General features: G+C 36.1%; 2 protein-coding genes and 1 pseudogene across 3 annotated transcripts; all 3 read right to left on the bottom strand.

The window, feature by feature from the left end:
• Positions 1-24,723: 24,723 nt before the first annotated feature.
• LOC145822693 (uncharacterized) lies at positions 24,724-29,446 on the bottom strand. Its single transcript, XM_082920455.1, has 2 exons — positions 28,981-29,446; positions 24,724-24,851 (listed from the first exon to the last, which is right to left on the bottom strand). Exons 1-2 carry the CDS (start codon positions 29,444-29,446, stop codon positions 24,724-24,726), a joined length of 594 nt encoding a protein of 197 aa, XP_082776581.1.
• Positions 29,447-33,299: 3,853 nt separating this feature from the next.
• Positions 33,300-40,050, bottom strand: LOC145822692 (uncharacterized). The gene is made up of 5 exons (XM_082920441.1): positions 40,046-40,050; positions 38,558-39,396; positions 37,640-37,759; positions 34,364-37,093; positions 33,300-33,796 (listed from the first exon to the last, which is right to left on the bottom strand). The coding sequence occupies exons 1-5, from the start codon at positions 40,048-40,050 to the stop codon at positions 33,300-33,302; spliced, it is 4,191 nt and encodes a 1,396-aa protein (XP_082776567.1).
• Positions 40,051-41,000: 950 nt separating this feature from the next.
• LOC114307832 (kinesin-like protein KIN-14L) lies at positions 41,001-53,188 on the bottom strand (annotated as a pseudogene). The gene is made up of 16 exons (XR_014364344.1): positions 53,122-53,188; positions 52,766-52,923; positions 46,126-46,272; positions 45,699-46,022; positions 45,140-45,220; positions 44,739-44,846; positions 44,296-44,370; positions 43,875-43,960; positions 43,599-43,688; positions 43,285-43,460; positions 43,084-43,190; positions 42,773-42,927; positions 42,448-42,624; positions 42,120-42,370; positions 41,775-41,938; positions 41,001-41,459 (listed from the first exon to the last, which is right to left on the bottom strand). The product of XR_014364344.1 is annotated as a kinesin-like protein KIN-14L (transcript).
• Positions 53,189-63,656: the final 10,468 nt, after the last annotated feature.

Raw genomic sequence — 63,656 nt, 5'->3', positions numbered from 1 at the left:
AAACAAAAAACAAGTGATATATAGTTCCTGTGAATAAATAGTGTATTATTTATTCACATTTCTTTCATTTCACTAATCCTGGTTTCATAAGTGTGGTCTTTTTAATTTCAATTTTTTACCGTAATTAATTTAGTTTCTAACACAGTTTTTAACCGTGATTATTTTACAAGAAAACTGTGATCATTCCTATATCAAAGATCTCAGTTTGTCCATAAAATCGTGATTGATTCTCAACTTTTATTTTAAAAAAATTAAAATTAAAATTAAAAAATATTTGACAATCAATTTTCTGATGCTTTTCAATAATCATCTTTCACAATTGAACATCAATATTTCGCACAACATCCACAATATATAAAGCTGAATAAACTAAAAACTTGAACAAAAATCAATCAAAAAATAGAAATACCTGAGTTGAATCTATATTATCATTATAAAAGTGACATATTTTTCCTACAACCAAAACTACATTTTTACCTTGCATTATGATCAGTTATCACAACATTTATCCTAAAAAGAGCTTTTAAAAAAAAAAATTTAAATTTTTTTTTAAACAAGGTCAAGAAAAATGCATTTCGTCACAAAAAAAATGTCATTAATTTTTAATTTTCAGCTATAATTTGAAAATTGTCACAGAAAAACATCACTAATTATAAGTTTTGATGATAATTTATAAAATTCATGACAAAAAAAGTCACTAATTGTTAATTTTTAATGACATGCAAAAAAATAGTCATAAAAAATTATTTTTAGTGACGATTTTAATAGGACTTATTTTTAATAGGATTTGATGAGAATTAAGTTTAACTATTAAGATCTATTAATAATTTACCTATTAGTCTATCAGTATGGTCAGGCAAAGAGATGTAACGAATTTGATTTTTTGAGATTTTGTATTTGAAATTTTTAAATTTAACTAATTTAATGATATAATTTTATACTTTATTCTAATCTTGACAATTTTGACTTACATATTTCTATATTTGACCATATCAATAATTTTCAAGTTTCACTACAAGAATTCGTACTTTTGGTGACCAATTTTAGCGACTAAAATTAATTTAGTGACCAAAACTCATACCTTTGGCGACAAAAAATTGGTATTGGTCGCCATTGGTTCAAAAATTAGCTACTAAATTTTTTTAGTCACTGTATATTACTTATTGGCGACTAAAAAACAAATTAGTCGCTAAAAACTGCCATAATAGGCGACTAATGAACATTTTAGTCTGTGTCAGTTTTGTTTTTTGGCTACTAAATTTTTTGTAGTCGCCGTAAACTCATTTTTGCCTACTAAAAATATGTAGTCGGTAAAAATCTTGCAAAATGTTTGGTATTTATGTTTGGTGACCAATCGTTTGTCGGTAAATATTTATTTTCAACGACGAAAAAAAGTTTTTAATCGTCGTATAAAAATGTGGCTACTAAAATAGTTTAGTCGCCAAATAATTAAGCATTATTTTACTTTTATCTTTGGCTACAAAAATTTTGGTAGGCAAAGGTTGCTTTTAGTGACTAAATTGATTTTGTTGCAAAAAATTTTGGTGGGAATATTAAATAGTACCACGTATTTTCAGGCTATGTTTCATTTTGTTTATTTATTTTTTTATTTCTCTGTATGTGTTGAATACACCAAAGGAAACACTCCAGTCTCTTGCTCTCACTCTCGTCGACAGCCCATCGATCATCTCCTCTCATCGACTAACTATCGGCCATTGTTGCTGAGAGCCCCCTAACCACCACAGGTACACTGTCTGACACCCATTCAACTTGATTCAGGTTTCTCTATCTATCTCTCTTCGTCTCTCTTCCTTCTTCTATTTCCCTGTTTGAGTTTGATTTATGAGTTTCATTTACAGGAAACGAGTAAATGGGTTATGATTTTTGTTCTATATTTAGGGTTTTTTTTTTTTTTTGGATGCAGAGGCTTTCAATATATCTGAAACAATTTTTATTTTGTAAACAAATCAAACTGTTGGGTTGAATCAAATGAATTTGTCAAAGTTTAGGTTGTAAATAGGTTTGGCAATGGTTGTCTTCCCTATTCGACCCATCCCATAGATCAGAAATACACCAACATCAGTTGAGCCATCTTCTAACCATAAGTTAATGTTCTTCACTTCATAATGTATACCAACTGGATAGGGGCAACACTCTGTTTTTGTTTGATTCAACTTATTCCCAATGTTTTGAACAATTTTCTGGTTAAACTGTGAGTCAAACCTATAGATTGAAAACAGAACAGAAAACAAAGTATAGTGAGCATGTGTTGAGTTGAAATATAGATGATTTGTAGATTTCACATGAAAATGCATTACAGAATCATGGTCTTTAATTTTGCACCATCACCACTGCAATTAAGTTCATGCCATCAATATCACATTGCCTCTAAAATTAACAAGGTATTGTGTGTGTGTGTGTGTGGGGGGGGGGGGGGGGTCTTGAATAGGTTAAGTTCAAGTACCTTAACAAAATTGAAATCTTATTTAGTTTTTGTAGAAACATACTCAAGAAGTGATTATTCACAATAAATTTTTAATGAAAAAAGTACATCTGGTATAGTTTACATTGGATGGGGTTCTAGGAGAGGTAGAATGGGTACAAACCTAACCCATAGGTTTAAACCCACAAACTCAAGGTTAGTAGGCCGAATTTTAATCACAGGACTAGTGACCCCTTGTTATTCAAAATAAATATTTAATAATGTTCAAGGATATACAAAATATAGTGCTAAACAAGCTTACATCAACTAGGGAACAGCTACATCTTTCTACCGCTATAATTTGCATATTTCTAGGAGACATATGCACTAGAATTTAGGGGAGACATAGGTCCTAATTTGACGGTATCACACTTCATATATGATGTATTGTGTAGCCCAAGAAGTTTATGCATGTGCACAACCCATGATGTGGTTCTTCCATATGTCCCTAGCGCAGGCATTTCTTCAACCTTTATTTATTCTCAAGAGGCAATGCTTCATACATCACACACATTGGGATGGGATATTACATTCTTCAAGTAATTATTTGTGCTGGTTGGTAGGGCTTTCTTTGGTGTTCTATTTACTCCAAATCAGATTGTTTGTTTGGATATTGAAAAATCATCAACTGCACACAAATTTGAGTTCATTTTTTATACCGTATCCTTAAGGTGTCATTTCAAGACTTGTGCTCTCAGGTTGCGAAAGTTTCTTGTTACTCCAGGTCAGATTCTTTGTTTGGATATTAAAAAATCATCAATTGTGCAAAAATTAAAGTTCATTGTTTATTACATACCCTTAAATACCCTTAAGGTATCAATTCAAAACTTATGCTCCCAAGTTGTGAAAGTAAGATTTTAATGGGGTAATTTTTTGTGTCCCTCTCATTTAAGATTTTAATGGGGTAATTTTTTGTGCCCTCTCATTTTTAGAGAGGTTGTATTTGTGTTCCTTGGGGCATCATTGGGTTCCCATATTTTGCATCTTTTTGTATATCTTTATCATGTCGACTTCTTACTCTCAAGCTATGGGAGGTTGCTTCCTTCGTTTCCAACAGGAGTGTATTGAGCTCTATGATATATTAGCACTATTTAACTTGGATAGTAAAAGTTTATCACCCATACCCACAATATACGTAGACATAAGCATATGAATTTATATAATTTAATTAAACATATAGCATTTGACATAGCAGATTAAGGGAAAATAATTCATGCAACCAACCCCACTTGATTGGGACACAAGCCTTAGTTTGCTTTGGTTTGGTACATAAACATATGGACATATATTGATTTGGAAGAATTTAAGGGTGTGTCAAAGCGTATGACACACAATTAAGTGACTGACTTGAAGTGTTGTTTGATAACTTAAAAAGTGAAATTTAAGTACTGAAAACTAAATATTGAATGATATTAAAGGCAAAATTGGTGAAATAATGTTATTTTTATAATATTCACTAAAGTGATAGACATTTTAATTTTTATTAAATAATATAAATAAGATACATCATTATGTGTGATTTTTTATTATTATTATTATTATTATTATTATTATTATTTATTTTGTTTGTATTTTTTTTATACTCCTACTTCACCCAAATTGTCATCTTTTATGGCCATCCTCAAAAGTTCTAGTTAATCTTTGCTTGACTTGTGGGGTTCAAAAGATGGACAAGAGTTGGATGATGATACGTGATAGGTTGAAAAGTAAAGAGTACCAACAAGGTGTTAAGTCATTTATTGGCTTTGCTACGAAATACTTAGGCCCACACAATGACATTCGTTGTCCGTGTGGCGATTGCTTGAATGAAACAAAACATAGTCGACAAGTTGTACGGCTGCACTTGATTCGAAGAGGAATCGCATGTTCTTATAGAACTTGGGTGCACCACGGGAACGTGTTCCATTGCGTTATTATCAGCCTAGTGTGTCAAACGATGCTGGTGAAAGAGATGGAGTTGCAATTTTTGACATTGATGATAATTTTTGACATTAATGAAAGAGATGGAGTTGCAATTCTTGAAAAAATTTCTTTTATTAGAATCAAGTTGAGACAAATACAATTACATCGAGTGACCTACAATATTTCTTCTTATCAACCATATAGATTAAAATATGATAGTGAGAACATGCAAGTGTATGTCCTTGTTTGGTCCGGTTTATGAAATTTTTGTACTTATTTATTTATCTTAAAGTCTATGCAAAATGGTTGGTGTAAAAGTTTTTAGAATTTTTAAAAATAAAAGGGATTTCAATAAACTAATTATTAAGAAGTTGAAAAAGAAAAAAATTTAGATTATGTGCTCAAATTGTTGTCTTTTTAACTTGTTGGAGGCTACATCACATGAAGCCTATGTATATTTGCACCTAATGCCATGAAAATATCAAATATCAAATAATTTCACAATGCCTTTTCTTTGTATGGTTACATTGTATTTGAATTACATTAAAATAGAATGAATTAATAATTACAAAACACACCATAAATACATATAAATATAAACACTTAAAGCGAAAGAGAGATTCAAAAACCTTCTATGTTACGTTATAGTCTTGAGTAGATCTTCGGCCTTCTTGAAAGCCCTTTAGAGAACATTAATAGAAGTGAGTTTTGTCCCAAACACTTTCAGCTATGAAGTAGTTATTTTTTTTATTTATGTTTGAATGATGATGTATTTCTTCAAAATAGCAAAAATTATCATATGGATTATCAAAATATCACGTGGTCGTATGTCTAATCAATATTGTTTTGTAATTTGTTTACCATTTTCCTTGGGTTGGGCCTCCAAAGCCCATGGCCATAGACCCTATTTTTGATAATTTGATAATTGTTAAAACTTATATATATATAAATCATACATGAAAAAATAATTCGACCCAATGAGCACATCATGATTAAACACATTTATCTTTTTAGAAAATGGATGATGAAAGCAATTTGAAAATTAAACCGTCTATTTTCTTTCCCCACACAAACATGATAACCACGTGTCTATAATTATCATATCAATTAAAAAAATTATGAGTGATTTACACACAAAAATTGACAAAATGAATTGATCAATTTGTCAAAATGATGCCACAATAGCACCCTCCTTCCCAAATTTAAATTGAAGAGAATCCATTATCTTTTCTTGTTTTGGACAATGTATTATTGGATGGATTGTAATATTTTGAGAAGATTTTAAATTCGCAATTATGGAATAAACTCTAAATATTTGCAATTCCCCAGGCCACAAATCACGTGTTACATTATTGAGCTATGAAGGTTTTTTTTTTTTTTTAGTTTTCCAAGGTATCCCTAAGCTTTTTGCTTAGTACTAATCCTTCGAGGTACGGTCAGACATCAAGGCAAGAACCTCTCCTAAGAAGGTTTAATACATTCACAAGGGCTCAAACCCAAGACCACTTGCTTAAGCGACCAGAGTCCCTTCTACTCAGGCCAAAAACAGAAAGGACTAAATTTTTTGTCAAATCAACTGATATAAATTCAACAAATAAAAAGATGCACTATAACAATCACTTTTACTACCGCTCTATTTATTTTGACAGGAAATCATTTTTTTAAAAAATTAAAGGTAAATTTATCAGTGGTCCTTATATTTTATCTTTTGTATCATTTTAGTCCTTACACTTTCAATTAGTTCAATTTTGACTCTTATTAATTTTAGATTTTATTTCAAATTGATTCAATTAATAATATCGTTAGTGTTTTTTAAGGAAAAAGATCACTAAATTTGTTGAAATTAACTAACTGAATTGAATAAGTTTATAATTTTGTCTTTAAAAATATGGCATATGACACTTGTGTACATATTTTTTATAACAAATGTTAAGAGTTGTAATCAATTGGACCAAATTGAGATAAAATTATAAATTTAGGGTCAAAATCGAGCCAATTGAGAGTACAAGGACTAAAATGACACAAGGGATAAAATATAGAGACTACCGTCATAATTTATAATTTGTCCAAAAATTAATATTTGTATTCTTATATAAGACATGGTGATAGTGAGTTATATTTATACACATTGTTCTATTGAATCAATAAACTTAAGTGGTGAAACAAAATAAAAGAAGTAAAACCAGTAATAAATAATATTTCTTGTTTTCTATTGACTTTGTTTTTTATCGTATCAAATGCCCCAAAAAAAATGTATACGAAACAAACGAAGTGTAATAGGGTGTTGAATGGTGTGGTCACAGTCAGGGACGGACGCAGGATTTTAATGTTGGGGGGCAAGTGTATATGCAATCAAAAAATTTGTAATGAGCATGTGATATACAATATCAATTTCTACCAAAATATCACAAAAACAATGTTGGCTACATGTTTTGTATAAGCCAATTACAATTCAACGCGTGGCAGATTGAGGGTAAAACGGGAAGACAACTCAAATCTTTGATCATGATCATACAAGTGGCAGTTAATATTGGTTTTCATAAGATCTGCGTAGTACTGAATCAACAAAGAGATGCAAAGGGATGTGACGTCAACGGTTACTCACATTTGAATTCAAAATTAGAAGGGAAGCCTAACTGCAAGTGATGGCATAGTGGAGCTAATTATAAGGCAACATGATCAGCAATCATGGAGGAGCAATTCGACGGTTGAAAGTGCAGTTCGATGGTCATCCTTGAGAAGTATAAATAACAGAGTAGGCCCCAGAAAAAAGCCCAGACTCAGGTCTAAAAAAACCAGTTTTATTCTACTTCATTTTCTTTCCAGTTTTTACATTTCCTGTTCTTTACATTTCTGTACTTTAATTCCTGCACTGCACTTCGTTCATAAGAGTAGTTTCAAGTAGATTGTTGCTGTAAACCTCCACGAGGCTGAATTGGATCATTGTAAGTTTTCATTTTAATGAAATGCTTCAATTGCTCTTCATTTGATTGTCATCTGCTTAATTCTCCTAAATCAAGCCACTAGTAAAAGTCCTCTTCATTGAGGCTGAAAGAACTAAAACACAATTGTCTGATAATTGGTTGACAATTAATTTTCTGTAAGGACTGATTGATCCTTGCTAGCACGCTCATAATTACAATAATCACCTTCGAAAGCCAAAAAGCTAACATATATTTTTGGCACGCTCGGTGGGACTAATTGAAATGGCTAGACGTAAGAGACAAGGAGAAAATAAACGCTTGGAAGAAGGCGTGGAAGGAGATATAGAAATACCTAATCCAGAGGATAATGTGATAACACATCTTGTGGAAACACCTATTTTATCAGAACCTATGGTCGAACAGACTAGTACTTCAGAACAAGTACCACATGTTCATAATATTGGACGAGGCCAAGGAATTGGACCATCCACTGTTCCATCTACTCAGCCAATGAATCCGTAGAGAGGCCTATTAGATGCCATGGGACAACAGTTAATGAACATAATGGAGAGATGGGCAACATCCTTTTTGGATCGAATGAATACCCATCAACCAACAAATACAAGACACATGGAGGAAGTTTCAAATGTCTCTCAGCAAAGATTGACTAGAGATAAACAGCCTATGCAAATTAATGGACATTCTTATGGTCAAACTAGTAGTCAAAATCATGAAAGACCATCACCTCAGTCTTGGTATGAACCTATTTCGAGGCCTATAGCAGGTCAAAATGCCTCAGTATTTAACAGTGAAGCCATGCAAACTGGTGGATTTGGCCCAAGACAAGAAAATGGCATAAGAATGGTTCTAAATCCCATGTTCGAAGCCATACCTGGCACAAGGGGGTTCACTAATCCCTTATTCGAATTTACACCCGAGGAGTTGGAAGGTTTTCCTACAAATGGAAGAGACACAATACCTGTTCCAACACCTTTCGTAGGTCCTTTCGCAGGATAAGCTCAAAGGAGTTACCCACACCCCCAACAGCAACCAGCACCACAGGGACAACCAGTCCCAAATATACCACCTTATGGGCCAAGAGGACCACAAGCACAAGGTTGTCTACCAAATCCTATGTTTGTTCCTCTAGTAGTGGTTCAACAGGCACAAAATATGGTCCCTAAGGACCAAATTGCTGACATTGTTAGAGAGATGTGTGGACCAATGGCTCGGGGGGTTCAAACTCCTGTGTACAGGAAACCATATCCATAATGGGTGGATAGGGTACATGAATATCCAAGAGGATTCAGGATACCAGACTTTGCCCTTTTTTATGGGAATGGAAACCAGTCAATAGTGGAGCATGTTGCTAGGTTTGCTGTTCAATGTGGTGAATTTACCAATAATGATTACATGAAGTTAAGATTGTTCCCAAATTCTCTTACAGGGGCAGCCTTCGTATGGTATATTAACCTTACGCCTGGCTCCATTCAGACTTGGTAACAAATGGAAGAGGCATTTCATGCCCAATTCTTCCAAACGGAGCCAGAAGTGTCCATGACAGATTTGGCAAGGTTGAGCCAAAGGCCTGATGAAAAAGCTACTCAATTTATTGCCAGATTTAACAGAGCACAAAACAAATGTATGGTCATCCTACCAGAGCCAGAATTCGTGAGATTGGCTTAAAATGGCTTAGAGTTTAGGCTACGAAAGAAGTTTGACTCAACTGAGTTTAGAGACTTGGTGAAACTAACTTATAAGGTGTCTAGGTATGAAGCATTACTAGAGGAAGAACAAGATTGAAATAATGCATCATACAAGACATATTATAGAGATCCTAATTATGAGATTGATGTAGCAGAGATTGTGGGGAAAGAACCTATGACTGTGAGGCATTAATTCATAAAGACACAACAATTGACCAGCAGTTTAAAAAGAAAGACCTTTATAGGAAATACTCTTTCGATTTAACAAAGGCAGATGACATTTTTGATCGTTTGCTTGCTGCAAATTTCTTGAAGTTATCAAAAGGAGTCAAAATTTCGTCTCCAGAGGAACTTAAAGGAAAAGTGTACTGTAAATGGCATAATTTTTGGTCTCATTCAACTAAAAACTGCATTGTTTTTCGAGACAGGATCCAAGAGCAGATTCGAAAGGGGAGTCTAAAATTCCCAACTAAAACAGAAAAGGCCATGGGGATTGACACTAATCCGTTCCCAAAAATCGGAGAAGTGGCAGCCAATGTTGTTGTGCCAACCTCCAGAACTTGTCCTTGAAAGAATTGGAAGAAGTCAATGTGCAGATGCATGTTGCTAGCCAGACAACTGTCAAGAAAAACACTGGAAATCTACCAGTTATTGGTCAAAGTTTCTAAGACCAGAGGGAACACTCTGATGAAGAAACACTGGATGATGATTCTTTGGAGGCAGCTGTTATACAAAGAATGTGTCCCAGATCCAGGCTGAGCTACAAGTGGTTGAAAGTGCTTCCGATTGATGGGAAACAATATTACAAGGATGTGCAGAGGCGTCCTAAACCAACTAGTGCTTACAACAAAAGGCCCTATCCAACTAGTATTAGGCAGCAACCATTAATGGTTAAGCCAACGGCCACTAGAATGCATTCTAAAGGCAAGAGGCCTTTGTATGAGTCCAGAGCACCTAATCATTATAGAATGGAGAGCGGTTATCATGAAAGGAGACCGGAGAAGGGTTCAGTTTATGGGATCAAAGCTAGAGATTGGCCTCCTAGACCAACCTCATGCAGGACAGAAAGTGGCCACCTTCATCGAAGGTCTGAGTTAGTCCCAAAGCAGGGAGTCAGGGCCAAGCAGTGACCTCCACAGCCAACTTCGAAGATGGCTTCGAAGGAGGAGGGAAACAGTTCAACAGCTAGATCAGTAGGTTCGTGGGTACCTGGAGTTCCAGATTGGTTTGTCATGCAGAACAAACCTAGAGAGATGTCTACCTAAAGAAATGTTGTTGGAAACCAAGACAGGATGGTCAAACCTCCTTTGGTGGCTCCAAACAATTGAGTATTGCTTAAGCATTCGAAAACAAAAGAACCAAACATGGTCCCAGTGATTTCTAGGTCCCAAAGAAGAAAATCCAACGAAGGTACACACAGTACCAGAAGGACCTGAAAGAAAGTGGAGAGAGCTCTTCATTGGTCCAACCAAAGAGCCAAGCAGAAAATAGAAGAAAATTCAAAGCCAAATCATGATCCAAAATCAACTCTTCAAGACAAAAAGGGTTGCAGTAGAGAACAATTGGCCAAAGTTCACTCTGAACTAAAAGCCAAAGAAATGACCAGTTTGGCAGGATTGAAAAAGGACCTGATGGAGAGTGACAATGAAATAGAGGAAGAAGTTGGCCTAGGCCAAAGAAAAGAAATGATTGAGGGAGAAATGTTCGAAGCCTTCATGGCTTAATAGACTTTTTTGGTTAAAAAACCAATAGAGACAGTCCATTCGAAAACAGCTATTGGTACTAAAGTGCCAAAATGCAGCATGGAAGATGCTTCTGAAATAGCTGAACAAGTCAACCAGGAAATGAAGCAGGTACAGTCAGTCATCCAATTTGGCTCATTCCCTCCGGTGTCGGTGAATATGGTGCTTATATTACCACAGGAGTTTCAAGCTGAAGATGAGAACCAAGGTTAGGAAATTGACCCAATCCCGGTTTCCAGTGAAGACTTGCTAGTGAGTATGGTACAAGACGAATCTGAATCGGTCACACCAATGGAAACTGAAGGTGAGAGTGAGGAAGAGGTCAGTATTAACCTCTCATACCCTTTCGAATACCCTACAACGTCCATGACTCAGCATGTCAAGCCTTTGTATATCAAGGCTTTCTTTGATGGAGTACAGATAAATCGGGTATTGGTGGATAATGGGGCAGCAATAAACTTGCTTCCAAAATCTTCGTTGAAGAAACTAGGAAAGAAGACACCCAGATTAATCCCAACTAGCACAACCATTGCTGGCTTCGCTGGAGATAAATAGATGGCCCAAGGTATTTTGCCCATCAACCTGAGTGTGGGAACCAGGGACTGCATGACAGCATTCTTCGTTATCGACAGCAATGCTAAGTATAATGCTTTACTTAGAAGAGATTGGATTCACACTAACAAATGTGTGCCTTCCTCTTTACATCAGAAAATCATGATGGCTTTGTGCAATGGAAAGACAGAGGAAATTAATACAGATCCTCAGCCCTTCATAGCCTGTGCAGATTCTACTGAGGCCAAATTGTATACTGAAGGAGTAGCACCGCTCAGTATACTGAGAAAACCTGATGGATCAGCCGAAGTTACGGCTGAAGAGGAATTAGCAAACCTGAAGCACTTAGTCCAGGAAAGTGCTGATGAAGAGTTTGTCGTTAAAGATGACAATGATGCCTGGTTGTAGGCAAGGAGATGGAACTCAGGTGGCCAAATCTTTGGCTTTAATTAAGTTTTCAGCATTGGACATACAGTCAATAGTCCAGAAAGTGCAAAAACAAGAGAAAGAAGCCATGATGATTGGCTGTGAGAAGGAACTGCAACAGGTCAGATTTTTGGCTTTAGATAAATATTGTGCTTTAGACATTGAAACAAAAGTCCAGGAGATACAAGAGGAAGAAGCCTTGTGGACAGACTTTGTCTATGAGGAGAAGGGTAGAGATGTTGAGTAAGAAGCTGGAAACAGAACAACGTGAGGAAATTGCTTCGAAGTCAGAAGGAATTGAAGAAAGAGCATCAGTAAGTCCTTAGATACAAGACCCCTTGGAGGAGGTAAATTTAGGGAAAGGTTCTATACAACAGCCCACCTATATAAGTGCTTGGTTAAATACTCTTGACAGGGACCAGTTGTTGGTTGTTCTGAAGAAATATAAAGATTATTTTGCATGGTCTTATAATGAACTACTAGGATTGGATAGGTCATTAGTAGAACATAGGCTCCCTATGAGGCCTAATTCCAAACCATACAAGCAAAAACCAAGGAGAATGAGCCCAGAAGTGATTTAGAAAGTTAAGGAAGAAATTCTTAGACTCCTAAAGGCAGGCTTTATTAGGACAGCCAGATATGTTGAATGGCTATCTAATATTGTGCCTGTAGTTAAGAAGAATGGTAAAATGAGGGTTTGCATCGATTTCAGAAACTTGAATCTGGCAACTCCAAAAGATGAGTATCCTATGCCTATAGTAGATTTGTTGGTAGATATTTCAGCAGGGCATCAAATTTTATTGATGATGGATTGACACTCTGGTTATAACCAAATCTACATTGTAGAGGAGGATGTCCCTAAAACAACATTCAGATGTCCTGGGAATATTGGTACCTTTGAATGGGTTAAAATGCCATTTGGTCTGAAGAATGCTGAAGCTACATATCAGAGGGCTATGAATACTATCTTTCATGACCTTATTGGGGGGGTATTTAGAGTGTAATATTAATGACATTATAGTGAAATCCCAGTCCATGGAGGAACATTTGTTTCACTTAGAAACAACTTTGGAAAGAATGAGAAAGTTTAAATTGAAACTCAATCCTCTTAAGTGTGCTTTTGGCGTATCATCTGGAAACTTTTTGGGCTATGCAGTACACAAGAAAGGAATACAGATTGACCAGAATAAAGCCAAAGCCATCATTGAAGCCAGACCTCCATCAAGTAAGGAAGAATTACAAAAGTTCCTTGGACAGGTTAATTTCCTTCGAAGATTCATTTCTAATACTGCAGGGAAAACTAAAGTATTTTCTTCCTTGTTAAGGCTAAAAGATGAAGAGGAGTTTGTGTGGACGGCAGAGCATCAAACTGCTTTCGAAGGAATCAATACCCACTTGGCCAACCCTCCAGTGCTGATGCCACCAAAGGGTGATAAGCCTTTGAAGTTGTACATAGCTGCAGCAGAAGATTCATTGGGAGCTTTCTTAGCCCAAGACAATGAAGAATGCAAGGAACAAGCTATTTATTACCTCAGTAGGTTTCTAAATTCTTGTGAATGTAAATATTCAGCTATAGAAAAGTTGTGCCTTGCATTGTATTTTGCTGCAATGAAATTAAGATATTATCTTTTGCCTACAATTGTCTTGGTAATTGCAACCACATATTTGGTTAAGTATATGTTATCTAGACTCATGTTGAGGGAAAGAATTGGCAAATCGATACTAGCTTTGTCAGAATTTCATCTAGAATACGTTCCCTAAAAGGCAGTAAAAGGTCAAATTTTAGCTAATTTTTTGGCAGACCATCCATGTCAAACAGAAAGCCAAGAGATAATGGAACTGGGTTTGGCTAGTGTTGAACCATGGCAAATGTGGTTCAATGGATCAAAAGCCAATGGTTTAACTGGAATTGGTATAGTAATCAAGTCACCACAAGGAGTAGAAACCACGCATGGTTTCAGAGCGGATGAAATTACTTGTTCCAAAAATCAAGCTGAATATGAAACCCTAATAATGGGACTAGAAATACTTATTGGATTACAAGCTCATGTAGTTGATATATTTGGAGATTCTTAATTGGTAGTTAACCAGGTGAAAGAGATTTTCAAATGTCAAAGTATAAGCATGTTGCCATACTATGTTGTTGCATTACATCTGCTTTCTCAATTTCAGATAGTAAATGTAACTCATGTCCCAAGATTCTTGAATAATAAACCTAATGATGTAGCTCAGAAAATTTCGAATTTCAAGAGAAGGGATAATACTGGAAGAGATATAAGCCAGACAATATATCAGAAAGTAATATTACCCTTGAATAAAAGGGATGTGGTCTTGGAAGTCAATCATAATGACTTATAAGAGCAAGATTGGAGACATCCAATAATGCAATATTTGACTGACCCAACTTCGAAAGCCAGTAGAAAAATTAAATTGCAGTCTATGCAATACATAATGTATGGTAATGCTCTCTACAAAAGTGGGGGAGATGGGTTACTGTTGGAATGTTTAGGTCCAAAGGAAGCATTGACAACTATGGCTGAGGTTCATGAAGGCATCTGTGGTGCCCATCAGCCTAGTGTGAAGATGAGATGGTTACTTCGAAGGCATTCCTACTATTGGCCAACTATCCTTAAAGACTGTATAGAATATGCAAGAGGTTGCCAGGCATGCCAAAAGCATGGCGCAATAAGGCATGTGCCCATAACTGACCTGCATGCAGTTGTGAAACCTTGGCCATTTAGAGGATGGGCAATGGACATGATGGGAAAAATACACTCACCCTCTTCGAAGCATCATTGTTTCATCTTAGTGGCCACTGATTACTTCACTAAGTGGGTCGAAGCTAAGCCATACAAGGCTGTAGACCAGACTGAAGCCATTGGATTCATTAAGGATTTAATCCATAGATTTGGTATCCCACAGACTATAACTGTTGATAATAGGACTGTATTCGATGGGAAAATGGTAAAGTCTTTTGTGGCAGAGTTTGGAATTAGCCTTGTTAACTGCACCCCCTATTATGCACAAGCTAATGGTCAAGCTGAATCATCCAACAAGTCTTTGAAGAAAAGAATACAGAAAGTTGTGGAAGACAATTCAAGGGATTGACATAACTTATTGTTGGATGTATTGTAGGCTTATAGGACTTCACCAAGATTAAGTGCAGGGATCACTCCATATGCCTTAGTGTATGGACATGATGCAGTGTTGCCTGTAGAAATTAATGTTAAATCCTTGAGGGTGAGATGCCAAGCTCAGTTAAATCCTGAGCAATACCATCAGAGTATGTGTTTAGAATTAGAAAGTGTAGATGAAGCTAGAATTCTGGCATTAAATAGCATTCTTTTCCAAAAGAAGAAAGTAGCCAAAAACTATAATAAGAAAGTCAAATACATTGGCTTTGATGAAGGTGATTTGGTATGGAAGACAATACTTCTAATAGGAATTAAAAGCCATAAGTTTGGCAAATGGTCACCTAATTGGGAAGGGCCATATCAAGTTCATAGAGTCCTGTTTTTTGGAGCATACCATTTGAGAAATTTAAATGGGTATGTACATCCTAAAAAGATTAATGGCAGATATTAGAAGCCTTATTTTCCAACCATTTGGGAAACACAAGGAATAGAATAAATGCTAAGTAAAAGAATATAAGAATATTCAAATGATAAATAAGAATTTGCTTTTCATAAAGAATTGAATACATTTTGCCATAAATTGGCCCAGAAGTCAGTATAATGCCTTAGTTGTTCTTTTACAACAGATGTTCTATTTTTAAATGATGAAAACAACTGGATGGTTGTGGTCATTTCTTGCTTTTGATCGGCCAGTCCTTGATTGGTAATCAGTAACTTGGTGTCAGTTTGGACTAAAGCCTGATTAACTGCAAATAGCTCCTTCTCAAGTTGAGCTTTCCTCTCTAGTAGTTGAGTTCGAAATTGGGAGACAGAGGAATGTTATTCCTTTAGCTCTGATACTTCAGTATGTACTTTGGAAACAAAGCTCTGGTCTCTCACTAATTTCTCCTCTGCAGCCTTGGCAGCATGGCAAATGTTGATGTAAAAGTCGATGGTGGCTGCCGCTTGAGATAAATGCCTTGAAACAGTCATGCCGGATTGCTCAACAATCTTGCAGCACTGAAGGAATCCATTAATTATTATAGGTCTCTCTAAGGCCTCCAAAGGAATCCTCGAAAAAGATGTCAATAGCTCCAGACAGTTGTCCAAGTCCATCAGAGTTGAAGAAGGCTTACTACTAGAAGAAGAGCTTTAAAAAATTTTTAGTAGGGAATCAGCCAAAACTAATGGCTCAGTCTCATCACTAGCCATTGGAGAGGTGGAAGGCATGTCGAAGAGACTAGCCAATCTTGCTTCGAAGATGTCTACCTCATCTATGGGCATGAAGGGTGCAGAAAGAACTTTGGTGGAAGGCACAAAGGACTGCATAGGGATAGGAGAAATGAGTGGAGCATCTTCAGCAGTTTCTATAGTTCTAGCCACCAGTAGGTCAAGGGAAGAGGGGCTGGAACTAGGTAGAGATAATAGACTATGAGTTGGAGAGCTGCCAGTACCCTCTATAGGGGAATCAGCTATCATCAGAGATGGAGCAGCAGTTGGAAGTCCCTTAGGAGGAGGAGGAAAAGCAAGGCTCGAAAGAGAATTAAATTGAGATAAATCAAAAGTCAAATGAAGGAGATATGGAATTAAGCCAGAAGGGAAAGGAGCAGGAATATTTAGCCTCAAGGGGGGTACAGAGAATGTAGGCCTAAGAAGTGGGAGTATTATCTGAATAGACTTCACATGGTGCAATCGATCAACTTCAACCGAAACTGAGAGAGTTCTTATTAGAAGAATAAGCTTAGTAGTTGTTGCTGCAAAAGAAGAAGTACAAAGTAATGTCAAGCCTCAATACCAAGAATTTGACAAGAAAAGAATAGAGGCATGAAAGAAATTACTTGTTTCAGAAGTGATAGCAATGATGGAAGAGCTACGAAGGGAATAGTGCTCAGCAATGTGTTGCCTTCTTACAGTTTCCCTTTGGATTGCATCAACAGCAGCAGCTTCATCTCTTAATAGTTGCTGCTGCCGCCTCTTCTCAGCTCTTTGAAAAACAATTATTTCTTTGGAATGTTCCTCCTCTACTGCTTTGGTAACCGCCTCATGTGTAGGGTCTTCAACCAAATCAGAAGGGAAGACAGTCATCTTCTTTCTCTTTCTTCTTGGTAATGGTATGTCTTGCTCCTTCTCAATTTCTCTCTCTTCAATTTGGAATTCAGGCTCTTTAGGAGTAAGTTCCTTTTCCACTGCCTTGGCAGCTGTCTCATAAGTAGGGTCTTCGACCAAATCAGAAGGAGAGACAGCCACATTTTTTCTCTTTGTTCTCTGTAATGGTATTTCTTGTTCTTTCTCAATCTCTCTCTCTTCAGTCTGAGATTCAGATTCTTCAGGAGTGAGTATTAGCTTCCTTTTCTTTTTTTGCTGTTGCTTGTCTTTGAGAGCAGCTAGAGTTTCAGCTCTTTTAGGAGATCCTTCTTGTGGAGACCCTGCACCAAAAGGTATGAGTGTAAAGGAGACAAACAAAAGAGCCTAAAAGAAAAGGAACCTGAAAATACTTATCCTTTTTCGAAGCAGCTCTGATAACTCTAGCTGGAGAGAGTGGGGCTACAGGAACAGTTTGGGCAGCTGTGGAAAGGGAGGGAATGTTCTCAACTGTTGCTGGTTTAGCCTTAGAAGACACTCCTAGCCCTATCAGCAAATCATGAGGGTGTACTGATAGGCGCACTTCCATATTGGCTGTCCACCAGTTTTGAAATCTTTTTAAAGCCAGGCCAGAGGAAAGAAAGGGGACAAATTTGAACTCACTTAATTCTTTCAACAGTTTAAATGTTGCCGCCTCTAGTTTTGATTTGGGTATTCTCAGGTCTCTGGCCGTAAAATGGACATTCGAGAGGCTGCATAGTGGAACAGGAATCCCCTGAGTAAACCCAATTGTCTGGCAAACTAAGAAGGGCAGTATACCTCAGATATACACTTATAAGTTCAAGGGTTTAGAGTACCAATGAACATCTCCCTCGGTAACAAAATAGAAGCCTACATATCTTTGTGTGGAGGAGTGGAGCACTCTTTATCAGTTAAAAATGTTTGCAGCTAAGTAAGTCCTTTGTTGGCATCAAAGGGGCAAAAGAAGGAGGCGGATGGAGAAATAGGAAGCTGATGAAAAAAGGTGAGATAGTAGGCAAAGGAGGTAGGATAAAGAACAATTATAGCATATTTCTCCCCATAAGTGCTAGGATCCTGAACAAGGAATTTCAAGCATTTGGGATGCAAATCAGTGAAGTAAGCAAAGAGCCAGAGTTGGAGCACCCAAAGGGGACCTCCTTGGTTGATGTCAAGAGGTTTCTCACAAAATTGAGAGCAAGCTCTATAAATATGGCCTAAGAGATATAGGGTCAAGGCTATGTGTTTCTTCAAGACAAAGGGCCTTCGCAAGTAGGGCGAATTCAGGTATAATCCGTTGAGATGATGTACAAAAGAGAAATTTACACAACCAGTATAAAATAAAGGAAAAAAGTTCTCTATCTCTCACAGGGCCTACCCTTTTGTTTTTAGCCTTTACAAAGTCCCTATATGAGGAATTTAAGGGTGAAAGGGAAAACTTAACAGAAAGGTCCGGGTAACTAGGTGTAAAAGGAGTACCAATGGGTGAAAACCCTAGGAGATGGCAGATATCAAGAACGGTGGGGGCCATCATGCCACACCGAAATTGAAAAAAATTAAAAGCCACGTTCCAAAAGCAAAGAGCAGCAGGAATCAAAAAAGGGTCTTCAGGAATGATAAACCTGGAAAGACGAAGGGCGTCAAGAATACAGAGCTTTTGCAGGTCATCTTCTCTTGCAGGAACAACTCTGTCATACCATTCCTCCCACTCAGCTCTCAATGTCGGCCAACAACGGTGAGGACGGGTCATTCTCCAATTTCCCCAATCAAGTCCCCCTTCATAGAGAAGAAAATGGTCCTCCAAGCGAGGGTATAAAACTGGAAGTTGAGCATGAGCTTCTCGAAAGATGGACCTAGGACATATTCTTGTTTGTCGCTATAGCGAGGAACAAAGAGGCGTCCGTCTATGGAACTTGACCAATCAGCTGTAAGTTTGGTGATCTCTTCCTCAATACATCTCTTCAAAGCCATTATTGGGCTTGCACGATCGCTAGTTAGTACTTTCAGAGAAGAAGAATCCATTGGTGGCAAATAGCAAGGGAGAAAGGGTTAATAGAGGGGAAGGGTTTGTGTGTTGAGCAAACGAGTGATTTCAGAATACGAAATAAAAGGGTTCTAAAAACCTTTATGTCTGGCAAATATATCGTGTAATTCGTAGACAAGTACTAAAAGTACAGATACGAAGAGTTTCCTTCAATATTGATACTTTTGGAGGGAAAAACACACCCCAAATGTTACTGTCAGCTTCGCAATAAATATTTGGCTTCGAAGCCAGTTTTAGTGCCAGAGTGAAATGACAAACGGCTTCGAATGTCGAAAGCCTGCTTCGAATCACATTCCACACCTAATGATGTAAAAATGTTCAAGTATTTGTTTACTTCGAAAGGGTTTAAAGACCTGTTTGAGGTTTCTTAGTGAGAATAGTATCTTTCGAAACAAAACTTGAGATCCCTTAAGGATGGGAATTGTTGTTCGAAAACCAATAGTTGGTTTGATAGTATGAAGAAGAGATTGTTTCTCAGATTAAAACAATGCAGCCCTTGAGAGGAGCTTCTATATTTTTGAAAGTATGAACTGTTGTTCGAAGCAAAAAGGGTCAATTTAAATCTGATTGATCGTGCTAACCATATGACCATATATTGGACATGATTAAAACAAGCTTTAAGGGCATGATTGTTAAAATTCGAAGCACTGATCCTAAATAGAAATCAGCAAAAGTTGTCAACCGTATTCCATAAATTGGAAAATTCATGTTGGTTTTTTAGTGTTCTATTGAACCCAAATTCAAAGGAAGAGATTGGTTAGTTCGAAGCCCTAAATTTGTTTATGAAGGCAAAGTGTCACGACCCAAACCCGGCCCTATGGGTTTAGCACCGTAACCGGCCAGTAATCCGAGATTATCGAAGGCCTGCAGGACAGTAATACAGTAAAACAGAGTACAGGGCCTGGCGGAAGCCAAAACAGTAAATAAACAATGCCCAATGAGCTGCGACAGTCTATATGAAAAGATTTTTCATACATTTATACGTAAACAGTACAGAACGGTATGCACAATATTTACAATCATTCAGACTAGGGACTCAACCCTAGATAACAGTACGGTAAATATTCAGTCTATACAAAACAGTGAACCAGTACAAAAGGGGGAATTGTAAAACACCCCTAAACCCTAACACGTTAGGCTCGGAACCTCGCAGTGAGGCACAAAGGCTGGCTTGACAAAACTGGAGTAACCCTGACGCCTCTAGCTTCAATCCGATGCCTGTACACCTACATATATATATGAGTAGTGAGCTAAATCCCAGTGAATAACATAAAGTGTAAAGGGGTTTAGAATGAATGTCCTTACAGTAATGAAAACAGTTCATTTCAATCAGTATTTCAGTTGCTCAGTACAGTAAACAGTCATATGTGGTACATCCATTAGCATAACAGTAACAGTAGGTCTTAAAAGACCGAACAGTAATGATGGCCATTAGTCAGTAAACAGTAGTGGTTCCAACGAGGGAACCGACAGAGAATTCTGTCACAGTAACAGTAAGCAGTAGGTGCCAAGGATGCCACAATACAGTTCAGAATATAGGACATACATTCATTCAGTTAACAGTAATCAGGTCAGAAAACAGTACAGTTCAGTTGTTCAGAAAATAATCATTTGTGAACATATCTTTACACATTCGTTACTCACAGAGTTCGGGCTACAGTATGCTAGAGCGTGCCTCTCCAGTCGCCAACCCTACACAATTAACAGATTGAACACACTAAGCTACACAGCTGGGAAAGATAATAACTTAACCCCTAATGCCTCGGTGTGTTCTACATCTATATCCTCAACAAGATGTCTACAACTAGGCCTAAGAATGCCTAGAATGAGATGAGGATGCCAAGATGCACATTTAAAAGCATTTTCAGAAAAACAGAGTTCCGCTCGAGCGCAGGTTTCCCCGCTCGAGCGGTAATGCAACAAAGGTACACGCTCGAGCGTAAACTTTCCCGCTCGAGCGTACTGTAAAAGTACTGGATGGGTGAAATCTCCGCTCGACGCCCGCTCGAGCGTGAGACATGACTCCGCTCGAGCGCCCAATCCTTCGCTCGAGCGGACTGCAAAACAGTGCAGAGAGATGCTGGATGCTCGGATTCCACGCTCGAGCACCACTTTTCCCGCTCGAGCGTAAGTGCAAAATCTGGGAATTCCAGATTGCACCTCCAAGCTCCAACTCACACTCAAATGCATCAAAACCAATCCTCTTGGGCCCATTTTCTGGAAAACATTTATAAACACATAGTATAACATGGTTCAAAGCTCAATTTTGAGAAATCAAAGCCCAAGGGTGTTTAATTCAAGCTCAATTTCAAATCATTTTCAAGAACAATCTTCAAACATGACATGCATGATCTTTAAATAACTTTCAAGCTTCAAAACATGCTCTAGTGAGCCAATTGATTCACAAACAAGATGAAAACATGGACCATTACAAAATTATGGACATGCATGTGACAATTTGCCATGAATTCAACTCAAAATCCAATAATTCAAACATGCATGCATGAATTATGTTCTATTTCAACATGTATGAACTAAAACAAGACTTAGCTCCTTAATTTGACATGAATCATGCAAGAACAAGCTCAATTCATAAGCAAGAGGGTAATTACTCTACCTTAGGTCTTGAATTAGAAGACTAGGAGCTCAATTTAGCAATCTACACTTCAATTCTCTTCAAATTCTAAGCAATATTGAGATGAACTCAACTCCTCAAGTCTCTCTCTCTCTATGGTCGGCTAAAGGTCTCACAAATAGGCTAAAGAAATGTTTGATTCAATGTATAAGGCTCAAGTGTGTGTATGAGATAGTGGTCCACTAGGGGTAGTTTGGTAAATAAGGCCAACTTTGCAATTGATCAATATTTAATCTAATTTAATCATACCTAATCAGTTTCCAGATAATTATACCATAAAATCATATTAAATATGACGATCATAATACACTAACCCATTTCCGGTTCGGCAGCCGATAAGGCCTTCAATTAATAGTTTAAACATAAAACACGAACAGATCAAACAAACAGTCCACAGATAACATGCAATTCAAACAGATGTATTCACTCAATTCAGTTTCAATTTCGGTCAGTCAGTTCAGTACTTTAATCAGTTCAATTCTCAGTCAGTTATCAGTCATTATCAGTTCCGTTTAATAGTAATCGGTGATTATCGGTAATCAATCAGTCATTAATCAGTAAACAGTATGAGGGTTGTTACACAAAGAGAGATAAATTCGAACCATGCCAAACAAAGAGAAAAGATTTAGATGTATTAAAACAAAAGCAATTACATTAAAAGTTCATCTTTGGGTACAAATTCCAGTCCACAAAAGCAAGGAATAGAATAAATAACGAGAACATAGAATTTAGTCTAGCTATGGTCAATAAATTTATGTTCTTTTTTTGTTCTATCCTCTATTTGCTCCAAGCTTGGTTGCTGGAGTTGATGTGCTCTCATTTGATAAAAGAGCTCTTCAGCTTTTATTTCGAACGCTGTCTCTTTTAGCCCTTGTTCCAGCTCATCCATATCCAAGTCATCCCAGTACGCAGAGTCTTTATTCTTGAAATCGTTGTATTCCTCGATGAGGTTCTCTGCTTCGTACTGAGTATGAACTCGGAGGGATGAAAGCTGGTCCAAAGATTAGGTGGTGGCCAAAGAAGTCCAGTGCCAATGGAGAAGCAATGAGAGTTGGTCCAAAAACATGTGAAGTTCTGCTTGGGCGATAGGGTTGAGAACATGACCCCGAGTCAGAATATCACAAGCCCATCGAAGGTTCTTGAGAGGAACATCGTCCTCAAGAACATTGAAAGGCAAGTGAGAAAAGGCCGCAAGCAGAAGTTGGGCTTGCTTTTGTTGAGCTGGAGTAGGAGGAAGTGGAGGCTTGTAAGGAGATAAAACCTTCTCCGCAGAGAGGGTAAGATTCAATCTCTCTATCCAGGAAGGTTTTTGCGGAGGAGGAGGTATAGAGGCTTCCATTTCGAAGGAAGGGAGGAACCGAGGGACATTAACACAATCAAGCCAGTCAGAAGGATGAAGCTTCGCTTTCTTGGCTAAACATGATGGGTTATACCCCTGTGCCTCTTCTGGGCGAAAGGTAGCTCGTACTATCTTTGTAGGCATGGATGATGTGTACCATGCTACAAGTAGATTGTTCTCTAAACTACGGTGGCGATCGATGGGCACGTAAGGATAGACCACCGAGCTTTGCGCATAGGAAGGGAACTCTAAACGATCAGTGAACTCGACAAAGTGGTGATTAACTCACTCCCTCAATTCACACGCCTCAGGTTCCGACCAGCTTCTCCAACTAGAAGCCCCAGAAGAAGAAGAAGCCACGGCCTCATCCCATGCAGAAGATTATGAATTAGAAGAAGAGCTTCCCATGTCCATATGTGCAAATTTTTGAATTAATTGTGGACAGTATGTTCGTAATCCAAAGGTTGATAATTTGCGAAAGCTTCCATGACTTGAATATAAGAAGGTGGGTAAAGGTGGCTAATCAATGCATAAAGATTCTTTCGAGGACGAACGGTTTTTCAAACAACTCTTCATATGCTTGATCGAGATAAGAAAAGGTCTGTTTCTCCATTGAATTGGACTTTTCGAATACTGAAATAGTGGGCATGTTTAAGGGATCAAAGAGGAGTTAATGCAAATGATCATTAATGAATGACGGCTGTGTTTCTAAAAATATAAAGCCCATGCACGTTCTAAAACGTGGATAAAAGACCTTGATCCACTAATATCACCAAGTATTGGATATATTAGTGCGGGGGGTAATGTTGGCTACATATTTTGTATAAGCCAATTATAATTCAACGCGTGTTAGATTGAGGGTAAAACGGGAAGACAACTCAAATCTTCAATCGTGATCATACACGTGGCAGTTAATATTGGTTTTCATAAGATCTGCGTAGTACTGAATCAACAAAGAGATGCAAAGGGATGTGGCTTCAACGGTTACTCACATTTGAATTCAAAATTAGGAGGGAAGCCTAACTGCAAGTGATGGCATAGTAGAGCTAATTATAAGGCCACATGATCAGCAATCATGGAGGAGCAATTCGGCAGTTGAAAGTGCAGTTCAATGGTCATCCTTGAGAAATATAAATAGCAGAGTAGACCCCAGAAAAAAGCCCAGACTCAGATCCAAAAAAACCAGTTTTATTCTACTTCATTTTCTTTCCAGTTTTTGCATTTCCTGTTCTTTACATTTCTGTACTTTAATTCCTGCACTGCACTTCGTTCATAAGAGTAGTTTCAAGTAGATTGTTGCTGTAAACCTCCACGAGGCTGAATTGGATCATTGTAAGTTTTCATTTTAATGAAATGCTTCAATTACTCTTTATTTGATTGTCATCTGCTTAATTCTCCTAAATCAAGCCACTAGTAAAAGTCCTCTTCATTGAGACTGAAAGAATTAAAACACAATCGTCTGATAATTGGTTGGCAATTAATTTTCTGTAAGGACTGATTGATCCTTGCTGGCACGCTTATAATTACAATAATCACCTTCGAAAGCCAAAAAGCCAACAAACATATAATTAGTTGTTTCCATTCATCATATATAATTACAAAATATTATCAAAATATAATTGGATATGTTCTAGTAAATCCATATGAATTTTCAAAAAAGCTACTATTTGTTCTACATATCTACTTAGGCATCTAAAGTTGTGCTCGACGTTCTTTCATAATATAAAAAGCATCTATGATGGAATCTACATCAAAATCTCAAGCAATGTCTTTCTCAACATATGTTAACAAGTAGCTTGAAAGAAAATCATGCACCATCTTGTTGCGCAATCCAATCTTTGCAATTTTCATGGATGAAAATGCATGTTCTGTTTTCGCCGTAGAAACTGATAAAGTTAGAATAAGACGAATTAATCTATCGACAAGAGGATAAATTGTCACGACCCGCTCCCCGTACCCAAGCGTTAAGCATCGTGATGACTAGTAACTGAGGTTACCTCCGGCCAATTCTTAAACAAATTAATAAACACGAGCGAAAGTAATATTTAAATGAGGGTACCAAAATAATCATTGGAGCTTCTATTTTTATTACAAAATGTATTAATCAAAAAGACCGATATTTACATAGAACAACATCATAAAAGTGCTGCGTGTGTATATTCCGCAGCCCCGCGTCTAAGACTTTCCAAAAGCTACTTCTGAATTGCATTGTTTCCTGAAAATTGGTAAACAACTACAAGCACTTGGCAGAGTGAGAAATAATATACCAAGAGTATAAGGGACACGAAATAACCATGGATAGTTAGTTAGCCCAAAACATTTACATAACTTAGTTTGCTGAATAAATCAATTAAGTGGCAGAAACTGAAATAGAGAAATTATGTAAATATATAACCATAACCACGGTAAAAAACAAAACAGAACAGAGGTCACAGGAGTGACAGTCAGAACAGAGGTACGGATTCAAGAGGTGGCTCGTACGGATTATAGAGGTGGCTCCCACAATAGTACTGTCAGAGGCATGCCAGGTTTCTCTTCTGTCATTTTCTTTTATTCACATGATACTGTGCACTTGGAGGAAAGTTACGAATGACTTGCATGAAGTTTTCTAGGATTGAGATCTCTTGGATGATTTATGGTTATGAAATTGTGAACAGGCATTCCTGTTAAATTCAAACACCTTTTGCATCTGTCTAAAGAGTAGCCTTGATATGTGAAAGTTATGCTGATTTGACAGAGCTAACTGCTAGCATGAGATTACCAAGACAGTGACTAGGATTTCAATTATTTAGGCCATGTTTCTCTTTAATATAGATTCCTTCCTCACATTCTGGAAATTACATTGATCCCCTTATCAGTGTTTGTCTTTCAATGGGAGTAGCAGAAAAATTAAATTTACGGTATTACCCTCACATTCTGCATCATGTTAACTTTAGAAAATTTTCCTTATTCAGGGGCATACAGATGGCCACATGGCGTTACTTCATGTCAGTACTCACTCGTTGATTGTAGGTGATCATTGTGTGGGTAAGATTTTCATTTTATACAAATAAACAGTTTGTGCAAGAAATGAATTGGTACTTCTTACCTACAGCTATTTAATAGTAAGTTTTTTGGTTTATTAGTTTTGTTGGTTGATACATTGAGTTCTCACTCTTGCTTAAGGCAAATTTATATACAGAAGCTGAAGTATTACTGTTCTTAGGGATTTTGCGATATGTCATGGTTAACATTAGAATGAATTTATGTTGACTTGGTTGATGTGAGACATGTAGATCTTTGTGATATTAGATGTTATTTGAAGTGTTTGAGAGAAGATGGAAGTTAAATCTTTGTCATATTAGATCTTTTGTGATTGTTTATCATCACTTTTCACCTAAAGAGTGCCAACCTTGCTGAAAATAATTCATTCAGTAAAAGCATTTTCTTCATTCTTGTAGGATAAGCTACTTGAATCTTGTCATATCATTCCACTAGCTGAGAATTGTGTGAAGAATTATAAAAAAATAAAGAAAGTTTTCCTTTTGAAAGAGATATTTGAGAGCTAAATGATTATTTTCTGTAGTACCTGTTTGACCATCCCTTGAATTTGAATGGCTCCATAATTTGCCATGTATTTCTCATTTTAATGTGAATGCCTTAAATGGAACTGTTTGGAAAAAAAGGTGACTTCATCAGAAAGAAAAAAATGGTGACTTCATCAGATTTTTTCATATATGGTCATTTATAGGCTTTATGGAAATAACAGTTCAAGGTGATGAGTTTTAAGTTAAATTCTTTTGTGAGAAAGAAATGGCCCCATTCAATTTCAGTTGGAAATTCAAACAGGAGTTTAGTTCTTCACCATATTTAGAGACTATAATGTTGCCTTAAGTTTATTTCTGCTGTTAAAAGATTAATGACCTTTTAAAGCCAATTTTTGTGGTATCTTTAGAAGTGCATACTTTTTTCTCCATGAGTTGAGTTTGTAGATTTAAATTCTGATGCTTTATCTAATGGCATGCTTTAACATCTTGCCTTACTTTGAGGTTGAGACTGGAGGCAATCCAGGTGTCCTCTTCAAGACGCACCCTAGCATCAACAAAGAGCTGTTTTCCAATGGATTGTATTTTTTTCATAAAAGAACTTTTCCCAAGTTTTTAGTTGTAATAACTCACATATGGCTCCAATTTTGAGACTCAAATGGAATGTCTGATTAAACTACAATGCTATACCGTCTAAATTCTTGTCATCACTACTGTTAGAGTGCTTAACGTTACACTTTTTCTTTTTCTTCTTCTTCTTATTTTATTTTTATTTTTATTTTTTATTTTTTTTGCAACGGTAACAAGATGGTCGCCAAAAATCATGTTAGTGTTTTTCTTTGTTTTTTGCGACGGAAAAATAGTGGTCGACATAAGTAGTTTAGGCGGTGGCGAATGATTTGCGACCGTTGCTTTGCCGTCGCAAAAAGGATTTGCCACCCCCACATTCGCAACCCCCATTTGCCGTCGCATGGGCCGTTGCAAAAGGTCTTTTGCGATTGTTTTTTTATTATTTGCGACGGTTTATAGTGGTCGCAAAAAGTGATTTTTTTAGTAATGAGTGTAGCACTTATCTTCGCACAGTACGTTGCTCCGCACAGAACAAAGATCAATGGATCCATGACAAACAGAGGACCACAAAGTGGCTAAACAGAGGCCAATGGTTATTTAAGTCCCCCAAGGTATAGGACTCCCGTGGTGGTATTTATAAAACATAATTGTATATAAGGTTATAGTTAAATATTTTTTAAAATATAAATAAACATATCCATGAGTTTCATTTTAATAAATAAGGTTCAGAAATTAATCCACGTAACTGAAATATTTATAATAATTTATAAAACATAACTTATATTAAAACAAATATGGTAAGTCAAATATATTAACTTTAATACCTTATTCTTTTTTTTCACTACCAAAAACTCTTTCAGCTTCCATTACTTTTTCATCCTTTCTTTCCTTTGTTTCACTCTTCTTTCTTTCTTTCTTTTTTCTATCTTTTCCTTTCCTTTCTTTCCTCTCGCCCAGGTGAACCCGCTTCTCCTTAAATAGGGAGGAGGAACCATTTTCTCGCCAACACGTGGCCAGCCCAAATCATTCCGCAGATTCGTTCATTAATATATAGATTTATACATATCTTTTAATAAATATTTAAGATAATTACATTTTGACTTAATATTTTAATATAATTATATAAATTAATTACTTCTTAATTAAATTACACTCTATCGTATACTAACATAAAATTAATTATTTATTTTACTATCACATACATTATTATTATTATTATTATTATTATATTTTGACCTCTAAACTTTTAATAATTATATTGTTTTACAAAATTACACATAATAATATTAATAAATTATATATTTTCCTAACTGTGATTAAATAATATTAGTATAAATTCTACAGAATAATTAAAAATCTGGATTGTTACATAAATTATTGACTTCCTTGTTTTTACCAACATTTGGCACAAGTCAGAAATTGTCAACAACTGCTGAAACTTAGGATGTTTAACGATGTCAATCTCGTAGTTTTGCAATTGGAATTTCAAATGTATTTTTTTTTCTTACTTTGTCAAGTCATTAGGATATAAAATTGATTTGCAAGCTTGCATATATCTTCAATTTTGAACGAACTGTAATCATTCCTATGATCTAAAGTAGAGCTAAGAATAAGTAACTCCATCACATCTTCTTTAAATCTGTTGTTCAATTCTTGCAATTGAGAATCACATATAATTGTAAAAATATCAACTCGAAAATGATGCTCAATAATAATGTGATCTCTTTGGTGACAAGCACGACCTCTACTAGATGTGTAATGAGCGCTCATATCAAGAATATCTATGTCATATTTTCTACAAAATAATTGAACATTCTCCAACAAAGGAATCTATCCATCTTCTTTATATTTTTGAACAAGTGCACAAGTGCATTTGTAGTTGACACTAGATGCATTGCATTCAATATATTTTGGGATTTACATTGCAAAGCTTGGCAAAGATCATCAGTAATCCCTATAATATCTCTCATAAGATGTAAGATAAACACGAACTCAAAAGATGTAATCTTATCATAAATTCCATCTGCATCTGCACGTTGAGTAGAGGTGGCTTCATCATTGATGGCATTACTTAAGACTGAACAAGTTGCACTAAACATATTTATCAAACTGGAAATAGACCCCAAGTGAGAACCCCATTGAGTATCTCTAGCTCGTTTCAATGTCCCAACTTGATTTTTGCCTTTACCAATTTCAACTTCATCAATGGCAAGTTTTGCTGCAATTTCTTCAGCTTGAGCAATTTTCAACAGATCATGCCTTTTACAAGAAGAGCCACATAGATTAACTGTGAGAGCCAGATAAGAAAAAAATTGGGCAACGGGTATAACTTTTCTTGCTGTCGGTACCAATGCTAATTGAAGTCGATGAGTAAAAGACTTTAACATATTAACAAATAAATTCTCAATTATTTTAACATTACTAAATTTAAAATAAAAAAGTAATCATACTTAAAAAAATAAATTATTTTTAGTGTTTATCAAAAAAATAAATAAAATTTTAAATTTTAAAGTACAAAATTTAGGGGGTGGCGGTTCTTAAATTTTTTGCAAAAACTTGGGGTGGCGAACCTATATAATTTAAAAATATTTGTAATTTTATTACGATATCTAGGGATTTTTTTCAAAACTTTGGGGTGGCGGCCGCCCCTGCCAGCCCCCCCTCGGTCACAGTTGATCATCGAATTAGGATGATAATTGATGACATTAAATACCAATCCATCGCAATGAGTAATAGGGATGTCGAATGGTGCGGTCACTGTTGATCATCGAATTAGGAAAAAATTGATGATACTGAGGATGTTTATTGTTCTTTGTGATTCTCTATCTAATATAATTCTCTGCTATCTTTGTTAAAAAAAAAAAAATACGAACGAAGTGTAAGATAAATTCTTAAAATAGTTTTAACCCGGTAAACAGGGCTGGTCAGATGGCCAAATAGGCTCTCAATTTTCAAGCACAGAGTGACATTTGTTGAGGACACATGATTCCACATTTCATTTTTACAAATGTCAAGCAATGGGGGGCTGTTGAGTTCAAAATATTATATATATAAATGCTAGTACTAGTACTAGTTTGTGGAGTGATTAATGAGACCTGTATTGAACACTTTCTTTGAGTTTTCTTAGCCTCAATTTGAATTCCCACACAAACACACAAGCATATCTTATTATTGTTCAAAGTAAGAAAGCAAGATGAACCAAAACCAGAACGCTGCATACCAAGCTGGCCAAGCCAAGGGCCAAGCTCAGGTGAACCCTCTCTCTCTCTCTCTGTCACACACACACACACATCAAAAGGCAGACTGTATTAGATGAGATTAACATTTTTAAGACTTTAATCTTGGGATTATTAATCCATTTGGATTATGTGTATCATCATATCCCATGATGGGATTGGCCAAAGATTATATGAGGAAGGATTAAATCTTGTCAATTTTTTATATTTTTATATTTTTACCGAAACTCTCCCAAGTCTCCCATTTGGATACCACTCCCATTTGAGATTCAATAATCACTATGTCTGGATAAACTACTGGTTCGATTTTCAATTTCTCACTCTTGAGATTACGTATTTTGTTAGATTATGAGTCCAATCTCTTGGCGTCATGTTCTCCAAACAAACATGGCCTTAAAAGCTATATTATTTTCTATATGAAGCCTACAATGGATTCGATGTTTCTTTTTGCAATGGTGATAGCACGACCATATGAACATAAGGTTGATAATGGTGGGGATGATAATGTGTTCTTATATGCTTATTTCAGGAGAAGGGTAGCCAAATGATGGACAAAGCAAGCAATGCTGCTCAGGCTTGTAAAGATTCAATGCAAGAGGTACAAAATTATGGTTATAATAATAATAATAATAATAATAATAACATCGCGATACAAATTAACAAAACTAAAGTTTTTAATTTTTACAAACTGATGTGGTAGTCATTGAATGCATTTCTTTTAAATCACAAAAAATGTGTCCAATGTTTTTTTTTTTTTTTTTTTTTTTGCGCCACATCAGTCTGTAAAAGTTGTTTCCTATAAAAAGAAAAAAAAAAAAATCATCCATACACTTGAGATAACTATGCGGTCTGATTAATCGAATTTTGTTTGGATGAGTCTGATATGGAAATGTGTGCAGACTGGGCAGCAAATGAAGGCTAAGGCGCAAGGGGCTTGTGATGCAGTGAAAGATGCTACTGGAATGAAGTGAATGTGAATGGATCTACTACTACTATTTTGGAGCTTCTCTCAAGTTTTGATTTCTTTTTCTTCTTCTTTTTTTTTTTTTTTTTTTTTTTGGGGGGGGGTGGGGGGGTGGGGAGGAGAGTGATAATTGCCTGATGTGCTCTTCTTGAAGAGCAGGTATTTTGTTTTTTGTTTTTGGTTTTAATTTCAAACAAAGAGAGCTCTCTCATGCATGGAGCTCTCAGCCTAGCTATGTTCTTCATTTTCTCAAGTTTTCCTATGTACTTGGACAATATAATGAGCTTTCTTTAGATATTCCCTCTACTAGTCTAGCATTTTTAAGTTTTCCGCAATTCACAATTAATATATGCTATTGGGTTGGTTCATAACCCAACGCCCGAGGCATAATAAGATTATGTTTGCAATTTGAATTTATAGAGGAAAAAAAAAAAGAAGTTAAATCATACTTTCCATACAATCCTATTTTTCCGGAAGTGGGGACGCTAGGGAATGTTGTGCGGCAAAATGAGTCCAGTTCGGAATTTATTTTGATAATTTAAATTGTTCATATATTAGAATATATCAAGTAGAGGAGATTTGTAAAAAATTAAGTTAATCGGATATTCTTTACCCATTCATTCAATCACATTTGTATCTACAAAAATAAATAATAATTGTAATTTGATATATTAAAATGAATACAAATGTGAGTGAATGTATAGGTAAACGATATCCGATTAACTTGATTTTTTATAAGTATGTTCTACTTAATATATTCTAAAACGTGAACAATTCAGATTATCAAAATAGATCCTGAAATGGGCCCATTTCGTAGTGCTGCAGCATCTCCAAATCCTATTTTTCTTCCTTACCTTTCAATTCTAGCTTTTTTTTATTTTATTTTATTTTTTTTAAGTGCATTTATATAAATCCATTTTCACTTACTTATATTTCATTTAATCTAAATTATTTTTTTATATTTTAATAAATTTTATACGTGATATAGTTTCCAAAAAGCCCTAATAATAATAAAGCAAAACGCTTATTAATGTTTACATTGATTGTGACGACCCACCACGTGTAATGATTAACACTTAATTAATTAACAAGATTTAAATTTTAATTGTCAATTATTTTAATTTAATTTGGGATTTATGAAAATTATAGAGACTGGTTCGTATATGACTATATTGAGAATTTATTTTGGAATTAGAAATTGAAAGCCTAAATTGCTCAAGAAAGTATAATTGGTGAATTGAATTATTTTAATTTTGAGTATCGGACCATATGAGAGTTTAATTAAATATTCGATTCAGATTTATAAAATTGAGATTGGTTAATTGGGTTCAAATTAGAGCTAATTAAGTTACGAGGATTGGGAAGTAAGATTATTATGAATTAAATTATTTATGAGGTGTTCAATTGAATATGTAATTTATTAACGAAAATCTTGAGTTAATCTGAAATTGAAGGCCTTAATAATGTGAGAAGCCAAAATTGATGATGGAAATAAGTTTAATTTGATATTTGGAGCCTTTTGGAAGTTTGATTTAAAATCTAATTCAGATTGATAGATTTGAATATAATTAATTAGGTTTAATGGAAGTCAATTAGACTAATTAAATTATGTGGAACTGGTGATTAGTTATGATTAATTTAATTATGTGTTAATCAAGAGTTATTAAGATTAAGTATTGCTTAATTAAGGCCAGGTTTGAAAACTTATAAAAAAGTCAAAAAGTCACTATCCTATTTAAGTCACATCATCTTATTTAAGTCACATCACTTCAAACTCAATCCATATTATATAAAAAATCAAAAAATACACTTATTTAGAATATCTCAAGCAACCCCTTAGTCCTAATCATAAATTGAATTGTGGAATTGTCTAGAATTATGGGTGTATGCGGGCATGGGTATGGGTGTGGGTGTGCTGAGAAATCTAATTGTATATGTGTGTGAGTGTTGCGTTGGAGATTGAGAAAAGGTGCTAGTGTGCTATGTTTTCTTTTTTTTGATTCACCTGAAGATAAAAACAGAAAACAGCAGATTACAACACTAAAGTCCTGGGATAGTAGCTTCCATTCTTGAGCCAACATTTATCAAGTCAGTAGTTAACAAAGATAAAATACAACTAGGTGGATCTTCTACAAAGAGGAGGTGGTCCGGCTGATTCACTCCAAGATCAGCCATAGCATCTGCACAGTGGTTTGCTACCCTGGGAATGGTGGTAATAGTGCATTGACATCGTCTGAGTATGAAGTTTGCGTCTTGAATAAGTGCTCGATATGGTGAATTTTCGCCAGCTCCATCTCGGATGAGTTCCATAGCTATTTGGGAATCAGTTTCGATTTGGATGTTAGCCATTCCTTTCTGCATGATTATGGTGAGCCCTCGATATATACCCCAAAGTTCAGCCTCAAGGCTTGTACAGTTGCCTAAATAACCATAATAGCCCCACACCCAAGTACCTATTTCATCTCGCAGCAGCCCACCAAAACCAGATTGACCAGGATCCCCCTTGGAGCATCCATTTGTGTTGAGTTTAAGCTGACCTGCAAGAGGACAAGACCAGAGCATTAGTTTAGGAACTTTAAAGTTTGGGTGGAGAATAGCTTGAAAAGATTCCTGTGTTTCCTCAGCCATCCGGAGTATGGTATAAACACTAATATGAGGATGTTAAGTATGATTCTCAAACACTTCTTTGTTTTTGTCTTTCCAGATGATCCATAAAGCTGTCAAAAAAACTGCAAGCCAGTGAGTACTGTTGAGATGTTCCTTGCTTTGAATATTGGTAGTAATCCAGACCTTGAAGTTAGCACTGTTACTATGTTGCCACCAGGTAAAATTCTGCAGATTCAACCAGATGGCCTTAGCTTTTGTACAGTTTCTGAATAAATGTTGCATGTCTTCCCTGGATGAATGACATCTGGGACATAGATCTGTGTCTGACATATTCCTGATTAGTCTCATATGATTAGTAAGTAATCTTTCATGCATGACAAGCCAAAGAAAAGTTCTCAACTTATGAGGGGCCTTAATTTTCCAAATCCATTGCTAGTTAGTTCCATCAGATTCTTGGGTAGATAAGGCTTGATAGGCTGCTGCAGTAGAGTACTTACCAGTGGTGGAGCTTTTCCAATGAGGAGTGTCATTATAGATCACATATCTGGGTCTAGGGATTCTAAGAATGGTATCTAAGGTATGTTGAGGAAGCAGGTTATGTAATGAAGTGAGGTCCCAGTTACCATCATTATCAAGGATGGATTGGACTTTGGCAGTATCATCAGTTTGGACTCCCTGGATTGTCATACTTAGAGGTTGTTCCCCACACCACCAGTCAGTCCAGAGAGAGACCTGCTCTCCAGTCCCAATATCCCATTTAATATTTTTATCTAAGACATCTCTGTTTTTAATAATGCTTTTCCAGGTATGAGAGGCTTGTCTCCTAGTGGGCCAGTTGGATAATGAGTGGGTTTTAAGGTACTTTGTTTTGAGGACCTCACACCATAGCTCATTAGAGTTAGTTGCAATTTTCCAACCAAGCTTAGAGAGAAGGACAGAATTTTGGATTCTAGCTTGCCTAATACCCAATCCCCCTTGTTTCTTAGTTTTGTAGACCTGCTGCCAGTTCACTAGGTGGACTTTCCTTCTATCGTCAGTACTACCCCATAGGAAATTTCTATTAAGTTTGTCAATATGATCCCACACTTTCCTAGGGAGTTCCATAGTTTGCATAAGATGGTTAGGCATAACAGAGGTGACAGCCTTAATGAGGGTTGTTCTACCTGCAAGGGACAGGTTTTTAGCTTTCCAACCAGAAAGCCTGTGGGCCATTTTTTCAAGGATGGCAGTAAACTGGGATTTGGAAACTTTGCTATGGAGAAGGGGGGTACCCAAGTATTTACCCAGATCAGCAGTGAGGGAAATGCCAACATGAAAGCTGAGAGATGTGGCTTCCCTTCTAGGGACATTAGCAGAAAGGAACATCTTGGATTTGTGGAAATTAATTTTTTGCCCAGACATATCACAGAATTCAGCAAGAACATCCAGGATACAGTCACAATTACGTCTAGTAGCTCTAGCAAATAAGATAAGATCATCAGTAAAAAATAAATGGGAAATGGGAGGGCTGTGTCTGGAAGCTTGAAGGCCTTTCCATTCACCATGTTCAGATTTTTTTCTAATCATATTAGATAGATTTTCCATGCACAAAACAAAAAGGTAGGGGGAGAGGGGATCTCCCTGTCGAAGTCCTCTTCCCATACTGATGCTGGGTAAGGTCTCACCATTCCAAATGATGGCCGAGTTAACATTAGACACACAGTTCATAATAAGAGTAATCCAATCCGGATTAAGATTAAGCTCTTTAAGAGAGTGGTGGATAAAATCCCAGGAAAGGCGATCATAGGCTTTTTCCAAATCAATTTTAAGAACCATGCCTCCAACCTTGCCTTTCTTACCCCGAAGGGTGTGAAGAATTTCTTGGGTTATGATAATGTTATCAGTGGTTGTCCTCCCAGGAATAAAACTGCTTTGGTTGGGGCTGATGAGGTCAGGGAGAAGAGGCGGAAGGCGGTTGACAATAATTTTAGTAATGATCTTGTAGGTGACATTGCAAAGGCTTATGGGACGAAGTTGTGTGATGGACTCAGGGTTCTGAAGTTTGGGGATAAGAACAATTTGTGTTTCATTGATCTCAGTGGGTATAGTCTTTTGCTGGAAGCACTCTTTAACAAAATGGCAAACAGAGGTACCTATTATACTCCAGTTATGATGGTCAAAGACAGCTTGGAGCCCATCCTTACCAGGGGCTTTAAAAGCTTTAATGCATTTAACGGCATGCCAGATTTCAGAGTTTGTCACAGGTAATTGAAGAGCGGCATTATCATCTCTAGAAATTCCCTTATTAGCCAGATTAACCCAATTATCAAGCACATGAGTTTCTTCATATTGGAATAGATTAGAGAAATGATCCAAGATATGGGCTTTGAGATCGTCACTGTTAGAGATCCAGTTACCACTCTCATCCTTTAAGACCTGGATTTTTAGCTTTCTTCTCTTGGTCAGGGTAGAGGTGTGAAAAAATTTTGTATTCCCATCACCCATGGTAAGCCACTTATTGCGGGATTTCTGGTACCACAGAATTTCTTCCTGGAACAGAGTCATGTTAAACTGCTTAATGAGGTCTTTCTCAAGGAGATGAAGGCTATGAGAAAAGTTACCAGTTTGAGATTTTTGTATGCCTTCAATACGAGCCAGTAAATTTCTTTTTCTTTTGAAGATATTACCAAAGACTTCTTTATTCCAGATTTTAGTGTTATAAGTGAAGGTATCAATGGCTTCAAGAAGGTTAAATTCCATGTTACGCCAAGAGTTATGAACAATATCAAAAAACCCAGGATGACATAACCAAGCAGCTTCAAAACGAAAAGGTCTATTAAGAGGGGTTGAATGATACATACCTTGGGTGTAAACCATTAGTGGGGAATGATCCAAATAGGTTCTGGGAAGGGTCCGCACAGTGCCTTCAGGGAACAAAGTTTGCCACTGCTCATTACACATGGCTCTGTCTAGCCTTTCCATGGTGTTAGCCATGCCTTGTCTGTTATTGGTCCAGGTAAACCGAGGCCCTACACTGCCCAAATCAATGAGATTACAGTTGTTAATGCGGTCTCTAAACCTTTGAGTTCTGTTCTGATGCTGAGTGTGTGTGAAGCTCCTCCTCTCATTCTGGTGAGCATAGTCATTGAAATCGCCCATAACAAGCCAGGGTTGGGTTATATGGCTGGTTGTATCCTCAAGGTTGTCCCAAAGAGTCTCCCGGGAAAGAGGGTTGCGGCTGGCATAAACTGCATTAAAAACCCACTCCTCGAAATCCTTTTTGTGTATAGTGGCTTGAATAAATTGATTTGAGACTGCAGAGGCCTGAACATTAACTTGATCCGTATCCTAAATCAACCAGATGCCACCAGCACGGCCAGTGGGGTCAACAATGGTGGAAGCCGAAAAACCCATGTTGGTGAAAAAATTCCCCATAGAACTAAAAGGGACTTTAGTTTCCATTAGTATAATAATCCCAGGTTTATGAATGCTGAGAAGCTCACGCATGTTTCGTCGAAAGGTATTATTACCGGCCCCTTGACAGTTCCAAATCAGTAGTTTGAGAGAATCCATAGACGATCGGAGGGGTAGAGGTTCAGTGGCAAGCTAGGGCAGGATACTACGTATCCGTCGATGGTCCTGATCGGTGGACCTCATGGATGCCATCTGGATGGAATGGACTGATGATCCTGGACTTTGACTCCACCCTGGTTCGATTCTCATGCGCAGTTGCTCGATCCACCAGATGGTGTCCACGCGGTGAATGGCTTATGTCTCGTGTTCGATCAACAAACCCAGGGCTTCACCTTCCATCCTGTGGATGGACGCTGTTGGGGGGGCTGCGTCCTCGTTCTCCATGATAGTTGGGAGAGTCAAGAGGTTTTCTGGCTCTGGATTTTTCAAATCTAAGCGAACTGTGGTGATATGAATTCAACGGGTTTCGAGATGAGGATATAGATATCTCATGTTTAGATCCTCCATTGGGATTTCTGGGGCTACACTGAGCGATTCCTTCAGACTAAGCTTTTCAGAAAGTAAAGTAGAAGAGGTCTCCATGTGTGAAATAGCCATTGTGTTTATGGCAGCGGATCCCACAGGGGATGGGACGTGTGAGACTGTAGGAGCATGTGAGCTTGGGTGTTCTTGGGGATGGGCTGGGCCAATGCTGTGGCTTGTGGGCTTGATAGTGGTGTTTATAAGTTGTGGATCAGTGGCTATTTGAGGCCCAGTAGGAGTGAAGTTAGTGGGGGAGGCAGAGTCCCTATTGACGTGGTCCAGTATATTGGGTTGGGTCTCTGTGCTGTCTAATTCAGCAAACCGATTTGGATTGGGCTGTGGCCTAGTGGTTTGGGGTTTTCTTTGGGGGATGGATCTACGGTTCCTTCAGGTTACCATCATCCATGGCCCAAAATGGGTTTTTTGTTTCTCCAAATGTTGTAGGTTACTGTTGATTGGGAGTGGTGCTGGCTGTGAAGTGTCTGTAACGGCTAGTCCGTCACCGGGCGGCGGTGTGCTTGAGGTAGAAGTTACGTGATGGAGTCGAGCAGTAGATTTGTGACGACAAAGTTCTTTACGATGATCCACTCTCCCACAATGGAAACAAATAGAATGGATGGACTCGTATTCAGTGGCATAGCTTTTCTTGCCTAGTAAAAACATGGGGCAGAGAGGTTTATTGAGGTCCATTTCAATACAAACTCTGGCAAACTTACCTCTTATGGCCATGGCTGTTGTAAGGTCTATCTTGAGAGGGCGTCCTAATTGTTTAGCGATGGTATACAGGACCTTTTCTTGAAAATACTCGATCGGAAGCTCTGGAAACCTAACCCAGACCGCAGTTGTGGTTTCGAAAGCTTCCGATGCCTTGAAATCAGGCTCCCATTTGCGAACAGTAAGATAGTGGTCCAAAATTACCCACGGTCCCCCTGAGTACACATGGGCGCAGTCCTCCTGCGAGGAGAACTTAAAGAGAAAGTAATTGCTCCCGAGATCAATAGCATTAAACTCATCTTGTAGGGCCCATAGATTTTTTACTTTAGTACAGAGCAATCTGTACCCAATGCTTTTGCCCAAAAGCCTTACAATAAGAGAATTTGTCCACGATTGTTGAATATGATGCAGAAGTTGCTTTGGGAGGACTATTCGGGGTATTCCAGTTTGTACATCGTCAGGCATGAAGGAATCTCCATTAGTGTCACCTTCATCTGAAGTTATGGTGTCCGTTGTATCATCAAAGTAAAAATCACTACTTTTCGGGGCTGCAAGCGCTTCTTTGAACGATTTTGCCTTAGGACCTACAGAAGAGGTTCCTATGGAAGGAGGAGTTACATCATCCATGGCAATTTCAACTGGAATAGAAAGGGAGGGCTCGAGATCTGCCCCAGATTCAAACCTGGTCACCATGTCTCGATCCTCCAACGCCTCCCTACCCTTGATCTTTTTAGTGCTACGTATCAAGTGGTCCTCCTCCTCCAGAGAAATAGCAGTAGTATCGCTGGTGTTAGTAACACTTGGATCGCTGGAAGATAAAGAAAATTGCTGGAGAGAGTTGCTGGAACAAAGAAAACAAAAGAGAAGAAGAGAGATTGAAATGAGAGCTCCAGGTTTTGAAGGAAGAACAAGAAGAGTTGGAAGAGATTCAACTAATATCTCTTAAATTAAAACTTAAGGTATAGAATTTATGTTCAATTTGTGTAGAATCTTCATATTACACTTGAAATTAAAGATGAAATTGAAATCAAAATCATGTGATTAAAAGGAATTAGCAAGAAGATAAAGAAAATTAAGCTAGACTCATGTTTATGGAAGTTAATTATTTTGAGTTTGATTTTATAATCTTGCATGAAATTAAGTGTGGAGCCAAATCCTAACCATTGTTTCATGTTCATCCTTTTTTGTCTTTAAATTTTAACTCAGAAAAGGCCAATGTGAATTGCTCTTGGTTTGGATTTTGAGATGTGTTTTGAGGGGGAAAATATTGGAAAAAAAGAAATAAATTTACAAGGGGTATAAAAAATAGTTGTAAAAAGACATGAAAATTAGAAAAATATATACAAAGATATGAAATTTGCTGAATTAGGGGGGAAAAAATATACCAGAACCCAAATCCTCACCGCTCCCACATTGCCCCTACAAAGTGTATTTTTTGAACAAACCACCTGAAAAATTTTCAAGTGAAGGTTTCTTTGCATAGTTTTTACCTCATTTCTAGATGAGGGTTAAGTATTTTTGGAAAGGAAAATTATTTATTCTTTGGTTAAATGAAAGGAGAGGAGAGAATTTTTTTTTTTTTTCCATTTCATTTCAACTTCTTTTTTTCTCTCCTCACTTTAAGAACCAACGAGAAGAAAGTGAGGAGAGAATAAAAGGTTGTGTTTGGTAGAATTTTTTAAATATGATTTGAGAATAAAGTTGTATTTTGAGTTTGTGAGTTTTGGAATTATGATTTGAGTATGGAAAATTTGTTTGGTGAATGAGTTTTGAAAAGAATTTTGAATTGAGTGGGAAATTTTTGATGTGACATACGATATTTGATACAAAAATTTACAACTCATAACCAAACACATAACTCAAAATTCTATTAAAACTCATAAAAAATTTTAAAAAATTCAAAAATATTTTTTATTACATATAAAAAAATTAACATGTGTCAATTGCAACCGACCGAACGATTGGTGGGACGACCGGTTAGCCCAAATTTTTCCGCTTTAGACCGAGTTTTTAAAAGTGAGTGTGTAATTAATTTTTGAAAACCACAACCAAACACTATATACAAATTTTGTTGGCAAGAATTGAAATGTGTCATTCCAAAAGGCAATATGAACTTCAATAAGGTGCCAAATGCAGTTCAACCTTGGCCCCAGGAGGAAAAAAAAAAAAAGAAAAGAAAAATGGAAAAAAGAAAAAGAAGAAGCTGAAATCATATGAATGAATAATTAATCTGGCAAAATGTTAACAAATGGTTTGTTGTACACATACCTTACCTTAAACAGAAGTCATGGCTACTCTAAATTAAAAAATGTGTCCTAAATCAAATCTCAGCATTGAGTATGCTTCGAGCCAAAGCACCACACCACTATTATCCTCTTTTGCTTATTGCTAAATGATCTATATCCACTGATTCGTTGCCTTGGCCGATATATGGACCGGAGGCGGTGTCTTCGAATTTCTAGTTTCATTTGTACCTTCACACAAATATAAGCAATTGATAATATGGAATCATCATATACCCCGTTGTAGACCACAAAGCAAAAAGGTATGCAAATGAGGGTTCTGCTAGTTTAACTTACAAGACTCCGTTGATTTACCTCCAAGAGAAGATCTCCTGTCTGATGTTTGAACGACACCCGTCAATGGGGATGCATTAGACGAAACTGGTGACCTTGCATCATAAATCTTGCGCATGCCATTTACTGGGGATGCTTCAACTTTTTTTTGTTGATTCCTGCAATTCTTAGCATTGAGATTTTCAATGCTCAACCTTTGGGAGCGTGGAGGAGTACGTTCAGTCATTGCATGCGGTGGTTTCTCAAGTGGTGATCTTGGCTCCTTTGGTTTAGTAGGTCGAACAGTCTGTGCTTCCTTGTTAGCCAATGCCTTCTTGAGGCTTTCAATCTACAACGTGTAAACAGTTCATGTTAGATCACCACTAGTCTCAAAATCTTGAGATTTTAAAAAATGGGCTCAACAATGTATATCAATCAAGCTCTCCATCACCCTCCCTCATGTGCAATCCCGTCTTGCACATGGAGATGCAAATATTCATACATACAAAGAAAAAATAATGCTAACGGAGAAACTATAACCCAAAACCTCCCCCACCTAAGCTTTGATGCAATGTTAGATTATCATAGTCCCAAAAGCTTAAGCTGTTAAGATATGCAACGTGTGAACATGCCATGCAATAGTGATGTAAGAAGATGCATTTACTTGTTGCTTGAGTTCCATAACGTCACTGCTCTCTTTGTTCATATGAGATACACCAAGTTCAACTGTCAAGACCCTCTGAGCAAACTTCAAAGTACTGATTGTCTCCCCAAAAGAATCTGCTTCAGGACTCACATGAGCGAACATCAATGTTTTTGCATGTCCTCCTGTACAGTATTAAAACTGTCAGTAAACATGCATGAATTTCATACAGAGAAGGCCTACCACTCCACAATCAGAAGTGACCCTTCACATTTAGAATAGGTGATTTTGGCAAAAATTTGCAATAATAAGTTAATTAAATGAAGAGTTTTAAAAGACAGGTACATTTATATTGCATATTACAACCTAATGCGTTCTGCAAGAGTAGCGTAAGCTTGCTGTTTCGGTAAGGAATGTGAGAACTCTTCTGAGCCAAGGCCGAGATCACATCTCCCAAACAGGAAAGAGATTTATTTATGTATTGTGCCTCCTTGAGGCCATCACCATTAACTTCTGACTTTTCAACCCGTGCACTTCCTGCAAGGTCCACAAAATGGAGGCAACTGCGAAGAATACTTCCAGATACATCTTTACCGTGCACATGTACTGTCAAGACACTGCAAAATAAACAATTAATGTAAATTGACTTTTTCATCAAATTTAACAGATGAAAAAAATAAAATAAATGTTGGACCTATGGGAACGACTACTTTGGTTGTTAATGGTAGTGGAACTGACAACACGATTGAGATCACCTCGTTTCATCAGGCTAAGAACATCATTGGTGGATTCCACATAATGCATGGAAGCATCAGGAATACTCAAGCCATTTTCACTAGTACAGCTTCGAATTTCTAATTTGCTGATAGTCAAGAATACAAAAATTTGGCAAATGAATAATTAAAGTGGAACAAAAAGTACAGCTTTCAAACAAAGAAAGCAATTTAACTGCCAAGAGGCAGAAAATTTATGTGCCAAGTGGCAGAAATGCAACTGCAAAAGGATATTTTGCGTTTTTAGAATCTTCGGCAAGAAGATCTCGTACTTGCTCGTTATATATCTCAACCATTTGGACATGAATATCATATTTCATGATGTTCTTCCTTCTATTAGACAGCCGAAAGAGATCATTGAGAGCTAGATAATTGATTCCCTAGTCCCTAGTTGATCCACACTGTCACAGAGGAAGACATATGCAGTGAGAAAATCTTGGTTTGAAAATAAAATAAATTAACAGAGACCATATAATTGACAATCAATAGTAAATGATGCAGGAAAAGTGGGAAAAAAAATTACTTGCATTTGAAGCCAAATCAGAAAAGAACCTTACCATAGTATGTGTTTTTCTAGATCCAGTTTGACCATAAGCAAAAATGCATACATTGTATCCATCCATTACAGACCTAATTACTGGTTGAGTGTCCTTAAATATCTCATCTGTGCGTGTGTGTTGTGGGGGGGGGGGGAATGATTATTATGCCAAGTGAAGATAATTCACAAAATTTGTAAAACAGAAGAATCTGTGTATTACCTTGAGTAGCAGTTTGTCTAAACACGTGATTGAATTGAAAAACTTTCCTCCCATCTTTTTGGGGTTTCAATGGGTCAAGAACCACTAATGACCCATCTTCTCCAATAAAATCAATCATATTTCTTGCTTTGGCACTGAAGGCAGGTCTAATTCTGCAATAAACTCGAATATTCCCCGAAGAAAATTTTCAACCATGATAGAGTAAACACACTTGGTTATATGCTTTGTAGTTAATCTTTTAAAGAAACAAAATAAGCAAGACTGATAATTTCATCAAAACAGTAAATGGTTGTTATTCAGAAGTTAACCAACCTTTTAAATCCTGAACCATGTTGCATAGGTTCCTGTTCTCTTTCACAACCGTGTGATACCCAAGAGCAGCAGTAGACATCTCCTGTACCTGACTCCCTGAACTCGTGCAAAATTAAAACTATTTAGCATTTCTGAACTTGCAAAACATACTAGGATGCATATGCTTATCAAATCCCACAAAACAAGCTTTTGATTGACCTTTCTTTTTAATAGTAGAATAGAGATTGATTAATTGATTTCTGGGGATAATATTGCTGAAAATTTCTTAAATAGCTGACTTATCCAAATGTTTCAAATCGCTTTGCAATTGAGATTGTAAGTCTTTGAATTCCCTCTTTGTTCTAGACAACAATTCTTTGAGATTCTGCATGACAAACACAGAAAATTCAGGAAGACATTCTTACCCAGACACGTGTCACCAAAATAAATGAAACTGGCAATGTAAAGTTAAGAACATTAAAAAGGGACATCATCAAGCATTCTCCTTTTTCCTCAAGTATTGTATGGTGTTCGTAAATAGAATTTAGTTGATTAATTTGCTCATTTGATGTAACTTTTGAATCATGTACTTAGCATGTACAAGAAGACAGAGGAAATACTGAATGGTAACTGAAACAAAACGCACACTGTAGTTGAATAAAAAAGGACTGGTCAATCAGTTGTACACACATGACATAGATGGGTTCACAGAAAGCTTACTGATAGTTCTTTTTCTTGCACTTGAAATAGATACCAGTGGTTGCAGCTACCCTTTTTCAAGCAAGCTCTGCAACACTGTAAGAAAGAATGTATTCATGACACAAAAGATATTATTAACAAAACAAATATATTTGTTTGTTTGTGTGTGTGTGCATGCATGATATATATATAGAGAGAGAGAGAGAGAAAGAGATCCCTACATTTCATCAATCCATTAAACTCTATATCTGCCTTTTCCCAGGTTTAATGTTGATATACTTCAGTTATATTGATAAAGTGAAGCTTAAAAGGTGCTTTTGCACTTATTATTTTAAGAAAGACAGTGCTCTAAACAAGATCAAACTTTGAACAACATAGTGAGGTTTTGAATTCATTATTTTAGAGTTAAAATGGTACCTACCTTATAGAAGACATACTTAATATGATTAAAATATAAAACATACCTTCAGATTTCTAATAGATAAATTCTCTAGAGGCTCTAGAGGTGGTGGTGATATTGGATGAGCAAGTGAGCTACCTCCTCCAAGGAGATCTTTGAAGATCGATTTCAACTGTATTTGGGAAAAAGGATGTTAATGTAACTCATTAATACTTTAGAGACACATAAACAAGAAAGAAAGTGAGACCACCAAGCTAAGTGATAATCATAATGTACTACAAAGGTATTTAAGCTTACTCATCTCAGGGAACTTGTTTTGGAGTTGTTCCTCCAAACAAGTAGACATGATGTTGCCGAATAACTTGCCCGGATCCTGTAAAATAACTACTTCAACTCTAGCTATTGTTCAATTTGTTTAATGTGAAATGAAAGGACAGTTTGCGTATCAATAGGATTAACAATTACCAGATTGCCACTACGAAAGGAAGCAATAAGATTATTATCTATGTTTTCCTTTCTGTCAATCATACATTCAACAATGGAAATCTACAAATCAAATGGATGAAAAAAAGTAAGTCTAAAAATAAATATAATAATAATCCAAACCAGAAAGGAATATGTATAGCTGCAGGATGCTACATGTGCAAGTGACAACTTCAAATATGACTTCATTAAGTAAAATAATAATTTCCTATTATTCCTATGATAAAACTTATCCATATAAATTAGTTTATAAACTATAGCAAATAAAAATATTATACCAGTATCAGACTCAGAAAGACTCATCAAATTATGGTTCATTGTTTCAAACTTAGGAGTTTCAATCAACAAACATAGAATTAATTATAATCCTTGCCGAAATATTTAAGTCACTATTTGAGACAAATATTTAATGTACGTAGAATAATATGAATTCAACTATGTAAGACAATTCCTTACCACATTTCCTTAATTGATTATGCATAACAAACTCCATTAAATTTAGTAATCATCATTTGGAGTAATACTTAAATATTTTCTATATATGTGTGACAAATGCCTTATGCAAGTATGCATATGTACTCAAACATAGGAAAGAAAAATCCTTAAAACCTTCAAGTTTTTGAACTCCACTCTCGGTGAGTGGAATGTCGTCACAGGCTTTGGACATGTCTAATTGTTGGCAAGTGTCTGAGAAGATTGCTTCCGAAGCTCGTGAGTGAACCCTATTTGCAGAATGCATAACTAGAGGAGATCTCGGGGGCTTAAAGAATCCATTTCCTCCACTCAATTGCTTCCAGTCATGGTATCCTCTCAGAGCTAGAATGCAATCAACCACCTTCACCAATGACCCAACTTCCAAGTTATCCTAAAGATATTAAACGAAAGAAAACTCAATTTAAGGAGTGTATGCACAAACACATTAAGCTATTTGTGCAAAATAGAAATTAACAACAGGGTTCTTAATTTACTCTTTCAAGATCAGATGCTTCAAATGTAGGTAGCTTCAATTCTTCAACTGCTACCAAAAAGTTTCGAACATTTTCAAAGTACTGATAAGCAGGCAATGGTTGAGAATCCCATGTCAGGAATTGTAAGGGTGCGTTACTCTCCACGACCTTACAATAATTTCCAAACAACAATAATCAGAAAAATTGAAATTTAACCAAAATTAAAGACAAAAATACGTATAGGTGATGGAATAAAGAGTGACCACACCATAAATTGGTGTGACTCACTTCTCTGAAACTTCTCTCATTTGCAGTGTAATAAACCTTCCCGCAAGACATAGAACAATCTGGAAGTAATTTGGTGTTTGAATTTAAACACAAAGAGACACAATGCTTCATAGCATTGTATCTATTCCCATACATCATGATAACTCTTGGCAAAGGTTATCAAAGCACTTATAAATAGTTGGAGATGTAGTTCTTATACTTTACTTCAATCAAAACCCAGAAAACAGTATACATTATAAACATTCCGTTTGCTTCCGGATTGGCTATTTTGTCTTGCGTGATAAATACCCTCACGGGCTAATCGATCATTACCATTGTTCAGTTTATCTTTCAGTGGTATCAGAGCAAGGTTTAATTGTGTACGCAAATGTTAAATTACAGTCCTGAGAATAAGAATTTTCAGAATTTATTTTGTTGAAAATTCAGTGAACAATTTGATAAAATAGTGTTTCACTTTGGTAACTTCCATTCGATTATTCGATTATCCGATTAACCCAATAATACACACGAAGGAAGTTGTTGTGTGTGAAAACGACGGAAGAATAGTTGTCAAAAGTGAATCCGTATACCGTCGGTTAAAGAAGATTTATAAATCTTTTTTCGGTTACCGAAGTGAGTCACCAACTTCTCCATATTGTTCATCGTAGAATTTGGAGGGAGGTGGTGAATTCTGCAGTGAAAAAGTTCGAACAATTTGCCCTCAAGTTCCTATTTTTCATTTTTGTTCTTCGTCTCTCCTTGCCGAAGAAGACAACCGGAATGCTATTTGCTACTGGTTATTTGCTGCTGGTTTGAAAATTTGAAACAAGAATACATTATTCTCTTGTTTTTGGGCCTACTTCAATTTTGAGTTCTCTTGTCTTTGGGCTTAATTTAATTTTGAGTTCTCATGTTTTTTTTTTGGGCCTAATTTAATTTTGAGTTCTCTTGTCTTTGGGCTTAATTTAATTTTGAGTTCTCATATTTTTTGGGCCTAATTTAATTTTGAGTTCTCTTGCTTTTGGGCTTGTTTCAAAGCCAAGCCTAGCCCAAGGATTAAAGTAAGGCCATAAAATATTTAAAACCCCTCTTGGAAAGAAGTTGCTTTTCACTGAACATACATTATTATTATTTTAATAATCTTGGGTCCATAATTGTATTTTATTTTATTTTATATTAATTAATAGCATACATTTGTTTTTAATGACAATTAAAAATACCATGGATTCTTCAAGGATCGAAATGCTTAATGGAAATAATTTCCGAGCATGGAAATGCCACATTTCTTATCTTTACACATGAGAAAACATTGCATACTTTATCCACTTCTAAACCAGATGATGATTCTAATTGGTTCCAAAATAAATGGATAGAAGATGATGCAATGGCAAAGGCAACTATATTACATAATATGAAAGATAATATTATTCCGCTCTTTGAAGAACATGAAACTGCCAGACAACTAATGGAAGCACTAGAAAGTAAGTATGAAGTTCGATCGGATACTCAAATTCAATTGCTCTTGAACAAATATAATAATACTCGTATGAGTGATAATGATAGCGTTGGTGATCATGTTAATCAAATGGAATTAATTGCTAAAGAATTATCCAACGCTGATCACTCTTTATCGGACAAGATGCAAGTAACTACTATACTTAATAGTCTTCCATTATCTTAGGATCATGTTATCACATCTTTAACTCATAGCGGACGAGAGATTTCAATGGTCACATTGCCTGTACTCTTAGTTTTAGAAGAAGAAAGAATGAAGCGCAAGCGTAAAGAAGGATTGTCTTCTAACTTGTTGATGGCACAATCTTCACAACAACTACAGAATAATACCCACACTCCATTCAATAAGAAAAAGATGACTTTTTTCAAGAAAAAATAGAAGAAGGGATTTCAGAAAGGATGGAAGAAACCACAAGAATGGCAAAAACAACAACATCACAAGCATCAAATTGGCTCATGTTACAAGTGCAGTCAAAAAGGTCATATCAAAGCCAATTGCCCTCAGAAGAAGCAGAACAAGGATAATAACCCTGTTGCCATGACAATTTTTGAAGCATTGGTACTTGAGCCTTCATCAAATTCATGGTGGATTGATTCTGCTGCAACTAGACATATTGTGCAAAATAAAGACATGTTCGTGGAGTTTACTGAAAAGAAGGTTGGTGAACACAAAATCTACATGGGCAACAACTCCTATAGTAATGTTTTGGGTATCAGCAATTGTCAATTCTCTATTAAAGGGACTTCTATTGTGCTTCATGATGTGCTTTATGTACCTAACATTCGGCGAAATTTAATTTCAGTTTCGGTGTTAACTCAAAAAGGTTTTGAGGTTAATTTTAGGTTTAACAAAGTATTGATTAAGAAAGGGAGTGTATTAGTGAAAGGTGTAAGAGTGAATGACATGTACTCTCTTCCTATTGATAATAAAGTATGTATTTCTGATTATTTGCATGTTTCTACTAGTAATAGTTCTTATTTGTGGCATTTAAGGTTAGGTCACATTAATAAAAATAAAATGTCTCGAATGTTTAAAAGTGCTTTATTGCCTAAAGTATGTTCTGATGATTTTGATATATGTGAACCATGTATCAAAGGTAAAATGACTAGCAAGCCATTTTTTAAACATTGGAAATCATCGGAATTACTTGAAATAATTCATTCGGACATTTGTGGGCCTTTAAGAACTAAAACTCATCGAAGCATGGAATACTTTATTACTTTCACTGATGATTATTCAAGATATGGACATATCTACATTCTTAAACACAAATCAGAAGCACTTGAAAAGTTTAAGGAATATAAATTAGAGGTAGAAAAACAACTTGGTCGGTCCATTAAACACTTGAATAATGATAGAGGTGGCGAATATGAAGCTATGGATTCTTTTTGCAAAGAGTATGGCATAAAACATTTGTTTACAATGCCATATACACCACAACAAAATGGGGTTGCAGAAAGACAAAATCGTACTCTCATGGACATAACAAGGTCTATGATGGCTCATGCTAATCTTCCTATTCATTTTTGGGGGGAAGCCTTGTCCACCGCTGCGTATATCTTAAATAGAGTTGAAACAAAAGCCAAACCTCTAACTCCTTATGAATGCTGGCATGAAACTAAACCTAATGTTCAAATTCTCAAAGTTTGGGGATGTAAGGCACATGTACTTATTCCCAAACCTTTAAGGGATAAATTGGGAAGCAAAACTTGGGAATGCAAGTTTATTGGTTATGTCGAAAATGGGAGTGGTTATCGTTTTTCCCATCCCAAACGTGGATTAATAGAAAGTAGAGATGCTATTTTTCTTGAATCCACTAATCTTGTTACTCCTATTGAACAAATTCAATTGCTCTCTGAAGTATCTCAGGATTCTTCTCTTCCTTCTTTGTCACACAGTCCACATGTTCTTCTCGAACCATCTAATAGTGGGAGCAAACGCAAATTACATGACGTTGTTTTACGTGCTTGGAATTCTGAGATAAGTGGGAGTAAGAGAGCAAGACGTCCATCTACGGTTTTGAAAAATCAGTATGTTTTTCAAGTTGAAGAACTTAATAACTTAGTAGATGATCCTACTAGTTATAATGATGCAATGAGTAGCAGTGATGCTCCACAATGGCTTGAGGCAATGAATGAAGAACTTGACTCGATCAAGAAAAATGATGTTTGGGAATTAACCGATCTTCCGAATGGAAGAAAAGCCATTGGTTGCAAATGGGTTCTTAGAAAGAAATTCAAAGTAGATGGAAGTTTGGAGAAATACAAGGCCAGGTTAGTTGCCAAGGGATTCACTCAACAACCTGGCATGGACTTCGTAGATACGTATTCTCCTGTTGCAAAATTTGCCTCTATAAGGATTCTAATGGCGGTAGTAGCCAGGATGGATTTGGAATTGCATCAATTAGATGTTAAAACTGCTTTTCTCAATGGAGAATTAAAAGAAGAAATTTATATGATGCAACCTGATGGTTTCCATAACCAAGGCAACGAGGATAAAGTCTACAAGTTAAAGAAATCTCTATATGGACTTAAACAATCTTCAAGACAATGGTACTTGAAATTCCACCAAGCCATTTTAGAAATGGGCTATGTTGTAAGTCCATTAGATCACTGTGTTTATATCTGGAAAAATGTTGACAAGTTAGCAATATTGTCTTTATACGTGGATGACATATTGTTAGCAGGAAACTGTCCAGATCTGATTATAAAAACCAAAACTTTCTTAGCATCTAGATTTGAAATGAAAGACATGGGTCTTGCAACCTATGTTCTAGGAATTAGAATTTCAAGAGATAGAAATTCAAAATTATTATATCTAGATCAAGAGAAATATCTAGACAAGGTGCTCAAAAGATTTAAGATGGATAACTGTAATTCTTTAAGTACGCCTGTTTGCAAGGGACAAAGTCTTAGTAAAAGTATGAGTTCTCAAACTAAGTCTGGCATTGAGGAAATGAGAAATGTTCTGTATGCTCAGGCAGTAGACAGCCTAATGTATGCCATGACAAGCACTAGACCTGACATCTATCATGCAGTCGAATTGGTAAGTCGGTTTCAATCTAATCCAGGTAAGGAACATTGGCAAGCAATCAAAAGAATATTCAGGTATTTAAAAGGCACTAAAAACTTTAAGTTATGTTTTGGTTTGTGTGATCTAGACATAAAAGGATACACTGACGCGGATTTTGCAGGAGATGTAGATGATAGAAAATCTACTAGTGGTCATGTGTTCTTGTTTGGTGGAACAGCAGTTTCTTGGTTAAGTAAGAAACAGAGTTGTGTTGCAAAGTATACTATGGAAGCTGAATACATAGCTTGCAGCATAGCCGTTAGTAATGCGGTCTGGATAAAACGATTTGTTGACAGTTTACAATTAGGTATACCTATCAGACCGGTCAGTATGTTTTGTGACAATCAGTCTGCCATCTCATTAATAAAAAGTGGAGCAAATAGCTCTAAGGGAAAACATATTGATGTTAGTTACCACTATATTCAGGACATAGTGGAGAGAGGTGAAATAAAAGTCAACTATATACCCTCAGAAGAGATAGTGGCTGACCCTATGACCAAAGGGTTGTCTCTGGAAAAATTCAGAGAACATATAGCTAATATGGGATTGAAAAAAACCTAGCTAGGTGGTTTAGCTACTTATATAATAGCATAGTCGGATGACTCTGGGGACGCCTAGATAACCGATGTTTTGCAACTTTATCTTGCATGGAAACATGTGTTTGGTCAGGTAACAAGATAGAGGAACTGACAAGGTACGGATATCATAATTAGCATGAGATTTAAAGTCCATAATATGCAAAGTGCTAACTAGATGATATTGTCTGCTTGATCAACAAAAAGTCATTGATAAGGTGTGTTAAGGAAAACCTTCAGGAATGGGTCTTAAAGGAAGTACTTAACAATAATTTCAGTGTAGGTCGACACATGAAAAATGTGTACGGCTGAAGTCGTCAATGGTGATTGGGTATGGACTATGAACCCATTACTGAAAATTGATGCCGTTCACTTGTTTTATAGTGAATTGAAGTCATCTGGAATGTGTTATCAGTGGGAGAACACATTCGTACGGGTGCGGTCAGATTGGTGACAAAAACGTGCACACGTATGGCCAAGTCACAATCAGACGTCGATCTATGAGGTAATTTCATAGATGAAAGTTGGCATGAGGCAAAATTTTGGTACCAAGGTTAAAAATGCTCAACTCAGGTTTATCATCTTATTATGGTGTGTTCAAGTGGGATATGATGGAATAAAGAGTGACCACACCATAAATTGGTGTGACTTACTTCACTGAAACTTCTCTCATTTGCAGTGTAATAAACCTTCCCGCAAGACATAGAACAATCTAGAAGTAATTTGGTGTTTGAATTTAAACACAAAGAGACACAATGCTTCATAGCATTGTATCTATTCCCATACATCATGATAACTCTTGGCAAAGGTTATCAAAGCACTTATAAATAGTTGGAGATGTAGTTCTTATACTTTACTTCAATCAAAAACCAGAAAACAGTATACATATATAAACATTCCGTTTGCTTCGAGATTGGCTATTTTGTCTTGCGTGATAAACACCCTCACGGGCTAATCGATCATTACCATTGTTCAGTTTATCTTTCAATAGGTACAAAAGGGCATTTTCTCCAATTAATTTCATTTGAATTCATATCCTTAATTAAGTAATTTTGTATACACACACACACCTAAAGTTCAAAACTTTTGCAAACAATTTATTGGGGCTAGTCCATACGGGGCTTTTGCCCATTCTTTTATTGGGACCCAACGGTGGGATTGGTACCGGATTAGTTGGCCCAATGGGCTAGATACCGAGTTATCAATATATATGAAATGGTAATATGACTACCTTTGGGATTGATCCTGGTTGGATCTTGTTAATGGCATTGTAGAGGACCAAACCATTTCCCAAGCGAGAAATGAACTCTCTCTCTGATGGTTGAGTTGATATGCCTAGTGGTCCAACTAAGCTATCTAGCCACTGCGTTGCTTCGAAACGCCTCCAAGTTGAAGAATTAAACACAAATCAATCGAATGAATTCCCGAACAGGACAACATATTTAATGAGTTCTATTTGGTAGCCAAGAAACGTCATATTTGCTCTGAGTAATGAGAAAGCGTCAAGATTCAAAATGCACATTATTTTCTTCCTACATTTTCTCAGCAACCAATCAATAAGAGAAAAGAAAAAAGTCGAATGAGAACCTGCTTCTTCGGCTTTTCTTGAAGCCAAATTCAAGTCATGCCTCCCGCCTCTTATTGTATCCTCCATTTATGCCTCCCGCCTCTTATTGTATCCTCCATTTATGCCTCCCGCTTCAAGTTATGTTCTTGAATTATTAGAAACCCTAACATATACAAACACGTCAATGCATCAATTTATACACATTACACACATATATATGGTGTAGATTTAGAGAGAGAAACATTATTCAAGAACATACTTCTCTTTCCTGCAAATCTTTACTGGTTTTAGAGAGAGAGAGAGAGAGAGATTGATTGTGTGAATCTCACAGTGTTGATGTACTTGCTATATGAGTCGATTCTATTTCAGTTGATACAAGACAATCAAGTTAGATATGTTTTTTATTGGTTTTGGAAATTTTTTATTTTTTTTATATGATTTGATTGTGTGGCTTTAGGTTCGGAGCCGAAGCCGAGGCTACGAAATTGTGACGTTAGTAACTTGGTGCTGTTTTTGAATTCAAAGTGGTAGGGTCTACAGATCTCAGCCGTCCAATTCTCCACACTAGAAGATTTCTGCCGACGGATCAAATTCGGTGTGAGGCTTGGGTTGTACTTGGGCTGGGCTTGGGTTTTGAGCTTTGGGCCGTTTCGAGCGCTACGAGGTTTCAATAAATATTCACGCGCTTGAAAAACAAGTTATACAAACTCGCCATCAATGCTCGCCAGGTGTAGTATTTTATGGTGTTCTTTAGCGCATGTACTTAAATCGCGCGTGGGTTTGGGTTTTGATTCATAGTGTGCTGTGCATATGGAATGAAAAATAGTTGTAGCTGTAACCATTTTTATGGGATTTCTTTTCCCTTTCTTTTTTCTTGGATTGATATGGTTGACAAAGGTTTTATTTTAAAGAAAGTTCGTTAAAAATTGGGTTTTTTTGATTTTTTATAAAAATTTATGTAACAAAATGAAAAGATGATATGCTTTAAAATAAGTTAAAAGTCAAAAATAATTTTTACCATGTTTTTAAAATTGGCCCCAAGTCAAATAAGATCATATTTTGTTTTTGGATTTTTTTTTTTGTCTTTAGTTAAATAAATTAAATTTATGCCATTGTTTTTTGTTTTCATGCATTTTTAAGCTTTGTTTGGGAAAGTGAGATTTTAGTAAAAAAAAAAAAAAAGTCATTATGACTCTATTTGGTTTGTATTTTGAAATATTATTTAAAAAAATAATTTTTTGGAGAGAGTTTAAAAAATTAAAAAATTTGTTTGATTGTATATTTTAAAAATAGTTTTGGAATTTAGGATAATTTGATAATTTTTTTTGTAATTGAATAGATAAGTGTGAGAGAAAAAGTGATTGAGAATGAGAGATGAGAGAGAAAAAGTGATTGATTGATGTGTAATAGAGAGAAAAGTAATACAAACATGTTTTTGAAAATTTTTCCCTCCAAAAACATGTTTTGAGAGACAAAACCAAACATGCCCTATAAATTTGTCAAATTATTCTCTTTATTATTTTTTTTTTTGGTATGTCTTTTTTAAAAAGTAAAAAAAAAAATCATTAATAAAATTAATTTCCAAATCTCCTTAAAAAGATTTAAAATGTAAAAAAAATTCAAAATAAGTTCATCAACGATAGTACACTTTTTTCAAATTTTCTCCTATAAAAGTTTTCTTCTATTTTTCGGATGTTCTAATCTAGTATTACCTAAAAGTTAAAAACAAAATTCTAAAAACAAATCTTTTATTTTATGCTCCTTCAATTTTGACGGAAAACATTTTTCAATCAAAAATATTTTCTACAGAATTTTTTTTCAGAAAATGTTTCCCGTAGAAAAAGTTTTTTATGTTTGGTTACATTCTCGAAACTAATGCACTAATAGTTACATTAGTGGTGGCGACGGAGTGGAGGAGAAGGTGGTGGTGGTAGATGTGGAGGTGTTGGGAGTGGTGATGGTGGTGGCGACAGTAGTAGTGGTGGTGATAGTGATAGGGTGGAGATGATGGTGTGGTGACGGCAATGGTAGTGGTTGTGTGGTGGTGGATGTAATGGTGGTGATGGCAATGTAGTGGCATTGATAAAAGTTTAGTTCGAAAAGCATTTTCTACCTTTTAAAAATGAAAGTTATATTCTGCCAAAATATGCTTGTTTTTTGCCGTACCAAACACTAAAAAATGCAAAAAAATATTTTCTAAAAATATTTCTGTCAAAACAAATAGAGGGTTGGAGCTTTGTTCCCCGGTCTCTCATCGTTCTCTATTTATTGCTTCACAGTATTTCTTATTTTTAGGGTTTCGACCAAGTTTGAGTGAGTTATGAGAGTGAGGAATTTGGTTTGGATTGTTAAGGTTAAAATCGGTATTTTGAAAACTTTTAATGTTAACATTATCAAAATATGTTACTTTAACTGGAGGTGATGAGTGAGAGAAATTGTAATGCGATTAATTTGAAACTTAAGGAGTAAGATGTAATTTTCAGAATATTAGCAAGTTTTAATTGTATTTTTCATAAACTTCAAGGGTAAATTTGTATTTTAACCTTTTATTTTTAATATATAAATAATATTTGGGATACTGATGACTAAATCTGATTTCCTTTTTATATTTTCAGTTATTTACCAAAGCTGCTTTCTATATGTTCTCAATATCAGACTGCTTATTTTTGTTAAATTTTCAAATCATTGAAATAAAAGGAGAAACCCATCATGCACAAATATGATGAAAGAGTTTAGAATTAGGGGCAACTTGCAATATTGGAAATTCTGACATTTAACAGGGAAAAAAAAAAGAAGAAGAAAACCCTTAATTTAGTCATCTTCATCAAGATATATGTTTTATTTTTTTAGTTACTTATCTTTGTTGAGATTTACTGAAAATAGAGCGATACAAATGTTATTTAGGCAAATTTGGCACGGATGTGGTTCAAATTCCAGCCTTTTGGGGCAATATTATGGCAATTCAACCGACCATATTAACTTTAATGAGATAGTTGACTGACAAGTTTGATCGTGATATATACTACAAAAGGAATAACCTTGTTAAAAAAATAAAAAAAGAAAGAAAATAAACTAAATGGGACATATCGAAATAAAAATGGCATATTTTAAGGTTTAGTGGCAGCATGGTCGTGTTTCCGCAATAAATAACTTTATTAAAACAAGCAAAATAAAAATAAAAATAAAAATAAAAATAAAAATAAAAATAAATTAATAAAGGACAAAAAGAAAAAGAAAGGTAAGATGTTTGATGCAACAATTTCAATATTTTCGTTGTGCGTTTGGACATTTCTTGCATAGATATATATATATATATATATTCTAAGAAAAGCTAAATGATTCTACAAGAAGTTTCCATTTCAAAGTTTATTGACACTGCAAGAAATCACACAATTTGGCGACCATTTTTGGCGACTAAATAAATTTTAGTCATCGAAAGTACACCTTTTGGGGACTAAAATTTAAATTTGTCGGCGTTGGTTCAAGATATCGCTACTAAAATATTTTAGTCAGTAAATATTACTTATTGGTGACTAAATTTAAATTTAGTCGGTAAAAATTCTATTTTTAGCAACTAAAAATTTGATTGGTCACTGTTAGTCCAAATTTTAGGCCCCAAAAAATAAATTAATCTGCAATATTTGTTTTTCCCTACTAAAATTAAAATTAGTCGCCAAATAGTACTTTTGGCAACTAATATTTTCGTCTCTATTCATTAATCTTTTGGTTACAAAAAAATTTAGTCGGCAGATGTCACGACCCGCTCTCCGTACCCAAGGGTTAAGCATCATGATGGCCAGTAACTGAGGTTACCTCCGGCCAAATCTTTAACAAATAAATAAACGCGAGCGGAAAAATATTTAAATAAGGGTACTAAAATAATCATTGGACCTCCTATTTTTATTACAAAATTATATTGACCAAAAGGCCGATATTTACATAGAAAAAATATCATCAAAAGTTCTATGTGCGTCTATTCTGCAGCCCCCCGTCTAAGACTTTCTAAAAGCTATTTCTGAATTGCATGTTTTCTGAAAATTGGTAAACAGTTATAAGCACATGGCAGAGTGAGAAATATTATACTGAGAGTATAAGGGCATAAACTTCACCATGGATAATTATTGGCTAAAAAGAGTTTGATATTAAAATACATAATATATATCATACAGAAATCATTTGACATATACTACATAAATTACGTAAACAACTATAACCACGGTACATAATGGAACAGAACAGGGGTCACTACGTGACAATCACTACAGGGGTCAATAGATCCATGACAAACACGGGACCACAAAGCGGTCAAACAGGGGCCAATGGTTATTTAAGTCCCCCAAGGCATGGGACTCCCGTGGTGGTACTTACAAAACATAATTGTATATAAGGTCATAGCCAAATATTCTTTAAAAGTAAAACAAACATATCCATGGGTTTCACTTTAAGCAATTAAGGTTCAGAAAATAATCCACGTAACTGAAACCTTTATAAAACATAACTTTTATTAATATACTAATAAAACATAACTTGTATAAAATAGATTTTGGTAAGTCAAAATATACGTAAAATACATTTTGGTAACTCAAGGTATAATATAACTCACCTTAACTTTAATACCTCACTCTTTCTTTTCACTACCAAAGACCCTTTCAGCTTCCATTATTTTTTCCTCTCTTTTCTCTCTTTTCTCTACTTTGTCTCTTACTTTTCCTTTCGTTCTTTCTCCTTACAGGGTCAACTTCTCCCTATTTATACAAATTCAATTCGTGAGCCCCAAGCCAACTACCACGTGTCACTTTCTTATTAATCTTCATTAATTCAAACTTATGTAAATTAATTAAAGCTTATCTAAACTTAATTATTTATTTATATTTTGACCCCTAAATTTTTAATAATTATATTATTTTACAAAATTACACATAATAATATATAAAAAATGATATATTTTCCCTAATTGTGATTAAATAATATTAGTATAAATTCTACAGAATAATTAAAAATCTGGGTTGTTATAGCAGAACTATTTCTCTGCCGACTAATACAGAAATTAGTCGCTAAATGTTGAATTTTCAACCCTTCCGCGCGCGCTCCTCTCTCTGTTATACAACATCACACTTTGTAACACACACACACATACACCGTCCTTCACCAAAGCTCACAAAAACTATCCCTCTCACCGTAGCTCATCGTACGGTTGACATTACGACGGCCACCGGCCACCGCCCCCCGCACAAATCACCACTGTCACAACTCACCACCGGCATAGCCGCACATCGCAAGTACCTCTCTCTCTCTCTCTCTCTCTGTGTGTGTCTCTCGCGCTATCGCTCTCGCTCACGGTTTGTCCATGCGTCTCTCTCTCTGTCACTTGAGCTCTCTCACACAGTCTCTCTCTCTCTCTTCTGTACTCTACTTCCTCCTCTTCTGACATTGTTGGTTTAGGATTTATTCAAATTTGAATGTATGTGCCTTTAATTTATTAAAAATTTAAAAAATGATGTTTAATATATATGTGTATATAATGATTTGTACACGTATTGCAGGCGTCTCTCTCTCTCTCGAGCTCTCTCACGCACAATTTCTCTCTGTTTCTGTCTGTGTCTCTGTCTCTGTCTCTGTGTCTCTCTCTCTCTCCTATTGTTACATGCATGAGGGAATTCTATGAGTATTTAAATCTATGGCGGTGTTTGGCATCAGGCTTGCAAGCTATTTTAGCCTCAAATTTGAAAAAAACAATGTAGCCTTTATTGTAGTTCAGAGAGAGACATTGAGCCCAGCTGGATGTCACTCACTGGGTAAAAAGACCTTTTTATCCTTCGTTGCTCGTATCTACAAACCCAAAAGACAACTGATCATTAGGCCGTTCATCTCTCTCATCTGTATCGTCTTTACCTTGGGTGTGAACAGAGGGTTTGAGAGAAGAGTGAGGTTTCTCTCTCCGGCGGCTCTCACTCTAGTGGAACTTGGACGTAAAGACCCACTAGCCGACTGTTTAACACGCCGATCGTCGAAGACCTGCGACAGTTAGGGTATACTGGCCTTATTTTTGTGTTTTTTCTTCATTTTCGAACTTGATCTTACTGGTTTTGAACCTACTGTTTCAGATCGCACTGTGATTTGGCTGGTATTACTGTTATTTTTTTTTCCTTTCACCGATCTGCACCGATGAACATTTTTTCCTCCTTTAGTTATTTTTATTATTATTATTATTTTGTTCCAATTTCGGTGGTTCAGTCGTCATGGGACTACAAAATAGGGCAAAACCATCACCGTCGAACTGGATGTGTTTTTGTTGTTTGATTTTGTTTTCTTCCTTCAAAATCGTTTGTGCATATATATTTTTTTTTAAAAAAAATTGTCCTAAGACAAGCTTCTTAGCTGTTCTACTGAAATTACTATGGGAAACAAACACCAATTTTTTTATTTGATTTTTCGTGTACTCTTCTAGTCTGCTGAAATGAGTATGGCAAACAAACACCACTTAAAAACCAATTACTCTTATAGAAAATCTATTGGCACGGTTCTCTCTCTCTCTCTCTCTCTCTCTCTCTCTCTCTCTCTTTTATTTTAAATTTTGTATACTCTTCCGTTCTACTAAAATGAGTATAGCAAAACAAACACCAATTTTTTTATTTAATTTTTTTATTTGATTTTCTGTGTGTACTCTTTTGGTCTGCTGAAATGAGTATGGAAAACAAACACCACTTACAAACCAAATTAGCTGATACAAAATCTATTAGCACGATCCTTTTTTTTTTCTTTTTTTTAAATTTTGAATTTGTTTGTATACTCTTCTATTCTGCTCAAATAAGTATGGCAAAACAAACACTAATTTTTATATTTGATTTTATGTGTGTACTCTTCTGGTTTACTGAAATGAGTATGGCAAAGAAACGCCACCTAAAAATCAATTCCTTTGATATAAAATATGTTGGCACGGTTCTTTTTTTTTTTAATTTTTTATTTGTTTGTATACTCTACTGTTCTGCTCAAATGAGTATGGTAAAACAAACACTAATTTTTTTGTTTAATTTTTTTATTTGATTTTTTGTGTGTACTCTTTAGGTCTACTAAAATGAGTATGGCAAAACAAACACTACCTAAAAACCTATTTCTCTGATAGAAAACATATTGTGAAAATCTGTTGGGCACAATTAATACTCTGGTTGGTTTTGGTTTCTTGTTATTTTTTTACACTCTGTTCTTCTAACACATTTTTTTTATAAATCTATGCTTCATAAATTTCAATTATTCATTCAATCTGTTTTGTTGTTGCAATGGTGTGGTTATAAATGAATTACCTACTTACTCAATATGTTGTTCTGGTAAAAATCAACTGTTGTTATAAATTAATTACCTATCCATTCAATTTGTTCTGCTATTATAAATTAAATGTTGGACTCTAAATTTCAACAAATGTACATGTATTGTAAATTTTAACCTAATATGTGCTTTTATTGTAGTCATGTGTCAGTTTTGTATGTAATAATATGTACTGTGTATCTGTTCTTCAAACACGAAACATTTCAATTAATATACCCAAAAATATGAAAAGACCATCCCACAGCATGTTGTAATACACTTTTTCATGTCATTATTGCCTTTGTTGTCTTCGGTGTTGTTCCCTGTTCCAAAATAGCGGATGGCTTCCTCTTTTTCCACTGCTACGTCGACATGGCCACGGCGCATGTGTGCTTGTGGCTATGGTCATTGTTTTGTGAAGGTCTCAAGATCTTACAAAAATCTTGGTCGTGCGTATTATGTTTGCCCCCGGCCCGCGATGAGTTGTAACAAATGATTATTTCTCAGTCCATATATGTTTCTAATCTGTAATTTCCATAACTAATAAGTGTTACGTTTCTTACTCATCAGTACTGTGTTAATTGGATTGGTTGGTGTAATGAATCAGGGAGACGGAGCCCTGACCATGATTCATCAATAACCGATGTCATGCAGTTACGAGCTGATGTCCTACACATTATTAATACTTTGCGTGTAATGAAAACAGTGATTTGTGTGTTGTGCATCATGGTCATCATCTTATTACTGCGAATGTAAAGTCCGTAGCTGATACAGTTATTTATTACCCTTATACATAAGTGATCTTTTGAAGAAGTACTGCTTTGAACAAGTAATTGCATTGTCATCCTGTTTATGTAAACACTATAAGCTTTTAGTAATTATCGTACTGTTTTTGTTATACGTTGTTGTTGTTATCTTTTGCATATATGTTTTGGTTCAGAGTGTATTGTGCACATGTATTCGTCAACTGGCTACTAATGTGTAAAACATACGTGCTCCCACATTAGCATAATGGCTGGAACACGATTGTCCCCTCGTACACCGTCTAAAAATAAAAGGGTTGGCCCATCGAGCCTAGAAGGATTTGTTGATGACATGGATCATGCACATAAGGCGACCTGGGATAGTGCAGCCACAACAATCTACCTAGAGTGCGTTAAAGACGAAATATTAGTGGGTTGTCGAGTAGATACAACCATCACCGTCGCTGGGTAGAAGGAACTTGCAATCAAATTCGCGAAGCGCACGAGTAGACGTCATGAAACGAAACAATTGAAGAACAAGTACGGCAGTTTGAAAAAAGAATGGCTGGCTTGGAACAAGTTGATGGACAGCAGTAAGTATGTCACCGGCATTGGGTTTGACAAGGAAATCGGGTTGTTCACAGCGTTCGAAGATTGGTGGGAAAAGCTTAAATCGATATGTACCAAAATAAACGTTATTGTACGTAATAAATTATTTCACTTCCATGGCAACATGTACGTGTTAGTAAATTTCTTGATTGATTGTCCCATGTTATTTTATGGAAAATTTGTCACCATTTGCTTCTTAAAATTATTTTTTAACTTACAAGTGTTTGGGTGTACAGTGAAACTTCCACGTTTTTTTAAATAAATTATTCAACATTTACTCTACAGTGAAACTGTAATGTTCAACTCAGTGAACCCCCAATTATTTCAGCAACAGCATATAAAAAAAAAAATACACATAAAATGAAAAAACTGAATACAAATTCCAGCAAAAAAATATTTAACACAACGCATATACAAATATGTTTTTCAAAGCCATTTTCATGTGATTGGTCAATAAAATCAGCAAAAGCCAAATTGTTGAAAGCAATGCATCTATGGATCTAAAGGAATGAGTATGTAAGGATGAAAATGTTAACTTAAAGTGGCAGTACATGAAACTGGTTAGTAATTTGTTCATTGATTGTTCCATGTTATTGTAACGTGAAAATTGTTACTAAAAAATTGGATAACACATATGTAGACACCTCATTTTTGACCGACCTTAAGACTTGGGCGCTACTGATTGTGTATTTGGTGATGAAAGTTGTGCAGTCCAAAGGTTCGATTTCTTCGGCAAGAGGAGAGTCAAATCTTAACCTCACACCCCATTTTGGACCAAAGCTATTTTGAATGGTTTTTAGACCTTAAAATCCTCTCTTTCAAAATATTTTTGAAATAAAGTTCCTACGATGTTCCAACGCTCGCATTTTGTTAAATGTTGCGCTTTTCGGTAAACCGAGCAAGGACAAAGTGGAAATGAATGAAAGAGAGGTGAACTCTTCAAAAATTCTTTCAAAACATCTTGGTTAGAGGTTTGGAGTTGAAGAAAAGAGGAGAGGAGAGAAGAAAGCAGGTTGGGGAAGAAGTTGGGTATAAATTGTTAAGAGAAAGTCAAGCAGCCCTCGCTAAACCATGCCTTTCCTTTTGTATACTTGGATTTAAGCTATGAGGCCACCACCGTTGGAAAGAAGACTTCCGGGGCTTCATTTTTTACTCAAGAATCTCCTAAAGCCGAGTCCGGATGAGGGAGATATGATTGGTTGAAGTTGGGCATCAATCCAGTTAGGACCGAAACTGAGCAGTCTTCACTAAAAGAGGGATATCTCTTAGCTCACTTGGAATTTTGATGTGTGGCTAACACCATTGGAAATATTACTTCTGGGGCTTCAATTTGGACACAAGAATGACTTGAAAAGGAGTCCAAATAAAGGAGTTATGCCCATTTGAAGTTAGACCTGCAGAGTAGAATTTGCAATCGGCCACAAAAGTGGCCGGTCGGCCCCAAAGATGGCCGGCCAGCCAAGAGTGACCCAAACTCAGAATTTTTGAAGATATTTTGTCCTCCAGCTATTTCCAGGTTGTGCCACCTATCCTAACTCAGATATTTTCGACCAAATGCTCTCTTTTTGCTACATATGAAGCTATATCTCATATATTTAAGAGAAGAACATTGAAGCAATTTTGAGAGCCACTCTCTCTAAAAAAAAGTCCTCTCTCTCTAGAAATTTCAGAGTTAAATTTCAGCCTTTCTTTCTAGTTTGCTCTCTCTCTTGCCCTTTTGTGCATACAAGAGATACACTTGGAGATACAGTTTTCCTTGGCCTAGGCATCCTTGATCAAACTTGATCACCATTGGGCTGGGATCCCTTGGAGCCTATTTTTAGCCCTAAAAATGTTGGATTAAGCCTTGTTTGGCTAGGGAGTGTTTCCTTCCTTTTGCTCTTTGGCTTGTAAGGCCTTTT

The sequence above is a fragment of the Camellia sinensis genome, chromosome 1 (assembly GCF_055761805.1).
Source record: "Camellia sinensis isolate YWXY chromosome 1, ASM5576180v1, whole genome shotgun sequence".
In the NCBI taxonomy this organism is placed as follows: domain Eukaryota; kingdom Viridiplantae; phylum Streptophyta; class Magnoliopsida; order Ericales; family Theaceae; genus Camellia; species Camellia sinensis.
Note: the sequence above shows the minus strand (reverse complement) of the source record. Positions and strands in the feature narration are given on the sequence as shown.

Excerpts from the sequence above, each read along its gene's own strand:
- LOC145822693 (XM_082920455.1), bottom strand. The coding sequence starts at position 29,446 with ATGTTAAAGTCTTTTACTCATCGACTTCAATTAGCATTGGTACCGACA. Across the intron at positions 24,852-28,980 it reads TCTTTGCCAAGCTTTGCAAT|TTTCTACGGCGAAAACAGAA; the intron begins GTAAATCCCAAA and ends TAACTTTATCAG.
- LOC145822692 (XM_082920441.1), bottom strand. Across the intron at positions 37,094-37,639 it reads GATGGAAGGTGAAGCCCTGG|TTTATGCCAGCCGCAACCCT; the intron begins GTTTGTTGATCG and ends TTTTTAATGCAG. Across the intron at positions 33,797-34,363 it reads TTGGAAAAGCTCCACCACTG|GTCAGCTTAAACTCAACACA; the intron begins GTAAGTACTCTA and ends GTCCTCTTGCAG.